Here is a 72,089-nt window from a genome sequence, read left to right as displayed (position 1 = left end):
CCAACCTTGAAGATGGAGAAGCAGAGAGGAGCAGTTAATACGCATCAGGGAAGACGAGGCATACTCTGTAGGAAAGTAATGGTGATGCAATTGTGTTGTTGGTAGTTGGGAAATGGGGAAATAACTCACGCTGAATTTACTACCATAGGTACACCAAACAATCATGTAGGGCCGACAACCATACCGTCTATCCCAGTCAGCTCAGCTTTTGATACAATAGAGAAAATACCACTGTCGCATCTATTGTTAACCCGTGGGTGCTAGAAGTTTCAACTACCAGTTTTCCTACCTTAGGAGGCATCGCTATCGGTCCAACCGGAGGTTGAAGTATACCACCATCGCTTTTGTCACTACGACAGTGAAAATAGCGACAGTGATATATCAATCTGTAGTAGTGTTAGTGCAGTTAAGATGCATGATCTAGGGAACACGCATCAGGGAAGACGAGGTATACTATGGTTCCTGGCATAATAAGTGGTGGGGACGGTGTTGGAAGTTGGGACATTCAACACTCACACATGCTTCCCTAAGTTTTGGGCTTCCTATGTATCTTTCCAAATTTCGGTGTGAACACATGCCCCTAATTTTGGAATAAAATATACTTTTGTTCAAAAATTCTCATTCCAAGCCATCTTTATTCCTATCCTTTCATGGTGCTCTCGGCCGGTTGGAAATTCCATATTGATTGCAATAATCTCGCTTGTAACTCGATGAACCCACTATAGAGGTCCCCTAGGGCTATAAATTTGGAGGCAAGGCAGAGTAGAAGGAATACTGCTTGTGTTCATTTGTTGTGTTGTGACAAATCTTTTCTTCTTCCTTTCCTCCTTCCAGTCTTCTCTTCTAAACAATGACTCATGGCAAGTGTCCAAGGGAGGAAACTCTAGAAGCCACAGATCCACCTCCGTGCCTTTGTGTCCCTCTTTGTTGCCAAGGGGTGAGTGGGAATGATGTTGCAAATCTCTATGGCTGCCTTGCATTAATCCTTTGAATATGCAGGGCTACCTCTCATGCTACGGTACATTGGCCAGCTCTGGTGGAGGTGGGAGAACCCTCGAATGTGCACGCTATTGAAGCACATCTTGCTGAGTCCATGGTATCTTCATCTTCATCCTCTGAGTCATATGATTGTCAGGATGTCCGAAATCTTATCCATGAAAGGAGGGAGGTTGGAAACCTGTATTCTGAAGCAATGTGTGAGGTAGGTCAACTCGAGCTATGTCTTGATGCCATTAAAATAGCCCTCTCCACATCTTGTCATACTCAATTTTTAAGACAAAACTAGATATAAAACCATGTGTGCCCAGGAATCAATTACACCATATAGAGATAAATTAAATGAGAATAGCAAGCACAATGCTTTATTACATCACGATTATTTAATCCGTTACATAAGTATCAAAGTCTTAGCAAGCAGAAATAAATAACTAGTAACTCCATGGTGCCTCCATAGCCACAGGGACGGTCGACTGGTAGATCGCAAGACTAGTAATCCTCAGGAAAATCCTCATAACCATTGCATTATTACCCATCTGTGATTTTTATCCAAGTAATGAAAAATAAACAAGCATAAGTACATCTCGTACTCAATAAGAATAACATGGGGTTCATGAGGCTCAAAAGGGAGACACTGGCTTAACTGCATTTAGCTTTTAATGAATCACAATTTTAAGCAATTGAGTAGCAACAAGTTTATCATAAACCCAAATATACACATGATCAGGTAAACATGAATAATGAATAGCATAAACATAATTATCATCAATGATCATCTATTCCATAAGGGTCCAAGGCCGCTCATTACCGTGAGCATGGCTGATATACCAATTTTATACTCTACAGAGGTTGTACACTTTCACCGTGAGTCATGATTCCCATTTGCCTAGGTCATGAATCCCATAATACTTCCAAGGTGAGCAGGAAAGGTACACTATGAAGTCTTTCAAAAGTTCATCTAACAAGTTAGGGCCAATAGGTTTTAGTGGCAGGCAGGTATATAGCCCCTGTTTAAAATGGCACACTCATGCAGAAGAACTCAAAACAACAGAGGTCGCACTATTCCCAACATGTCAGACCTCTAACAAGCTCTCACGATTGTACTGTCAGACCACTAACAAGCTAGAAAAGATCTTCATACTTAACTAAAGCCAGAGCCATGTAGCTCTCATGGTTGTACTGTAAGTCTCGGATGATCGCTTATAGATAAGTCCTTAAGGAGAGGAATCTAGAGCATCACAAAAATTATGCTTTAGCCCCTTTGTTCTTATTGCTAAAAAGCATCTTTTAGTGTTTATTGCATATACCATTAGTCAAGTTACAAGATCATGGTCATTGTTTGAGCACTAGCATCACACTACCCAATGCATAAACCCATAGGTGACAAGGAATCAAGATTTCAACTGCTAGGAAAATCCCTACGGTTATCAAGGTAGACTCATGCATATGATCAAAGTGATAAACAGTGAATACGACAATAAGGATGATCCCATGCTATACTTGCCTTGTTCAGCAAACTCCTGCTAGTCCCACTGGTCATCAAAATACTAGTCTTCATCACCGTCGAATTGCTCACCGTCTATACATGATCATCAATACAGCAACACACAAACATCCACACATTCATGCATGAAGCAAACAAGATCTATAATTAGAACAGTACACCAACAGTGGAAAAACAAATTGAAAAGCTTATAAAACTAATCTACGCATTACCATGATCACACAGACATGAAAGTCACCAAAATCAGATTTAAAACAGTGAAGATATGATGAAAATATGAGCTAGATGGCAGAACCGTAATTAATGTGAACTAATTACAAATTAAAATAAATCAAAATCTAGATTTAAATCTGCGCCAAGGATGGCACAATTTTGAGAAAATACGTGGTCTCTTTAACAAAATAGACGCCGAAGGGGTATCTTCTAATCTTAGTCGTTGATCTCGATCTGGATGGCTGTTGATGGTAGTTGACACTCATCATAAACCGTTAATATAACGTGTATAAATGCATGAAAATGATCGCCAACATATGATTTAGGATTTAAATTAATAAATTCCATAAGTTTTGGTGAATTTGTGTTTTTAGGAGGATTTATTCAGAAAAACGAGCAAGGTGGACCCAATCGTCAGAACAAATCACATTTATACATGACCAAACCAACTTAGGAAGACTCTGAAAGCATCTAGAAGACAACACACCATGACCCAACCCAAAAGGCTATAGGTGAGGCCAGTTGAGAAATGCCTCCGAGCGGAGAAAAGGTATGACGGATCAGCGAATTTGCTTTGCATTGCTGAACAGTCTTATTGTTGCTGATGATCATTATGCTTGTAGAGCAAGGCGCGGAGCTCAGCCAGTTGCGCCAAGTCATTGGTCAACTCTAGGAGGAGGAGAAGAAAGCGTCTGGGTGGGTAGAGAAGCTGGCCGAGGAGCTGAAAGGTGAGTACTTCATGGTCGGAGTTATTGCTGAAGTGACTTCTTCGTTTGATGCATCCTTTTGGTGCCTACAGAATACCGTCGAAAGACCAAAGCCTAGTTCAACATGCTAGAGCAAGAGGCATAGACCCAAAGGTGAAAGCTCGACACCGTGGTGGCCGAAGTTAGGCCAGTGCTTGACTGCATCGACATGGAGGTAGCTCCTTAGCCCAACGATAGGCCACCTCATCCGAACACCATCATCGATAGGTGCAAAGCGGCGTGGGAGAACTTCAAAAGCTTCAACCGCAACACCACTATCTCCACTGTGACCCATGCTCTAGTAGTAGTCTGGTCTCAGTACCCTACCATTGATCTATGGGCGATAGAGGCTGGATTTGCTAGAGGCACTGGTGCGACAAAGCAGCAGGAACTAGAAGGTGAGGTGGAGGACACGGCGGAGAGGCTGGCCGGAGACATCGACCTATTCAGCGAGGTGAACGGATAATCTATAACAGCTAGAGCAGATAGTTAAAACACATGAGGGCATAGATAAACATTTATGTATGTGTATAAATGTTGTAAAGTGGCATGTGCATGTTTATGCAGTTTGCCAGTATTTCAGTGAAAAATCATTGTAGTGTTAACCCTAATGTGATTATACGTAGTATAAGTAGCGTCCGAGCAGTTAGTTCATTACTAAGCTCCTGGCCTTGGCTAGCCCATATTCCATAATGTCAAGCACGGAGCCTGTGCACATGTAGGAGAAACAGACATGACCAAAGAACCACAACCGACCACCCATAATGCAGAGCACGGAGCCCGTAGCACGTGTAGGGAGAGATTAGAGACTGGGTCTTCTCCAAAGAACACAGAGCAAAACATGTGCTGCTTAGTGGTTGGTGGAATATCTTGGAGATATGGAGAAATATGGCGGAGCATTTATGGAGATCACGTATTGGAGTTTGTTAAGGAGTAGCTTAGAGTTGGCGACCACAAATGGAGATTAAACCGTAATAGAGATATAATGGAGACAAATTATGGCAACAAAACTTCATTCAATATGGAGTGGAGAGTATATATCTGGAGCATTTCAAGGATAGAAACGTATCAGGTGCTCGATGTGCCATGAATTGGGAATATCAATTCCATCCAAGTCACATAGCCGGTAAGGCCTTGGTCGGGTAACCTCTTTAACCACGTAAGGCCCTTCCTAGGGGGAGGAGAGCTTGTGTATCCCTTAAGTTTTCTATTTTCTATGGAGAACGAGGTTGCCAACAACAAATGAGCGACCTTTGATGTTGCCGTTGTAGTATCTCTACAAGCCTTCTAGGTATTTGGCTATGCTGATGCAAGTGATCATGCGGTCTTCTTTGGCCCTATCGACGTCCTCTGTCCGAATAGCTGTGGCTTGCTCTTCATCATAATGTTCCACCCTAGGTGCTTGGAAGGCAATGTCTGCTGGTAGTATGGCTTCTGAGCCATAGACCAAGAAATATAGAGACACATCAGTGCTGCGACTAGCTTGAGTGCATAGTCCCTAGACCACAGCTGATAGCTCTTTGAGCCATCTGCACGGATGCTTTCCTTTTTCTGATATAGCCTCTTTTTGAGGGCATCAAGGATCATGCCATTCGCCTATTTGACCTAGCCATTAGCTCTAGGATGGGCAACAGAGACGTATTTGACAGAGATGCATCAGTCTTCGTAGAAGTCCCAAAAGTGATGACCAGTAAATGTAATTCTAAGGTCGGTGATAATGTTGTTCGGGAGACCAAATCTATAGATGATATCTTCGAAGAGCTCGACTACCTTCTTTGTAGTAGCCAAAACAAGCGGTTTGTATTCAATCCACTTGGAGAACTTATCAATGGCGATGTACACATACCAAAAACCACCTGACGCTGGCTTAAAAGGCCTAATCATGTCTAGTCCCCAGCATGCGAAAGGCCAGGAGGCTAGGATGGTCTACAGTTCTTGTGCCAGCACGTGTATCTACTTGGCAAAAAACTAGGCATCCTTCACAACATTGAACGAGGTCTTCTGCGTCGATGATGGCCGTGGGCCAGTAAAAACCAGCTCGGAAGGCTTTGCCGACCAGGTTTCTTGATGCCGCGCGGTTGCCATAGGAACCAAAGTGGATTTTGAGAAGTAGTTTCACTCCCTCTTCTTGGGTGATGCATTTCTATAGTATCCCTTCCTTGACACTTTTCCTCATCAAGTTCCCATCTACCAGCACGTAATGCTTGCTTCGATGGATTATGCGTTTAGTTTCAGTTTTGTCAGCGGGTACATCGGCGCTGGTGAGGTACTTGATGAATTGCTCCCTCCAGTCGGTGGTCGACGATGGTACTATAAGTACCAATTGCTCGATGGGGGGAATTTCTTGAACTTCCTTCTATTCCTTAATAGACGACGTAAAGAGGTCTTGAACAAAGACCCCTGGTAGAATTGCAACGTGAGAAGGGCCTATCTTAGACAAGTGGTCGGTGAGCTAATTTTGATCTCGTACCATGTGGTGGTACTCGATACCATAGAATTTCCCTTTGAGTTTCCTGATTTCGGCGCAATATGCGTCCATCTTCTCACTAGAGCAAGACCAGTCATTGTTGAGTTGTTTGATGACCAGCGTGGAGTCTCCATATACCATGAGGTGTTTGACGCCGAGCTTGATGGCTATATGGAGTCTATGGAGACATGCTTCATATTCGGCGGCGTTGTTGGAGGCTAGAAAATGTATTCGGAGAACATATCGGAGCTTGTCTTTGGTCGGCGTAATGAATAAAATGCTAGCACCGGCACCATTGATGTTATGGGCACTGTCGAAGTACATCACCTAGTGCTCAGGGCAAGTAGCGGGGATGGGCTCTTAGATCTCGGTCCACTCAGTGATGAAGTCAGCGAGCGCCTATGACTTGATGGTAGGCCTGCTTCTAAATTCGATGGAGTAAGTGCTGAGCTCAATAGCCCACTTGATGATGTGGCCATTGGCCTCTTTGTTGCGGAGGAAGTTCTGCAGAGGGAACTCGGTGACCATGATGATCTTGTAACACTTGAAGTAATGGCAGAGCTTGCGTGACGTGATTAGAATAGTGTATAGCGGTTTTTGAACTTGAGGATAACGAGTTTTGGGCTCATTAAGGACCTCACTAATGAAGTAGACTAGATGTTGCACCTTATAGGTGTGCCCGACTTCCTCGCGTTCGACAACAATAGCTGTGCTAACTACGATAGCTATGCTAACGACGCGAGAAGTGGCGGTGATGTAGATTAGTAGGGTTTCATCTGGTCGAGGCACCACTATGATCGGAGGCTTTGTTAGAAACAACTTGAGCTACTCAAAAGCTATATCTGCCTCTTCCGACTAGGAGAAGCGCTCGGGGGCCTTGAGGAGTTTGAAGAATGGTAGTCCCTTTTCATCGAGGCGCGATATAAAGCGGTTGAGAGCAGCCATGTAGCCTGTTAGCTTCTGTATGTCTTTTATGCAGGTTGGCCGTTTCATGTTGGTGATGGCGGAGACCTTGTCGGGGTTGGGCTCGATGCCACAGGTGCTGATGATGTAGCCTAAGAGTGTGCCGGATGGAACTCCAAAGATGCACTTTGAAGGGTTCAACTTCCATCTATATCATTTTAGGTTGGCGAATGTTTCTTCGAGGTCGGCGATGAGATTATCGGTGGCCTTGGACTTGAGGACCACATCATCGATGTTGTGGCCTATCTGTTGATCGGGGCACATCTGAATGGCCCTTTCATAGGTTGCCTCGATGTTCTTAAGTCTGAAGGACATGGTGGTATCGCAATACGCACCAAAAGGCATGATGAACAACATTTTGATCTGGTTGTCCTCTTTCAAGGATATCTGGTGATAGCCAGAGTAATAGTCAAGGAAGGAGAGTAGTTCACAGTCGGCAGTGGAGTCTACAACCTTTAGCTATCCGAGGCTGACTAAAGGGGTCTTTAGGGTAGTGTTTGTTGAGATCAGTGCAATCAATGCACATTCTCCATTCTTTATTCTTTTTTGAATGAGAATAGGGTTTGCTAACCACTTAAGATGATACACTTCTTTAATAAATCTGGCAGCTAGGAGCCATTTTATTTCTACCCTAATAGCCTCTTTCTTGTCTGGTGCGAATCATTGGAGTTTCTGCTTGATCGGTTTGGCGGTCGGCAAGACATTCAAGGAGTGCTCGATCTTCTCCCATGGTACCCCTAGCATGTCTACAGGTTTCTAAGCAAACACATCGGCGTTGGCACATAGGAAGGAGACAAGCGCGCTTTCCTATTTGGGGTCGAGGTGAGCCCCAATCTTGATGGTCTTGGAGGGGTCATCGAGGCCAAGGCCAGCCTCCTTGGTTTCCTTGGACTTAGTGGAGGCACACGGAGGCTCCAGTGCTAGGATCTCGAGTTCATCAGCGGGCACCATCTTGGCGTTAGTGACCATGCTGGCCATCCGGATGGAGAAGTCGGTGGCTTCGGTGAGGGCGAGACTCTCTATCTCATAGGCGTAGGCGAGGGAGAGGTTGGCTCGTAGGGCTAGGACTCCTGTAGGCAAAGGCATCTTCAACACCAAAAAGGCATAGTGTGGTATGGCCATGAACTTGGCCAGAGCATGCCAATCAAGTATGGCATTGTAGGCGGTGTTGAAGTCAGCGATGTAGAAATTGATGTGCTCGACGCGGTAGTTGCTAGCCATGTCGAACTATACTGAGAGGGTGATCTCTCCAATTGGTTTGTATGCCCTGTCTGGTACCACACCCCAGAAGGAGGAGTCGGAGGGTGCGAGGTCTCCTATCCCAAGGCCTAGCTCCTTTAGGGCTTCAGCAAAGAGGAGGTTTAGGGCGCTTCTGTCGTCAACGAGTACTTTCCTAAAAAGCACTTTCCTAATGGTTGCATCAAGAACAAGGGAGAAATGCCCTATGTAAGGGATGTCCACCCATTGGTTGGCCCTGCTGAAGGTGATGGGGACCTCAGACTAGGGGCGATAGCTAGGGTTGGTGGCGACACCCGCATTAACGGTGAGCACCCGATGGGTAGTGAGCTTCTGATCTCTTATGCTCTTGGCGGTAGTGAGGCCCCCAAAGATGGTGGCGACCACTTTGTCATGATCTTGGAAGGCGGTTTGTTGCCCCTAGGTGGTCAATGGCCTCTGGCTCCATCATTGTTGTCGTCGTCTGGCTTTTTAGCCTAGAATTTCTTAGCCAAGCCGAGGCAGTCCTTCATCTTATGCTTGTTGTTTTTGTGGAGAGGGCACAAGCCTTCAAGGATCTTCTTGTACTGCTTGTCATAGTTGCGCTTGGCACAAGATTCGTCAATAGACCAGATTTGGACCCTTTTGGCTGATCATGGCTACTGTCCTGGTGGTGACTGCAGTCATCGTGATGGTGGTCACTGTGGCATCGGTCATCAGGTCGCTCATCGCTGCGGTGAGTTGGGTGATGAGTGCCCACATCCTCGTTGAAGCGAATTTTGGCCTCTTCGGTGTCGGCGTATTGATTGGCGGTCATAATCATCTCGCCAATCCTTTTAAGCGGCTTGTGATTGAACTTGGAATAGAGGTCACGATGATGGAGTCCTCGGACAAAGGTGGTGATGACCTCTTCTTTCGTGATGTTGGGAATATAATTCCTCATCTCAAAAAAGTGTCTGATGTAGCTACGGAGGAGCTCGGATGACTTCTGGTAGATACAGTTCAGATCATCCTTGGTGCCTGGCCGAGTACACATAGCCATGTAGTTGTCGGTGAAGACCTACTTTAGCTCTTCCCAGGATTCGATGGAGTCCAAGGCAAGGCTTGTGAACCAATTCATTGCAGTTGTCGTGAGCATGATAGGAAGATAGTTTGCCATGATACTGGTATCTCCCCCAGCGGCTTGCACAGTAGTGATTTTGAAACCACGGGGCCACTGGAGTGTCCGGAGTGCCCTCATGAATGCTTGGGGCCCTTCGGGATCATTGCCATCATGATCTGCAGCGTTATCAGCATTCAGTGGCTAGAGGACTGAGTTTGGATTACCAAACTCTTGCTCGTATTCTTGATGGCGGCATACTTCTTCTTCATGGCGAGAGAAATGACAGTCATCGATATGTCATCGTGTGTCTTAGAGATTATTGAGGTGCGCTCGGATGTCCTGGTCAACTTCCTGGTCGTGTTGGCGAGGGTGGTCGACGCAGTTGCCCCTAGCCCCCCTCTAGAGAGGTTGTTCATCGTCGTGATGCTGGTTGGCGAAACAACTTTAGCTAGGGCAGCGATTAAATCTTAGTGCTGCTGATCGGTGAATCGAGCTCATCGAGTAGGAAGGTCTCTAATCCTGGCGGACCTCGTTGACCTAGTAGTGCGCCGCTTTAAGCATGGCGGCAACCTTGGTGACCTCTGGTGTCTGCGGGAGCCAGGCGAGCTCATTGGTGGCCACAGCCAAGTTGGTGCTTGGGGCCTTGTAGATGTCGTGACCATCAACATGGACAAATTTGTCATTGAGGTTGCGTTGGAGTTGGCGTGGCCTTCCTTGAGAGTCGAGCTAATCGTTGCGAGCAGCCTCGGCTAGCACAAGGGCAGCTTTGTTTGCTCAGCGTTGTGCATGGTTGATGTTCCTATTGACGCGGGTGGTGCGGTCCTCCTCGGTTTCCCCTTCCCATGGGAGGCTGTCGATGCTGACGTTGAAAATTTTGCCTCCACGGAAGGGAGGGAAAGGAGGTTGTTCGGTGGTGGTTTTGGTGATAGTCTCTATAGAGCCTTGGGACTTGGAGTCTAGATTTTCCTCTAGGATTGTTTGAAGGGATGCTTCGGGGCGTCGGCCGACGTGTAGCATGTTGATGGCCGGTGAGAGCTGGTTAGTGATCTGGTCAGTGAGAGGATGGATATCTCCCACCTAGTTGGTGAATTTGCCCCTTAGGGCATCTTGATAGGCGGCAGTGGTGGTGGTGAGCCCAAAGGGTAGGGCTATAACCCCTGGAGTTTCCTGATCCACCTCCAATAGATTTGAATCAAAGGGTGGTCAGCGCTGGACTAGAGTGGTCAGAGCTAATTCTATGATGGAGAGGCAATCGATGAGCTTCTGGCCAACCTGATTGACGGATGTGATCAGATCATTATTGTTGATTTGCCTCCTTGGGTAGCGGGGGAGCGGGTGGCGAATTGTCGGCGAAGGCGGCCTCAAAGGTGGTTCTAAGATCAGATCTGTAGTCGTAGGTGTTGGGGTGATTGACACAGTATTGATCTGCATCGGCTCAATGAGCTCTCCGACTCCGTCAGCATTGATGATCCAGGAGATCGATCTGACTATGAAGATCTAGGCGGGCTGTGTGAGGGATGAAGAGCCTACAAAATGCACCATCTTGTTTGACATGGAAAAAACATGCACACCCCTACCTGGTGTGCCAACTGTCGACAGAATATTGTTGGTAGTCCTTCGAGGGGTATCCCATGAAGGTAGATTGATCGGCAGAGATGCGTGTAATCGAGAACGAGAAGGCAACAGAGACACAAGAGTTAGATAGGTTTGGGCTGTCGGCTTGACGTAATACCCTACTTCTATGGTCTGTTGGTATATATTGGCTATCGTATGATATTGCGTGTGTTTGGAGGGGGTTCCTGCCTGCCTTATATAGTCTGAGGGGTAGGGTTAAAAGTCAGTTAGATCTGGGAGATAATTGGAAAGTAATAACTGATTACAGGAATTATGGCATCATATGTATCCTAACAGATCTCGTAGTATCTTTAGGATATATTCTCGGTGTCTTGCAAGATGCGCCGAGCAGCGCCGTGCTCCATAAGGTTTCATCTCATGTTCTAGGCCACCCCTAGGGGCACAGCCCATGTGATCTATCATGGGTATCAGGGGTCTTACCCCCCACACCACCGCTGTTCAGCAGGTGGAGAGCTCCATGTCGTGACACTGGCTCGTGGCCTCTTGCCCAACCGGGGGACTAGGGCCGCACCACTTGAATCGCTCCTTCCACTCACCACAGCAGTTATCGGGCATGGAGCAGGAAGCCGTAGCTACACCATAGCCCAACCCAGCACCCGCTCCACACCGACCACCTATGTGCGAATGGCTTGGGTCGAACCATGATGCTCATAGTATCATCAACAATCGATGCCACACCTGGCATGATGACGATGCCCATCGAATGGCGGCGAGAGCAGGCGGCGTAGACCCTAAACTGACCATCAAGGAGTGTGAGGACACGCACCCCATACATGGCGACCGACCGAATGACTGGTGCCCTAGCCCAGATGGCCCGAGGCCATGGGCCTTTGGTCACCACATCCAGAAAGCATCATTCCCACAGCGCTTCCAATCGCCCACCAACATCGCCAAGTACACCGAGGAGACAAACCCTGGTATATGGCTCGAAGTCTTTCGGCTCACCTACCAAGATAGAGTGGATGATGACTACTTCATCATCCAGTACCTCCCCATCTGCGTGGGGGAGCATGTTCGAGCATGGCTCGAATTCCTTCTAGCCGATAGCATCCGCGACTAGGTGGATCTCAAGAGGATCTTTGTTGGAAATTTCTAGAGGACATATGTCCATGGTGGGAATTCTTGGGACCTCAAGAGCTGCCAGCAGGGGCCTAGTAAGTCCCTGTAGGATTACATCTATAGGTTCTCAAAGCAATGCAACTCCCTTTCTGATGTCATCGATGCGGACGTCATTAGCGTGTTTCTCTCTGGGACAACCTACAAGTCCCTAGTCCACAAGCTCGGCTGTGTGAAGCCCTGTACCACCTGTGACCTACTCAACATTGTCATGAACCATGCCTCTGGTGAGGAGGCAGTCTTCAGTGGCGGTTGGGACAGGGGCAAGGACCAAGGTGAGGTCCCCTCCACACAAAAGGGCAAGAAGAACAGGAAGGATCGGCGCCAACCGGCCAACCCAGCTTTGGTCACCTTAGCAGCCTTAGTAGTGCTAGCCAGACCACTTCGATAAGCTCATGGAGAGTCCATGCACCAACCATGCCTATCATATCAAACACCTCTACAAGGACTATGAGATCCTTAAGTGCTTCCTACGGCATGCCGCCAAGCCAAAGGAAGGGAAAAGCAAGGAGGAGGAGGCCAAGAAAGGAGGCACGATGGGTAAGGATGAAGATGGCTTCCCTAACCCTAAGGAATGCCTCATGATCTTTAGGGGATCCGACGCCATCCACTCCAAGCATGAGCACAAGGTACTCTATAGAGAGGCATGCGCCGTCGAGTCAGCCATCCCCTCTTTCCTTAGCTCATAGGACTCCCTAATCACTTTTGATCAGAGAGACCATCCTACCCATGTTGCCCGACCGGGTCGCTACCCGCTCATCATCGACCCCATCATCTGCAAAAAGTGTCTCACCAAGGTGGTGATGGACGGAGGCAGCGGCCTTAACATTCTCTACATCGACACCCTCGACGCCATGCGCATCCCCTGGTCGGAGCTCTGCCCAGTGAGCTCTCACTTCCATGGCATGATCCTAGGGACACAGGCATACCCACTTGGGTAGATTGACCTGCCCATCATGTTTGGTGACAACGCTAACTTATGCTCGGAGGTCCTAACCTTCAAGGTAGTGGACTTTCTGGGGTCCTACTATGCCATCTTAGGGCAGCCTTGCTACACCAAGTTCATGGCAATCCTCAACTACACCTACCTCAAGTTGAAGATGCCAGTGCCGAACAACGTCATCACCATAGGTAGCACCTTATCGCACGCCTACACATGTGACCGCGAGCATTACGAGTTTGCCACTGACATCATCAACTCTACTAAGCTCCCGGAGCTTGGGAATTCAGCAACTCTAGCACTCCCTGACCACAATGGGCAGACCTCCTCGAGCACCTACCATCCGACCAAGGAAACCAAGGCGGTGGAGATTGACCCGAGCAACCCAACCAAGATGGTGTGGATCGGGACCAAGCTCTCAGCCAAATAGGAAAGCAAGCTCACTGACTTCCTACATGCAAATCACGATGTCTTCACGTGGAAGCCTTTTGACATGCCGAGCATACCGAGGGAGGTCACCAAGCATGCACTACGCGTCATCCTAGACTCAAAGCCTGCCAAGCAACGCCAGCATCGCTTTGACAATAAGAGGCGTAGGGCCATATGCGAGGAGATCACCAAGCTTCTGTCATCTAGATTCATCAAAGAGGTATACCACTCTGACTAGCTAGCTAATCCTATTCTTGTGAAAAAGAAGAATGGGAAATAGAGAATGTGTGTAGATTATACTGGCCTCAACAAGGCATGTTCAAAGGACCATTTTCCTTTGCCATGCATAGACTAGATAGTTGACTCTACCTCAAGATGCGAACTCCTCTCCTTTCTAGATGCCTACTTAGGCTACCACTAAATCATGATGAAAGAGTTCGACCAGGTTGTGACTTCATTCATCACCTGTATGGCTCATACTGTTACGTAACCATGCCTTTTGGTCTAAAGAACGCTGGTGCCACCTATCAATGGTGCATGTAGCGATGCTTCACCGACCAAATCGACCTGCTCGACCAACCTAACTAAGTCAAGCGGCCAAAACCAACAATCGCCATCTATGTAGATAACATAGTGATGAAAATGGCTCAAGCTAGCGACCTAATCACAAACATGGCCACCACATTCACGAACCTCCGAAGGTTCAATATCAAATTGAATCCTGAAAAATGTGTTTTCGAGGTTCTGAAGGGGAAGCTGCTCGGTTACATTGTGTCTGAGCATGACATCGAAGCCAACCCCAAAAAAATCATGGCATCTCCAATATGGGCCCTATATGCAACATCAAGGGTGTACAAAGGCTTACTGGCTGTTTGGTCACCCTGAGCTGGTTCATCTCTCGACTAGGTGAACGGGGGATGCCTCTCTACAAACATCTCAAGAAGACAAATGCATTTGTTTTGACAAAGGAGGCACAACAGGCTTTGGAAAGCCTTAAAGCATCACTAACGTCGGCCCCAATCCTTGTCGCTCCCGAACAGGGAGAATCCCTCCTCTACATCGTGGCAAGCAACCACGTTGTGAGCACCACCCTCATCATCAAGAGGGAGGAGCCAAGACACCCCTTGAAGGTCCAACGACCGGTATACCTCATAAGTGAGGTACTCACTAACGCCAAGGTTCACTACCCCTAGGTCTAGAAGCTTCTATATGCCATTTTGATGGCGACCCAAAAGCTCTGGCACTACTTCACCTATCATGAGGTCATCATCATCACTTCATACCCACTGGGAGACATCGTCCATAACCACGATGCCGTAGGATGAATCTCCAAATAGGCACTCGAGCTCATGGGCCATGACATTAGGTATTTCCCCACACCACTATTAAATCTTAGGCTCTTGCAGACTTTGTCGTTGAATGGACGGAAGTGTAGCTCCTGACCCCAGACGTCACCCATGAGTACTAGACAATGTACTTTGATGGGTCGGTCATGGTGCCCTGCTCGGGGGCTGGAGTGGTTCTGATCTCCCTGGATGTGAGCAGGCTCCGCTACTCAATCTGTCTCCATTTTTTAGCCTCAAACAATGCCACGAAGTATGAGGCCCTCATCAATGGGCTGCGCATCACCATCGAGCTCAGCGCAACGTGGCTATATGTCCACGATGACTCGAAGCTGGTCATCGACTAGGTCATGAAGGAATCCTCCTGCAAAAGCCCTCTCATGGTGGCGTATTGCCAAGAGGTGTGCAAACTCGAGGGCAAGTTCTAAGGGATCGAGCTGCATCATGTCCTCCGAAAGGACAACGATACCACCGATTTCCTCATGAAATCGGCTGCCAGGCGGGTTCATCTCTAGATAGGGTCTTCATCAACAATCTCCATGAGCCGTCTGCCCACATTCTAGTGGATCCAACCTCATTGCAGCTCAACCCTGACCAAGCGCTTGGGGGCTCCGACGCTCCGATGCGATCCGACCCTGATTAGGCGCTCGGGGGCTTAGGCCCTGACATTCCTATCGCAACGTCGATAGGCCACACCACCATGATGACACTCGACCTGTTCGACTAGAGAGTGCTGCTACCTACCTACATCCTCAAAGAAGTCCTCCCACTAGAATAAACTAAAGCACGATGAGTCGCTCGACGCGCCAAGATGTTCATCGCCATCGGTGATGAAGTTTACAAATAGAGTCCGTTGGGAGTACTCATGAAGTGCATCCCGGCCAACTAGGGGAAACAGCTCCTCCTCAAGGCCCACGCTAGAATATGTGGACATCACGTGGCCCCGAGGTCACTAGTTGGAAAAGCCTTTCGCCAAGGTTTCTACTAGCCCACTACACTCCAAGATGTAGAGGAGGTTGTCCGTAGGTGTGAAGGGTGCCAGTTCTATGTTCGGCAAACTCACCTACCAATGGAGGAGCTTCAAACCATACCCATCACCTGGCCATTCATGGTCTAGGGCCTCGACATGGTCGGACCCCTCAAAAAGGCCCTGGGTGGCTTCACTCACCTATTTGTGATGGTGGACAAGTTCACCAAGTGGACAGAGGTGAAGCCCATCACTAATATCCGCTCAGAAGAGGCGATCAGGTTCTTCCTCGACATCATCTATTGGTTTGGTGTCCCTAACTGTATCATCATCGACCATGGAACAAACTTTACTAGGAAGAAGTTCCTAGACTTCTATGACGGATACGGCATCAGGATCGATTGGGCCTTGGTCGGACACCCATGTACTAACGGTCAGGTCGAGCGGGCCAATTGCATGGTCCTCCAAGGACTCAAGCCCCGCATCTTCGACCAACTCAAAAAGTATGCTAGGCGATGGGTTGCAGAGGTCCCAGCGATCCTCTAGAGCCTAAGAATGACCCCAAACCGGTCTATGGGGTTCACCCCTTTCTTCCTGGCATATGGAGCCAAAGCAGTGTTGCCATCTGACCTCGATCACGGTGCTCCAAGAGTAAAGGCCTTCGATCAAGACTGAGCCATAGAGGCTCAGTAGGACGCTGTTGACCTACTCAAGAAGGCTCGTGAGACAACCATCATCTGCTCCGCTCATTACTAGCAAACTCTCCGTAGGTACCATGAAAGAAAAATCAGGGGGAGGATCCTCGAGGTCGGTGATCTCGTACTCCAAAGGACCCAGTCAACCAAGGACAAACATAAGCTCTCTTTGCCATGGGAAGGACTATATGCGGTGGCCAAGGTGATCCGATTGGGCGGTACCAGCTGAAGGACGATAACGGCAATATTCTCACCAACACATGGAACATCGAACAGTTATGTCGTTTCTTTCCCTAAAGCTCGGTCTTACTATTTATTTCCATTCAAATGCTTGCTCCTACAATGCCCCAGCCTGAGCACTCTTAGCCTAGGTCGCTCGGGGGCTCCACGGGGTTGTGATACCACCCTTTTTTTACTATCATGTAGTAACACTTTATGCCCAAACAAAAGGGCGTCGCCCAAACGAAAGGCCATCATGTTCCTTTGATTACCCTACATAACTTAAGCTTTAGCCTCCCGACCGATCACACCCCGCCACGACCTACGGTTACGAGCAGCTAAGCCTCATGGGCCATGACTAGGTTCTTAAGGTTGCAGCCAATGGGTCAATGGGTAGGTGTAAAAAAGAAGGACAAAAAACAAAGCTACACAAGGATGAAAACAAGGACGAACGGGACAAGCTTCCCCTCATGAGAGATTTCATCACAAAACAAATTTAAAACATTCATGAATGTAAAACTATTCACACGAGGGCTCCCCCTTGAATTCATCTTTTACATAAACTGACTATTTCTACTCTAACTCTATAGTGGCTCCCCGACAGCTTCGGTTGATGGTGCGGTTGGTGATGACTAAGGAAACTCGGTTGTGGTTGGGATGACGGCGCTTGGCTCAGCTACGGTCAGGATGACGTCCAGCTTGGTTGGGGGTGGGACAATGCTCGCCTCTGACCCAGCCTCTGCGGCCTCTGTAGGCTAGATGACGTCTTCCCATCGCACATCTGCGGCCATGATCGAACGACGATCCTGCATCACCCACTACGTGGTTACCTGCTTAGCGACCACATGTGCGTGTGGCACCAAACTTTCTCCTAGCACATGGATCTTGTCTACGCTCCACCCATCGTCATATCCTCTGCAGATGGCCATGAAGTCTAGATCAGGGTAGTGGGTCACCACCGAGGTTAGCACCCCCGATGTCCGGTAGATCATGCCATCGGAGATGAGCGCCTGAACTTTATTCAGGACCTCCACCAGCTGGATGGTAGGCATACTAGTGCTCGGTCCTGACCCGAACACCTCTAAGACCACCACCTGCACAATGTTGTGAAGCTAGTCGAGCTCTCCCTTGAGAGCGCGTTGCTCCTCAAGGGACTGGGCTAGCGCCTCCACGCTCTGACCGACCGCCGCTTTGACCGTCTCTAGCTCTTGCCCTAGAGAGCCAATTTTTTCACCCAGTTCTAGAAATGGACGACAAATTTAGGAGCAAGGAAAAGAAAAATTCAAGGCATAAACCGAGGATAGAATAGGTATGTACCAAGGCGGGCACTTTTGAGAACGAAAAGTCCTTCCTCTAGCTAGGTCACCCTCTCGAGCAGCCAAGTGTTCGATTCCTCTGCCCCGAGCATCTACCCTCGGAGCACGACGACCTCCCACTCGGTGTTCGACTAGGCCTTTCACTCCACTTCTAGAGCCTCTAGGGACTTCCTGAGCGCCGCCTCAGTCTCTACCAAGTGGGCCTTCACCAAATCAAGTTTCTACTCAGCAATAGTCACCCACTCTACCGCACACAGCTCTGCCACCCGTGTCCTGTCGCCTTGGCCACCTAGTCTTGGGACTCACATCGGGTGGACTCCAGTTTGTGCCTAAGCTCATTGACCCACCACCATGCCACCACTTCTTGCTCCATCCGACCGTGCTCCTCCCAAAGAAACCAGGACTTGTAGATCGACATTATCTCCAGGTCCTACAAGACAAGAAGCAGGCATGCTGAGACAACCGGTTAAATCTCTAGGAATCAAAGACAACACTAGGAACATAGAAAACTTACCTTTGCAATGCATGGCAGGTCAATAGTCATGGCCTGATGGATGAGGTCAACCCTCTCGGAGGCCTCCTTGAGCTTCGCCTTGGTAAGGGTGAGATCAGACTCCATCGACAGTCCTCTCTCCCTCAGCAGGTGCCAAAGTTTCACCTCCTCCTCATCGCGAAGGATGAACCGAGCCATTCCCAACTCGTTGGGGCAAGACCACACCAGCTCATGGGTGGCCCCCGACCCACCGAAAGATACAGCCATGGTAGTATCAAGCGACAACCAGATCATCACCAACTCCCGGGATGATAGGATGGCTGGCGGCTTCACCCCGGTGTCTTCCTCACCGCTGAAGGGGATGTCCACCACTAGGACTCCATGGCTCACCGGTGGCTGCTCTACCTCTGGCCTAGACGTGGCTCCTCTAGCCCCCTCCAGCTCTAACTAGGTGGGTGAACCGTGCGCTCCTCCATCGGGCAAGATAGGTAGCCTAGCTTTCCTCCTCTCCTCCTCCGTGATCGGTGGGGGAGGGACCACAAGGGTCACCCCTGACCTAGCCTAACACCATAGGGATTGCTGCCATCACTGCTGCCGCCGTACTCACGACTGGTCGAGAAGGCATGACCCTCATTAAGGAAGGTCACGCCACTGCCAACCTACTTCCCCCACCGCTCGTCGTGACCCACTATAGGCTAGGCCTCCACTCTTCTCGCACAAGAGGTGGGGAGATCCCTAGTCCTGCTAGCTCCTGGCCATTGCCAAACAAGCGTAGGTTAGTCTCACTCAAAAACTCAACTATGAGAACAAAGGGAAGCATGAATACATACCCAGATAAAAGGGGTAGAACTTCGAAGCCTCGATCGGCTGATGATGAGCTGATCGGATGAGGATCGCTCGAGGGCCACGACTCGTGCCCCCTTGGATCAACCGAGGGTGGGGGTGACCCGGTCGATCCCTGTTCGGCCTACGAATGGCCATGGCCATCGGCTCATGGTGAAACCACTGGAGCGACTCGCGGGGCATCTCCCTATTGGGGGTCATGCACATGCATCAACCCTAAACACGCAAGGGAGCGATCGCGCTTCTCTAACCGACCGGCGTGCTTCGTCACACTTGGAGCAAGGGGCTGAGAGGCCATCGGCTCCTCCAAAGGGAGCAGTGACCATGCCCACTTTGCCTCTGATACGAGGGCGGCGTCTCCACTCATGGCGCCGCACGTCTTTGTACCATGCCCGCCATCGACGAGCGCAGCCATGGGCTCACGGCACTCTACCAAGGTCATGACAGCACCCCTGTCTCCCTCGTCCTCTAAGGAACTCGTGTCATCACCCATCTCCATGGGCTCTTCTGACTCGAGCTCTGCCTCCACATCGCTCTGGCTCTCGCCACCACGAACCCACTGGTTGATCTCCTTCTCCTTATCAAACCTCCTCTGGACCTTCACGATTTTTTTCTTCTTTTTGGCAAGCGCGGCCTCCCTCTGGGTGGCTTGACGAGCCATGCCTTTTGCCCCTCTTAGAAGATGCGGCCAGGATTTATACCCCATAAGCCCCTATGAAATAGGTGGCTTAAAATCAATCTAAAGATCAAAACAAAAAAGAAAAAATGTCACAGGAAAGGAGTATACCAGATCAGATAGCTTCACGGCATGGAGAGGCCCGAGCATCCCTTCAAGGGACTCATCATCCCCCAACTATAGCACCCGATCGAGATGACTCCAGACTTCATCCCTTGACAACTCCTCCTGCGACACACGGTCGAGATCCATTGGGGCCAAAGTATTCCCGCATCGGCCACGTTCTCTCCGCCAATGGGGTGACCCGATGGCGAAAGAAGGTATGGAAGACCCGCAACCCATGGAGGCCATGCCGCATGAGCCTCCAAAGCTCTGTCTCGATGATCTCTAGCTTGTTCTACCGATGGGTAGGACCTCACGACTAGCTTTCCCTCCTCTCCAGCCTTCTCCCCGGTGAACATCGGGAATGACACCTCCACCGGGTTCCTAATGTAGAACCACTCGCCATGCCATCCCCGGTTGGAGTCACTAGGGGAGTACGTCGGGTAGGGGACCGATGGCTTAGGCCGCTTCTGCAGGGCAAACCTACCGACCAGAGTGATTCTAGGTGGTTTCCCCTTGGATAGGGCTCACCCGCTGAAGATCCATCAAAAGAGGTCCACGTGTGGCTCCATCCTGAGGAAGGCCTCGCAGATGGTGATGAAGCTAATGATGTGCAGTACCCCAGTCGGGTTGAGGTGCTGCAACTCTAGGCCCCACTCGTTGAGGAGCCCATGCAGGAACCAGTGCGTGGGGTACCTGGGCTTGCGCTCGTGGAAGGCAAGGAAGCGGATGACCTCATTAGCCTAGGGTTGTGGAACCACCTTCCCTAGCACGGGAGCCCTCCAATATGCCACCTCCTTCAATAGGAGTAGCCCCTTCTCAGCAAAGGTGGCCAGCACCTCCTCATCCATGTTGGAAGGCCTCTAGTTTGACATCGCACCTCAGATTTATGAACGAATCTGTGAGTTTTTCCTCTCCCATGCTCTGCCCTCCTCTCTCCTAGAAACCACCATGGCACACGAATAGGCTTGGCAAATAGAAGGAACGAGAAATGGCAGCGGTAGAAGAAAGGCAAAAGAACTAGAGGAAAACCCTCTCCCTTCCCCCTATTTAATGCGGAAAGGCATGTGGCAGGACATGGCCCTAGCTGGTGAGACACAGCCTGCCCGACGGAACGTCGCCTGGCTAACAGGACATGGCCTAGGCAGGGCCCACCACTACCACAACACATGCATGAGAAACAAGGCATGACCACACGTAAACGACCCTTTGCCTTCCCAGGCAGGGTTTAGAGGGGCCCACCGATGGAATCTCCATTGAGGAGATGCCAGCGGGTCACCCGAGTCGATCAAACAGCTCGGGCAACTGCCGAGAGATAGGTAAGGAGTAGTGGGATGCCCCATGCGGGTTATGCTAACTCCATCATGAACGATGGACCCAGATTCCACTTAGACATATCTGATAGGAGCTCCCCAAACCCATCACTCGAGCCACTGAGGTAACTTTACCAACCCCCATTCTACTTTTCCAATGCATGAGCATTCATTCATCTATTCTCATGCATGCATTCATACATTCAGTCATATATTCATCCATATATTCATCCCATACATCCAAGCATTGCATATGCAATTGTTGCATCACAACGCTTCGTGTCGTGTCACGAAGCGGTAGTCGTCTCATTTGATATGAGTGGCGATCGACCGGGGTTCGAAGGCTAGCCCACAAAGATCTCGAGGCCGCCTCGTGTTAAACAGAGCTAGGGGAGAAAACGTAGATGAGCCCCAGTGGCCCTCGCTCGATTCTCTTAGAAGCGGACATTGTCATCTCGACTTTCTTGTTCAATCTTGACCTCGAGCCATGCCCACAGAGTCTCCATCGAGGGAAGGCCAGTGGGCCACCTGAGTCAATCTCTGGAATGGCTCGAGCATCTGCCGAGAGGTAGGTTAAGGAGCAGTGGAATGTCACATGAGGGCTATGCTGACCCTTTCACGAACGACGGACCCAGATTCCACTCAAACATGCCCGTTAGTGAGCTCACCGAGCGCATCACTCGAGCCATTGAGGAAAGTGATGTTAGCTCAACCCCTCTGGTTGCGGAAACCGTAGATGGGGTGATGCACAAAACTTGACAAACCACTACCGAGCCCAACGGGGCTCGGGCCACTTGACCCTGACTCGGGAATCCAACCGACCACATAGATTGCGGTAGGAACGGACACGGGCAAACACCCCAACCGGAAGAGACACAAGAGTCCACATCCCTAAAAAAGAGTACCAAGGTGCTCAGCCTCTGATCGACTCCCCAGTCAGTCGTAGGCTCGGGGGCTACACCCACCGAGTGCACTTGCGCGCACCTAGTGGAAAACAGATTACCAACGAGTCTCCTCCTCAGGGATTGGGTGCCTATGTTTGCACGGCGTGCCTCCGCGGCCTTCGCCAGCCCCCTCCTCAGGAGCTAGGTGCCAATATCCTTTCGGCGCACCTCTGTGGCCTTCGCTAGTCCTCCCCACGGAGGCTGGGCACCCGTATCCACTTTGCGTGCCTCCACAGCCTTTGCCAGTCCTCCACATGGAGGCTGGGCGCCTAAATTCTACTCGGTTACCCTACGCGGTACAACAAACCAAGGGGGAAACGCTGAAGCTCCAATAAATAGCTCGCCTCCACGGTGCAATGGGCACAGGAATTACAAAGCAAATACATGCTTTCATTAAGCTAAAGACACAAGTCTCAGGCTTTTACAATAACACGCAAAGCGTGTGTGGAACAGCCCTAGGACTGCTCCGAACCTTGGGGCATGAAGCGGAACAAGAGAGCCAAGATCCTTGTTCTCCCACTACAATGCTCTCCTCCCTCTCTCCGTCCTCTGATCCAGAATCCAAGATAGGGGCCAGTTTGAGACATACGATGCTCTCTCCTTATGAGAGATCTTCTAGCATCGTACTCCCGTGCACCCTCAAAAGTGGCAACTCAATAGCCCCTTTATGGCTTCACAGAAGCCCCAAAGGGGCTCGGGGGCTCCTGTCGGGTTCATAAACCCGGGGTCCCCAATGGACCCGCTTCCCTACAATACTTGGTCCAGCAAGCGGCACAGCGACATCGCACGTCTAGACCGGCCTAGATACATAATGACAGATTGAGACCACGATCTGGTCACCCGATCGGCACCTCTAGTCAGGAGACCTGGCCGAGGTAGGACCGCAGTCCAACTCCAACCTCGTTCCTCCGACCAAGGATGTGCTGGACCTTTGCTCGCCTCTCTTTCCCGACCAACACGGTCGGGGCCAACTGGGAATGACCAACCAGGACGCCTGCTCGGTGTGGGCCCAGAGAGCAGGCGGAGCAGATAAGGTAAGGTGCTCAGACGCTCAAGTCAACCGCAATACCAGGACCATACCCTGCCATGCCCTGCGCACCTTCGGGATAGTGCCATCAAGTCATGACAGACGGACACTATACAGCCTTCCAGATGCGTTAGAGTACAAACAGTATTGTGGGTGCCGTCGTTTGCCGTCCCTAGCAAACACTGTGCAGCCTGCTAGGTCATGGACAGTAAGGTGGGCGAACACTGTACAGCATGTCAGATACAACATGTAATGAACAGTAAGGTGGGCGATGACGTGCCGTGCCCGACGGTGTGTGTAACAAGACTAGGTAGCACACGTACACTCTCTCCCTTTCCGTCTTTGACTTGTAAGGACATCCCCTTCATCTAAAAAAGGGGATGCGCTCTCTCCTCGGACAAAAAAAGAAGAAAACGACTCGACGGCTAAACAGCTCTAGAGCTCGACAGCCATATAGTCTGCACGCTCTCAAACAGCTGATAAGCTCGGACACACAGAGGCTATGCTCTGAGACTTAGCGCACGTTTGAGCATCAGTCACTCTCTTTCATTTGGTTCAGAGTTCGACCGGGCCTCTAACACCTCCCTTCTCATTCCTTACTCGTTTGTAACCTCATAGCAAACTTCGAGCACCTGGGCTCAGAAATAAAGTCACCGACCGACCTCAACTGAACGTAGGGCCCGTTGCCTAAACCAGTATAAATTATGTGTCATCGAGTGCTAGGCCACATCCAATCACAACGCGCGTCAAAACTACAAATATTTACTTGTTGGCCACATTTCGCACCGACAAAGTGTTCAACCCGGTCTTCATAGTTTAGACAAAAAAAATGTGAATTAGATTAGATAATATTTGTAAATCAACATAGATCGTCCATCATGCCCATTCCATTTTTGTCCACTCGCCTCATGCAAATCTGTATGCACTCTGTTTTACCACCCCTTAAGGGCTTGTTCATTTGATCCCAAAACTAAGGGGTTGTAGGGGGGACTGAGAGAGACTCAATACCCTACAAGTCAAAATCTCCCTCGAGCCCCTTCAATCCTTATCATCTTAGAACAGTGCCTAAAAGTTGGCAAGACAAAATGCAGGGAATATGTTTATCTTGATAGTATGGTCCTAATCATTGGGTTGGTGGGGGTGGGGGTGGGGGTGGGGGTCAAGAATTTCAGCAGGGGACCAACAAGCAACAAACAAATGTTTTTGGTACTAAGATCTATCTTCTTGTCTTCTTACTTCAATCAAATCTTCAAAGAGGCAACTAATGGATTATGAGAGGCGCATTTAAATGCTGGTACCAGTTTCTTTAGGAGAGAAGTTTTGGATTATGTACCTGCACACTATGGAGTAGCCATCTTCCGTATCTATGAAATAAGTATTTATCTGCTTAGCCAAGAGAATATGAATATGATTCATGGGATCATCGATGTAAAATGCATTGATATTAGAGATGAAAGTGGGTTAGCCGACGAACCTACATATAGATTTAATTTTGTGGGTTCGGCAACCCACAAAATTAAGCATATAAACGGAGAACCCACAAAATTAAGTTTATATGTGGATTCACGGGTTGGCCCACTTATATCTCTAATGGATATTTTTTTCCTAACCAACGTCTGAATGCCAGATCACTACGAAGACAACGAAGACGATTAATTAAAGTAGGCAGGCTTAGCCTAAACTCTCAGCTTCCTAAAAGCACCTCCAGTGTGATGAAAAAAGTGAATCGTGGGGAGCACAAATCGAACCAAGAACACTGCAAGGCGCGAACCGTGCTTGTCAGATTCTAAATCGACGCCTGCAGACACATCGAAACCAAAATAATAGACAGCTGCTGCTTGTGTACAAGTACTGTCTAATGAAACACTGGTCATGTTCGGCTTACCTCATATTCGGTTTGTCCAGCTTCTTTTTTCAGCCGGAACAGTGTTTTTCTCTAACAACAATTCAGTCAGAACAGTGTTTTTCAGCCAGTTTCAGTCAAAATTCTGCCAGTCGAACAGGACTGATTTTCATTTGTTTATTCAGACATAAGGGCCCATTCATCGATTTAGCACTGAAGATTGAATCGAACTTTATCAGTGTTCAACCCAGTTTTCATAGATTAGACAAAATTTGTAAACCAACATAGATCATCCATCATGCCCATTCTATTTGTCCACTCGTCTCTTGTAAATCTATACAAATGCACTCTGTTTTACCACCCTTAAAAGTTGTCCAGACAAAATGTAGGGAACTTTTTTTTTGAAACAAAAAATGTAGGGAACTTGCTTACCTTGATAATATGGTCCTAATCATTGGGGGGGGGGGGGGGGGGGGGGTGTCAAGAGTTTCAGCTGCCTTCTAATTTCTGAATCTGGTGGATACAAATGGATGGCCTTGAAGTTTCGAATCAACATTTTCTTTCAATTGAACCAAAGTAGTCCATATCATAACAAAAGTTTCTATAACATATAACCCGGTCCTACTTAACAATATTAGTTGTATTTCAGTCTTTGTTCGATTTGTTCTTTTCAGAAATCTGGTTTTCTTCTCTGTCGTCAAGTCGTGAGACTGAAGTTTGGTTCTTTTCAGGCTCACTCTGGTTTGTTTATTAATCTTTTGTGTTACTGCTTACATCAGAGCTACAGTTCTATAACCGTTGTCTAACAGGTACAAGAAATGGTCCTTTTGCTGTCGTAGACAGAGGACTCATAAATAAATGAATTTTTATACTGTCATCAATCGTCTTGTCTACCTACATCAATCAAATCTTCAAATGGAACCAATTAACTGAAACAAAAAAGTATTGTCCATTATGAACTGTATTATGCTGATTTAAGTATCTTATAAATTATAAAGACACACATGACGCTTTGGCACTGTTTTTAAGAGGAAAAATCCATCATACAATTAGTGGCAAGCAATGTCATTGGACATGAAGTGTTTTCTAACGAAAATGTAATTAATTTGGATCATACGCACGTATTATCTATGAAGTGTTTGTTCGATGAACGATTTGATCCATGCTTATCTCATTTGTAACATTTTTATTCATGGCTGCCTCACTTCTTAACCTACAAATAGTTTTAGTATAAACATAAATGGTAGAGTCGCCCCCACTACATAGGATAAATTTATCCAAGACTATCCCATCTAGAACAGGTTCATCCATCGAACCAAACAGCCAATAGTGCCTACCTTTCAAATCCGAGAAAAGTATTTCATTTCTTAATGCACTGAATATGAATATATATGATTCGTGGCGTAATGTGTGTGGAAAAAAAGCATGGATATTGTTTCTGAGTGAAGGTTCGAATGCCAGCTCATTATGAAGACACCAAAGTTGATTGAAAAGAGTAGGTAGGGCCAGCAAGCTTTCGTGTGGTTCAACTGCGCCGTTTGAATAAATTATTATATTATCGTCATCTCCATGAGCCTGTTTTGGACGCCAGGGGCCAGAATTGATGCCTGGCAGGCATCTGCCTGATAGTCTGGTAGAGCACCAAGCCTGGTGTGCACAAATATGGATTACTGTTCCAGCAATATCTCCTAAAAATCTATCGTCTACTATACCAAACCTGAATAATATATACATTAATTTTTTTTATCGTTATTGCGACGTAAGATCTGTTGGTTGAGAGGTATGAGCGAGCCGGTGTGAAGATTTATCCTTGGCCTAAAATAAAATGAACAGATTTTTGCCGATCAAGGACAGTCTCCAGCCAACCAAAAGCAAATTACTACCAGAAGTCATATTGAACATTCGTCACATGTTAGAGCATCTCCTAGAGTTCCCAAGAATTTCTTCCCAAAACCATAAAATTTTCCAACTTGCCAAAAAGTACTACGAGGAATAAATAAGATCATCTCCAACAGTTTCCAGTAGTTCACTTCTAAAATATACTCCCTCCATCCCTAAATAACTGTCGTTGTTGGGGTGCGTGTCGTTAGTTTGACTTAATTTATAGAAAACGCGTGCAACATTTGTATCTCTAAATAAATTTATTAAAAAAACTAGATTCAAAGATCCTTCCAATGATACTAATTATGTACTATAAATATTAATATTTTTAATACATATTTAGTCAAAGTTGTTTCCCGGGAAGCGAAAACGACAGATATTTAGGGACAGAGAAAGCAGAAGACAATTTTACATCAGGATTCTTATACTATATCAAATTATCCTAACTACTTTTATATATTCTTTATCGCTTGTACATTTGCATCATGAACCCTTTTTCTACTCTGTATTCTTTCGCTGACCTTTCCACCTTTAGATTGGCCGAAGGATAAGGGCGTTTGGATTGCCACGGGAGAAGATACGCGCCACCTGGAGTCCGCGCATCTTTACGCGCAAAGATGTTTTTTCACCGAGTGCCAAAAGATTGGGAGGTGAATTTGGGAGCTGTTGGAGATGGATTTTTTCATTCTCCCCAGATTTTTTCATTCTCCCCAAAAATCATGGAATGAAAAGGATTACAGAAATCATCCAAGCAAATGGGCAGGGCACCGTCCACCAATCTCATTGCTCCGGGTAGTGAATTTTCCATCTCATGAACGTTCGCTAAGTAGTAAGAGATTATGCATTATATTAGTGGATTTTTTTTTCAAAATATAGTGCACATGTACTCTCTTTTATAAAGGTACGCACACGCGACTACTCCTATAAGTACCTCCAAAAGACTAGGTCGACAGTTGCCGAAATTAACATAGACAATGCAGGTATCTCGCTCCATTAAATCCTAGAATAAACTAGTCGAAGACTTCAGATGTCTGCTGAACTATGTTCAATTCACTATTGGTGCATATATCTTTGAGTTTGAAGTTAAATGTGAAAACATATGTGAAGATGGCTTTTAACATAAAATATGTCTCCTCTGATTGTGCTCAGCGTGGTGACTAAGGCAAAGTAGACAGGCAACATGTAGCGTGTCTGTGGGGACTGGGGACGCGGATACCAGAAGTGACCGGCGACAAGGTCTGATCGCGCAGCGTCATGCTGTGATGTCTAATTTTGTTTCAGATTTTGAGTTGTTTGAGCGGTCAGGCACTGGAAGGCCTTACTTTCCGGGAACGTCCGATTGTGGTGAAACGAAACCATCACAGCGTGAAAAACCTGCTGGATCAAATCGAAGGCTGTGGAGAGAGAGCTCCGTGCACCAGCAGCTCCGTACTTCAGCAGAGTACGAGCTGCTGCTCCACGAGTACGGGAGAGATGCCACGTGCCGATGCTTACGAGGCGTGACCTTGCCGTCCCGAGATCCTACCCGACACCAGCCTCCCTCACACTCCCACTGCCAAACATGCTAAAGGCAGCCATCATAACACAGCCTGAATTCTGATCTTCAATATATTTAGACTTGTAAACCATCAGAGACCATGATGCACATTCTGTTTCCTCCACTCACATCCTCCAAATCTGTACAGCTGCACTGTTTTACCCATGCAGAATTGGCAAGGCAAACATATGGGAAAACACGCCTAAATTGTGGAGGGTAAAATTTTGAGAGGCGCCCTAGCCTGTCCTGTTCTAGGCCCAAAAAGGTCAAGCCAAATTTTGGCCTCTTTGGTTGTAGGAAGACATTCTGGCCGGCCAAAATTTTTCTATAGCACAGTTGGACAAAACTCTGTTGGCCAAAACAGCTGTCCCCAATTTGGCTTTCCACAAGCCAAACAGGGGACAATTTTTTGGCTGGCAAAAGCGCGCCCAAATTTTGGTGTGCCCTCCTGGGGCGGGAACTGAACACCACCTAAATCTAGTGGATGCAAATGGATGGTGTTCGGCATCAGGTGAGACTGTTACTGGAGCTTCTGCAACTTCTGTATATCTGATTCTACATCCACCGGAATTTTGAGCAACTCCTGCAACTTGGAAGCTCCTGCATCAAGGTTATTGATTTCTAGGTATCTTTCACTCGGCGATGCAAACAGGACCTCATTTATGTCTTCTTCAAGTTGCAGCGAGTACAGGTGTTCAAAGACCTACAGAAGAAAGTTGCAGTTAATGGGAGTGAGTACAGTATGAGGTATGCAGTGAAAAACATAAGGCCATCACACATCTCACCGCTTTCAGTCTTGAAACAACCATTTCCCTCACTGAAGATGACCGCGAGACTAAATTGATGATAAAAAGGCCGCCCTCCGAAAGGAACTCCTTTGCTTTCATAAGGAAAGGATCTTCGACAAAGTTTTCTGGTGGGCAAGACAGCCCAGAGCTGTGGGAAGAACCATCAGCTTCATGTCAGAGTCTATTTAGAATAAATTGTTTGGTAAAAGAATGGCAATCCAAATAATAGAGGGAGATATGGAAAACAAATACCTTAGATCAGATGAATCAACATCGAGGATAAGTATTTTGATTGCATTTCTGGCACTGCCATTTACTGAATGATTTGCAGCAACACTGTCTTCAATGAACTTGACGCCATCCCCCAAATGCACCTAACATGGGAGAAATGGTAAAATGCAATGAAACTCCATGATAGAAATAAAAGCAAAACGAAAATAAAATAATTCATGTTACTAACACTGGACACATCAGAAGAAAATTGGGACATCTGAATTCTGAACTAGGTTAATCCTTTCTTATACTATGACATAAATGCAAGAAATCAGAACATCCGTCATGCTTTACTAATGAAGTTATCATTTACTTCCATGGTATTGCGGTCACTAGATGTTGCCAAGAAATTAACAAATTACATATTGAGATCACAGTAAGAAGTCCCTACAAAATGTCATTTTGGACATTGATATGGTCTACAAATTTAAGTTTGATTACTGTTACTTTCTAATGTATATGTAAAACATATGAAATTGTAATACTACGATACTACTTTTCATGACAAACCTGGCCATCACCTTCCAATGATAAGTTTTAATTGGCAGGTAACCTAAAATGCCACTTTTCTATGACCAGAGTAAAAATGTTATAATTTGCAACAGAACTTGGCATGTATATTATGTACAAGTACAACATTATGTACATAACATAAATTTTATCAACTTTAGATTCCAAAGTAAAAGGTAGGCAAATCCTCCAACAGTTTTCAATAATTGCTGCATCCATGATATAATCATTCTCTCACAGCTGAATGCTTGCCATTGCCTTTTGGCATCTTCCATAGTATTCAATAATTCAAATTTCTATTGCCTGCCATTAGAAGATCACTGTGCTCTTATGGTACTTTGATGGAACAGGGGCAAAGGCAAATAATTTTTCAATTGGCCAGTCAAAGTTTAAATTAAAAAGCGGTAAGAAATTTTTCAAAACATCAATGGAAATAGTTGAAGTCCAAGTTACTCAAAGGGGGCAGGCCTAGCCTAGGATGGCGACCGGTGATGGCATTACTGCATGCGAGCGAGAACTTCCTTCTCTCGGTGGCGATCGGCTCATCAAGGCACACCGATGAAAGATGCATCCCACACCGGCATGCGACATGAGTCGGCGCCACCTAGCTTGCTGATTTGCCTCTGTTGCGCACGCGCGCTTCGTCGTCGACGTCAAGTACACAGCGACAAAATCGTCAGAGTTTGCTTGTGCCCAGAGCCAAAAGAAACGAAGCAGCTAGCTAGTTTAATTCGGAGAAACAATCTTTGTTTCTAATTACTGGTAGTGCCAATGACAAGCACAGGGATCCTAACAGCAACAGTGTTTAACTTGGGCTCACATTGCTGGGTATCCATCATTTGTGTGTGGTCGGCAGAGACGCACAGGCAACCGCACACACAAATGATGGTGTTATGACCGGCGTCACATATACCAGGCGGAGGCCCATTAGTGGCTGAGCTTGTGCGCCGGCATTAGGGGGCTAACAGCCCATATTATCTATTATTTAGCCTATTTATTAGATATATCCCTTATTTGTGAGAGCTATATATATGGCTTGTAAGACATTTGGATAATTAAGCAGAAACAATCTATTGTTTCCGGCTTCCCCTGGGAGCCGGTAGTTCCTAACCCTAGCCGCCTCTACTGTTCACGCGCGAACAGCGCCGCCGTTACTGTACTGTACCTACGCGAGGGTTAGGGCTACAGCCGCAGCTGCCCATCCTCCACCACGGCGTCCAGCCGCCGGCAGCGAGGTTCCCAGCCTGCTCCACCTCCCTCTCACCCCTACAGACTCCGTGATCTACGCGGTAGGATCCATAATCCTATCAGCCTGGTATCAGACTGCTCAGGAACGATGTCGCAATCTCAGCTGACCTCCTCCTTCCCACCACCACCATCTACCTCCACCGCGCCGCTCCAATCTGCGGCCTCCGAGGTCTCGGAAGGCTCGTCGCTGTCTGCTGCGCCGCTCACGCTCGAGTCCTTGGCGTCTGCGATCATCGACATCAACCGCAACATCGCGTCCATGCAGGCGGCGTGGGCGGGACTCGTCCAGCAGCCCTCCCCACCGCCGTTCTCGACGCCGCCGCTGTCCACGGGGGTTACCGCTGTGACCTCCCAGACGCTGCTTCCGCCCTCGAGTTTCCCTTACGGGATGCCGGTCTCAGGCCCAGGGGTGCCGCTCAATCTTCTTCGCTGGCCGGCCTCGCCGTCCCCGATTCCATCATGGGCGATGGGCTCGGCCGCTCCTCCGGTCTTCGCCACTACCGTCACCCAAGCAGCCGTCGCGCCCGCGCCGTCATCAGCAGTGCCGCAGGTCCTCTCCGGGGGGGTCGACGCCTCCCTCCCCGGGGCACCCACAGCAGCGGATCAGTCCGCAATCTTCGGCGCCCAGGCTGCTCCCAAGTTCTACAAACTCGAGTTCCCCACGTATGACGGCTCCGTCGACCCGCTCAATTGGTTGAACCAATGTGAGCAATTCTTCCGAGGACAGCAGGCGATGGCTTCGCAGCGCACCTGGCTCGCGTCCTATCACATGAAGGGCGCTGCACAGACATGGTACTACGCCCTGGAACAAGACGAGGGCATGCCGCACTGGGAGCGCTTCCGGGAACTCTGCTCCCTCCGCTTTGGGCCGGCTGTACAGGGCACTCGCTTGGCCGAGTTGGCACGTCTGCCGTTCCTCTCCACCGTGCAAGACTACTCCGAGCGCTACAACGCCGTCCTGTGCCATGCCCGTGACCTCTCCCCTCGACAAAAGGCGGAGTTGTACGTGGGGGGGCTCCCGGACCAGATCAAAGTGCATGTGGAGATGCGCACGCCGCGGGACCTACAATCTGCCATGTACTTGGCTCGGGCGTTCGAGCGATGCGTGGCCGTTCCAGCGCCCCCTGCCCCTCAGCGGGGCAACCGCCCTCCTCAACGCCAGGGGCTACCGCCCCTCCCTCGCGCGCCGGGCGCGGCTCCAGTCCCGGGGGGCGCGCTGCCCCCTCCAGCAGTCGGCCCTGCCCCCTCCAGCAGTCGGCCCAGCAGCGGCCAACGCGCCTGCTGCGCGTCCGTTCCGCTGCCTCACCCCGGCGGAGATGGCTGAGCGCCGCCGACAAGGGCTCTGTTTTAATTGTGACGAGCCTTATGTTCGCGGCCACGTCTGCCAGCGCCTGTTCTACGTGGAGTGCGACGACTTCATCGACGACATCGCGGCTGATGACGCTGCTGCGGCTGCCGTCCACTTGGAGGAACCGGCGGCCCCGGAGCTCGCTGGGGCTAATGCTTTCGTCGTCTCTCTTCATGCTGTTGCAGGGATCAGGCCGACAAACTCCATGCTCGTGCAAGTCACCATCAAGGGAGAGCGCTTCCTCGCCCTCCTCGACACCGGGTCCACGCACAACTTCCTCCAGGGTGCTGCCATGCGCCGTCTGGGGCTCTCTCCATCCGGTGGCAAGGATCTTCACGTCACGGTCGCTAATGGTGACCGCCTAGCCTGCGAGGGGATCGCTCGCGCCGTCCCCATCCGCATCGCTGACGAGGACTTCATCATTACGTGCGTTGGTCTGGACCTCGGCGGGTTCGACTTCATCCTCGGTTTCGACTTCCTTCGGACGCTGGGACCCATCTTGTGGGACTGCACCGCCCTCACCATGGCGTTCTGGCGCTACGGTCGGCGAGTCACTTGGCAAGGCGTGGGTGGCTCGGCAACGCCTACCGACCAGCAGCGCTCGGCCACAGCCGCGGTCACCGCCGACCCGGCGCTGCCCCTGCTGGACAGCCTCCTTCAGCAGCACGGCGCCATCTTCGACAAGCCCCGCGGGCTCCCTCCGGCGCGCCCCTACGACCACCGCATTCACCTGCTGCCCGGTACCACGCCGGTGGCGGTGCGCCCTTACCGCTACCCCCAACTCCAGAAGGACGAGCTGGAACGTCAGTGTGCGGAGATGCTCGCACAAGGCATCATTCGACCGAGCACCTCGCCGTTCTCCGCGCCCGTTCTCTTGGTGCGGAAACAAGACAAGTCCTGGCGCTTCTGCATCGACTATCGTGCCCTCAACGCCAAGACCACCAAGGACAAGTTTCCGATTCCAGTGGTGGATGAGCTGCTTGATGAGCTCCATGGTGCGCGTTTCTTCACCAAGCTGGATTTGCGCTCTGGTTATCACCAGGTGCGCATGCACCCCGACGATGTCGCTAAAACGGCGTTCCGCACGCACCATGGCCACTACGAGTTCTTGGTGATGCCGTTCGGTCTCTCCAACGCTCCAGCTACCTTTCAGGCGTTGATGAACGATGTCCTCCGGCCGTATTTGCGCAGGTCTGTGCTGGTATTTTTTGATGACATCCTGATCTACAGTTCCTCCTGGGCCGAACACCTGCAACATGTCAACATCGTCCTCCACGCCCTGCGAGCGCACAACCTCCACCTCAAGCGCTCCAAGTGCTCCTTCGGCGCTGCGTCCGTGGCTTATTTAGGCCATGTTATCTCCAAGGACGGAGTGGCCATGAACGCGGACAAGGTCGCGGCGGTTCATGCGTGGCTGACCCCATGCTCCGCCCGCGGTCTCCGAGGCTTCCTAGGCCTCGCAGGCTACTACAGGAAGTTCATTAAGGATTTCGGCATCATCGCTGCCCCGCTGACACGTCTCTTGCGGCGAGACGCGTTTGCTTGGGACGACGACGCGACCACGGCGTTTGAGGCACTCAAGACCGCCCTCACTACGGGGCCAGTTCTGCAGATGCCTGACTTCGACAGGCTCTTCGTCGTGGATTGCGACGCGTCGGGTGCAGGGTTTGGTGCCGTCCTTCACCAGGGCGCTGGACCCCTCGCCTACTGCAGCCGGCCTTTCGCTGTCCGCCATCTCAAGCTTGCGGCTTATGAGCGCGAACTCATCGGGCTGGTGCAAGCCGTTCGTCATTGGCGACCGTATTTGAGGGGGCGTCACATTTTGGTCCGTACTGATCATTACAGTCTTAAATTTTTGCTTGACCAGCGCTTGTCCACAGTTCCCCAGCATCAGTGGCTCAGCAAGCTTTTCGGCTTCGACTTCGCGGTGGAATATCGCCCGGGCCGCCTCAACACCGTGGCCGACGCACTGTCCCGGCGTGACGCCGAGGCTGTGGACGCTGCAGCAGGCACGGGCGCGGCTAGGGCCATCTCTGGGCCGTCCTTCGCCTTCCTAGATGCGGTCCGCAGCGCTACAGCCAACGCCCCGGACGCGCAGCAGCTGCTGCATCGCCTGCACGCGGGCGACTTGGCGGCGCCATGGCGCGCGGACGCCGGGTTGCTGTTGCATGGCTGGCGTATCTTCGTACCCGACGTCGGTGACCTGCGCCACCAAGTCTTGCAGCTGGCCCATGCGGCTGGACATGAGGGTGTACAGAAGACTCTCCACCGCCTCCGCGCCGACTTCTACATCCCAGGGGATCGCTCCCTAGTCCAGGACTGGGTGCGCACTTGCGCGACGTGCCAGCGCAACAAGACGGAGGCATTCCAGCCGGCCGGGCTGCTCCAGCCGCTGGAGGTGCCTGACCAAGTCTGGGCCGACATCTCCATGGATTTCATCGAAGGGCTGCCCAAGGTTGGCGGGAAATCCGTCATCCTCACCGTCGTCGACCGCTTCTCCAAGTACGCGCATTTTATTGCGCTTGGGCACCCCTACACGGCTACCTCCGTCGCTCGCGCCTTCTTCGACAACGTCGTCCGGCTCCACGGATTCCCTTCGTCGATCGTCAGTGATCGGGACCCCGTGTTCACTGGCCATGTCTGGCGGGATCTCTTCCAGATGGCGGGCGTCAAGCTTCGCATGAGCACCGCCTTTCATCCTCAGACCGACGGCCAGTCGGAGGTGGTCAACAAGGTGATTGCCATGTATCTCCGTTGTGTTACAGGTGACCGGCCAAGGGCGTGGGTGGACTGGCTGTCGTGGGCGGAGTATTGCTACAATACCTCCTTCCACACGGCCCTTCGGATGACTCCCTTTGAGGTGGTCTACGGCCGCCCTCCTCCGCCTATTCTGCCATACAGGCAGGGGTCGGCGAGGACCGACGCCGTCGATAGCCTTCTCCGCGACCGTGATGAGCTGCTGGCAGAGGTGCGCCAACGACTCCTACAGGCGCAGCAGCTGTCCAAGAAGTACTACGACGCCGGCCACCGCGATGTGGAGTTCCAGGTGGGCCATTGGGTGTGGCTGCGCCTCCTCCACCACACCGCACAGTCCCTCGACCCGCGGGCTAAGCGCAAGTTGGGTCCTCGCTATGCTGGTCCGTTCTAGGTGCTGGAACGCATTGGCCGTGTCGCGTACCGCCTCCAGCTGCCTGAGAACGCCCGCATCCACGACGTCTTCCACGTTGGTCTCCTGAAGCCTCACCGCGGCGACCCTCCAGCGACCCCGACCAGTCTCCCTCCGGCCATGGATGGCCGGCTGCTTCCTGCTCCGGCGCGGGCTCTCCGTGCGCTTCAGCGCCGTGGTGTGTGGCAGGTGTTGATCCAGTGGCACGGCCTCCCTGAAGACGACGCTACGTGGGAAACCCTCGACGAGTTCCGCGACCACTTCCCCGACTTCCAGCTCGAGGACGAGCTGTTTGCGCAGGCGGGGAGAGATGTTATGACCGGCGTCACATATACCAGGCGGAGGCCCATTAGTGGCTGAGCTTGTGCGCCGGCATTAGGGGGCTAACAGCCCATATTATCTATTATTTAGCCTATTTATTAGATATATCCCTTATTTGTGAGAGCTATATATATGGCTTGTAAGACATTTGGATAATTAAGCAGAAACAATCGAGTTCCTAACCCTAGCCGCCTCTACTGTTCACGCACGAACAGTGCCGCCGTTACTGTAGCTACGCGAGGGTTAGGGCTACAGCTGCAGCCGCCCATCCTCCACCACGGCGTCCAGCCGCCGGCAGCGAGGTTCCCAGCCTGCTCCACCTCCCTCTCACCCCTACAGACTCCATGATCTACGCGGTAGGATCCGTAATCCTATCAGATGGATACCCAGCAATGTGAGCCCAAGTTAAACCATGTTGTTCAGGTCCCTGTTCTTGTCATTAGCACTACCAGTAATTAGAAACAAAGATCTTTTCTCTGAATTAAACTAGCTAGCTGCTTCATTCCTTTTGGCTCTTGGCACAAGCAAACTCGGACGATTTTGTCGCTGTGTACTTGACGTGCAACATCGACGCCAAAGCGCGTGTGCGCGACAGCGGCAACTCGGCAAGCTAGGTAGCGCCGACTCATGCCGCATGCCGGTGTGGGATGCATTGGCCATCGGTGCGCCTGGACGCAGCCATCGACATCGCCGCATCGCGATTCGCGAGCCGATCGCGGCCTAGGGAAAGGAAGTTCTCGCTCGCATGCAATAATGCCATGCGCCGGTCGCCATCCTAGACTAGGCCTGCCCCCCTGCCCAGTGCTTGCGTATAGGAAAGCTGCTACTCTAGTACTCTGCCTACCCTACAATGAGAAAATCACTTGCTTGGCCCTAAAAAAAGTCCGGCTTTCTTTCTTGGTCCTTTCTTTTTTAAACTTATCTATCTGGCCCGAAAACTATTTTCGGTTACTTATATGGTCCTTCCGTTAGTTTTGGAGACTTAACAATGTTATCTGAGGAAAAAAAGGATGATTTTACCCCTGGTGAAAAATAGATGAAGTGTAGAGTTCAGTTTGTCTGTTTAAAGTTATTGTTGATGCTTAATTAGGCCAACACACCGATAAGGAGCTAGGTCGCTCGATGTAGGGCCTAGCCGACTTTTAGGTCGGCCGGCGCCTTGTTAGCCAAGTAACACACAAGTAGTTGTTCTGCCAGAGGGCAGCTTGGCCTTAGCCGCTTATTCTCATTATATAGAGATAGCAGACTTGGTTTACAAGGAAGAGTTCAACTACTACAGCATATTCTACTGCATAAAGCCGATGCTAACTTAGATACCCAAGGCAACTAGCTGCAAACAGAATTACTGGAAACAGTAAATAGCTAAGATAGATAACTAGATACATAGAGCAGCACTTAGGCTTAACTCTCATTTCTCCCTCTAAGCCTTGTGCTCAGCTTTGGAGGTGATCTGCCTCAGCCCAATCCTCTACCTCATCTCTTGAAACTTGGCTTTTCCTAGTGACATGGTGAGGATGTTTGCCATCTGATCAGTAGTGGCAATGTGGTCTGCCTTGATGCTTCCATCTTCCAGACAGCTTCTGATGAAGTGATACTTGATGCGGATGTGTTTGCTCCTCTCATGGAAGACTGGATTCTTGGACAGAGCTAGAGCAGACTTGCTGTCCACTTTCAGCTCAACCACTTCGACATTTCTGCCGAGGAGCTCTCCCAATAGCCTTGACAGTCATAATGCTTGGGTAGTAGGAGTGGTGGTGGCGATGTACTCGGCTTCACAGCTTGACAGAGCCACCACCTGCTTGAGGGACTGCCAGCTGCCCAAGCAGTTGCCGAGGAAGAACATGGTTCCGCTCGTGCTCCTGCTTGTGTCAATGTCGCTAGCGAGATCGCTGTCGTAGTAGATGACGAAGCGCGCCATGCCGGGAGCCCTTGCGTAGTGCAGACCGTAGTCAAGGGTGCCCGCCACGTACCGAATTATGCGCTTGACTGCCTGCTGGTGCTCCACCGTGGGCCGCTCCATGAACCGGCTCACGTACAAGACGGCGAACGCAAGTCCGACCAGGTGTGCACCAGGTAGAGCAGGCTGCCGATGAGCCGCCGGTAGTGGTAGGATCGACTTCCTCCGCCGTGCTGTGCCGACTAGGCCTGAGTCGCTCCTCCATTGAGGTGTGAGCTGGGTTGCAGCCAACCATGCCGCCGAGCTCGAGGATGTGCTTGGCATAGTGAGTCTGACGGAGGGTGATGCCACTGGCATCTTGGCGCACCTCGACGCTGAGGTAGAAGCAAAGGAGGCCGAGGTCGCTCATGTCGAACGCCTTCTTCATCTGTGCCTTGAACGCCTCCACTTCACTTTCCTCCGCGCCGGTGATGATAAGATCGTCGACGTAGACGCCGACAAGCAGGACAGAGCACCCGCTACCCCGCCGGTACACCACCACCTCATGCGCGCTCTGCTGGAAGCCCATCTCCTTGAGTGTGGCATCCAGCTTCGCGTTCTAGGCGCGCCGCAGGCCGTAGAGCGCCTTGCGCAGGCGGTACACCTTGCCTTCCTGTCCAGCGACAGTGAAGCCTGGTGTTTGTCGCACGTACACCTCCTCCTTGAGGTCGCCGTTGAGGAAGGTGGACTTGACGTCCATGTGGTGGACAGGCCATCCTTCTTGAGCCGCCAGCGCGAGGACACAAACGGATTCCATGCGCCCCACTGGAGCGAACGCGTCGTCGAAGTCGATCCCCTCTTGCTGGACGAAGCCGCGTGCCACTAGTCGCGCCTTGTGCTTGATCACCGCGCCCGACTCGTCCTTCTTCAGCTTATACACCCATTTGAGGGTGATGGCCACCGGGCAGACCAACCAGCTCCCATGTGCGGTTCTGCTCGAGCCTGCCATGTCGGATCATCTTGAGCCTCAGCATAGTTAGCAAGTTCGCTGGCGTGCGTCAGGTGCAGCTGGCTGGCGTGCGTCAGGTGCAGCTGGGGGAAGAGATCGCGCGCCCCCAGGACTGGTGTAGAGTGATCGTCGATGATGTAGGTCATCGTGCAGTAACGGAGAGGCTCATCATTGTAGAAGGCATCTAGAAGATCCTCATCATCCTCCAATTGCGTGGCGAACTCGATCTAGGGCTGCCCGCCGTGGTGCTAGAGTGGCCGTTGCTGCCGATGAAGCTTCGAGCTCCGCCGGATTTGGTGACAGTGAGTGCGGCACAAGTGGTGGCATGGACGATGTCGGAGAAGATGGTCCTGACGCCGCCGGAGAGGCACTCTGTGCTCCCCCTACTTCTCCAGGCCACATGTACTCGATGACGATGCCGAGCCTCCAAGGTCCACCTTTGACCAATCCCAGCCACGGCCTTCATCGAAGACGACGTCGCGCGCCACCCGAACACGTTGGGACACGAGGTCGAGGATGCAGTACGCCTTCACTCCTTCTGCATACCCGATGAAGACGCCGGGCTTGCTACGATCGCCGAGCTTTCCCACCTGGTTTAGCTCCTTGACATAGGCGATGCAGCCGAAAGTGGGAAGATGCCCGACCGCCGGCGAGCACCCGTGCCATGACTCGTAAGGGGTCTTGCCTTGCAAGCTTTTGGTCGGCGAGCGATTGATCACGACCTCCACCCAATATTTGGCCGGCATCCCTCTCTGCTTTAGCAACGCCTGCGCCGTCACAACCACGGTCTGGTTCCGGTGCTCGACGACTCCATTCTGTTATGGCGAGTAGAGGGAGGAGAAGGGGCATTGGATACCCTCATTAGCGCAGTAGGCGGCGAACTCCACAGCGGTGAACTCCCCATCGTTGTCGGTGCGCAGCACCTAGAGCTTGTGGCTGCTTTCCTTCTCTGTAGCCGCCTGCACTTGCTTGATGGCGTCCGCAGCAGCTCCCTTGGTTAGCAGAAGGACCGCCCACATCAAGCGGGACGTGTCGTCCACCAGTAGTAGGAGTAGCGCCGCCCACCTGGAGTCGCCGGTGTCACAGGCCCACAGAGATCGCCATGGACGAGCTCGAGCTGCTCCTGCGCGCGGTACAGGGCCTAACTTGGGAAAACGCCTCCTCTGCTTCGTGGTGATGCAGGTGTCGTAGAGTTGCTCGACGTGGTCGATCACCGGCATCCCGCGCGCCATGGCCTCCTTGCCCAGCTTGTGCAACGCCTCGAATTGGAGATGGCCGAACCGCTCATGCCAGCGCCACACTTCATCATCTCTACGCGCGACGAGGCAGAGTGGCCAAGCCACCTTGAGTTGGAGGACGTAGAGTCGGTTCGGGCCACGACGGGATCTTAACAAGAAGCTGACCACGCCGATCCCAAATCCGGAGCGGGAGAACCCCCTTGTCGATCTCCACCTTCAACCCGCCCTCGTCCAACTGGCCGAGGCTCATGATGGAGTTGTGCAGCGCCGGAATGTAGTAGACTCCGTGCAACACGCGGTGCTCGCCGATCTTGCCCACGAACACAATCGAGCCAACACCCTAAGTCTCCACCCTTGAGGCATCGCCAAACTTGTCCAAGCCACGAACAATGCAGTTGAGGTGGGTAGCGCCGCTATCGAGGTACCAGCCATCTAGCTTGTCCTCGCTGGAGTTGGTGCCGAGGAAGGCGCCTGCTCGCGGCTCGTCGATGTGGAGTTTGGCGGCAGCGAGCTCGGTGCAGAAGTCGGAGGCTTGCACCTAGCCTCCGCTCCCCTCTGCTTCCAGCTCCAGGAAGGTGTGCGCCAGAAACAGAGCAGGTTCCTCGTCCTCCTCTGCTTCCGCCATGTGCACCGCACCACCATGATCGCGTCGAGGCTGGGGGCAGTCCTTGGCCCAGTGGCTAGGCTGGTGACAGTGGAGGCAGGTGTCATCATGGTTCGCCACCGGCGGCTCCTGCCTTGTCTGCCATCGCGCTCCCTTGGGCTTGCCCTTCTTGACGTCGCGCGGACGCCGACGTCGGTCCTTGTCCTTGGATGTGCCGGAGCCTTCCCCCCTCTTCTTCTCCTTCTGCCGAGCAAGCCACTGATCCTCGGTGTACAACAGCTTGTCGCCAATGGAGATCGGCTCGATGGGAGGCGCCTCCTCGCGGTTGTCCACCGCCTTTAGCCTCCCCGTCACCTCCTCGATGGTGAGATCCTCAAAGTCGAGGAGTGTCTCCATCGCGAGCGCGATCTAGGAGTACTTCGGTACAATGCGTAGAAGCTTCTCCACCGCGCGGGCCTCCGTGAGATCATCGTCACCATGGCGCGCCATCTGCTGCATCAGGGTGGAGGCGAAGGGCAAAATAGTCGACTTCCTCACCGGGGCGGAAGGCGAGGTGGTCCTAGTCCTGGTGGAGTCGCTGCAGCGTCGCATCTTGATGCAATCAATGCCGACGCGCGCCACACCTGCTTGGCAGACGCCTTGTCAGCGAGAGTCGCGCCCACCTCTAGAGGAATGTCGGCGAGGAGAGCCTCAACCACCCGCCGGTCGTTGTGGAAGTCGACGCCGTCCTCAACGGCATCCCAGAGTTGTCGGGCCTACATCTTGACCTTCATCAGCAGAAACCACTCGTGATAGTTCGTCTTGGTGAGCATCGGCCACGGCGTCCCCGCTCCGAAGTCCTTGTACACCGTCTGGACCACCGGTGACCCTCGACGGCCTCCGCATCCACGAAGGCGCTCCGGCGAAGGTGATGGAGCACGGCGCCTTGCAGGGCTCCGCGATCCTTGGGGCTGCCTCTCCATCTCCGCGCGCAGCGCAGCAACGGTAGCCACTGCGGCTTTGGCTGCGGCTGCTGCGCCTCGACTGCCTGCGCAGCCGCTGCCTCCGCGGCAGCAAGGCGCACAGCACGGTCGGCGTCCGGGTCCGGCACCGCGCCACAGGGGTTGATCACTGCGCCCACGACGGCGGCGCGGCGCGCTCACTAGAAGTGGACATGGCTGCTCTCCTCACAACACCTAGGTTCTAGATACCAATTGTTGGCCAGGTAACACACAAGTAGTTGTTCGGCCAAAGGGTACCTTGGCCTTAGCCGCTTATTCTCATTGATGGAACATCTATAAGTCTTGTGCTTATCTTAAGAGTAGTTGGTGCTTATGTCAGCATCTTATCATCTATCTTATCCTAATTAGCATCTACTTTAGTAGTTGGAATATGTTGTAGCTTTCTTAAGTTGCAATTTTTGCAATTTTTTCATCCTATATGTACTCAGAAAAATCTTGCCATGGTTTGTGGCTAAGCAATAGAGAAAATCTGCCCCAAACCTGTGCTTTGGTTCCAACAGGAGGGCTGGCGTGTGCACCACATGGACGTCAAGTCCGCCTTCCTCAACGGTGACCTATAGGAGGAGGTCTACGTCCACCAGCCGCCGAGATTCGTCATCCCCGGCAAGGAGAACAAGGTTCTCCGCCTGCGCAAGGCCCACTACCGCTTGCGGCAGGCGCCACGAGCTTGGAACGCCAAGCTGGACTCCACCCTCAAGCAAATGGTGTTCCAGCAGAGTCCTCATGAGGCTGCTGTCTACCGGCAAGGCAAGGGAGGCAATGCCCTATTGGTAGTCGTCTACGTCAATGACTTGGGGATCACCGGCAACAAGGAAGAAGAGGTGGAGGCGTTCAAGGCTCAGATGAAGGCCGCCTTTCAGATGAGTGATCTGGGGCTGCTCTCTTTCTACCTGGGGATCGAGGTCCACCAGGACAGCTCCGGCATCTCCCTCCGCCAGACAGCCTACGCCAAGCGCATCGTCGAGCTGGGCGGACTCACCAGCTGCAACCCAACCCACACTCCCATGGAGGAGAGGCTGAAGCTGAGCCGCGACAGCACGGCGAAGGAGGTTGACGCCACGCAATACCAGTGCATTGTGGGCAGCCTTCGCTACCTCGTCCGCACGTGGCAGGACCTGGCGTTCGCCGTTGGCTACATCAGTCGGTTCATGCAGCGACCGATGACGGAGCATCAGCAGGCCGTCAAGAGGATCCTCCGCTACGTCGAGGGCACCTCCGACTACAGCTTGCACTACCCGAGGTGCCTCGGCACGGAGCACTTCATCGGGTACAGCGACAACGACCTCGCCGACGACATCGACACAAGCAAGAGCACCAGCAGGACGCTGTTCTTCCTCGGCAAGTGTCTGATCAGCTGGCAGTCGGTCAAGCAGCAGGTGGTGGCTCTGTCCAGTTGCGAGGCGGAGTACATCGCTGCCACTACCGCTTCGACTTAGGCTCTCTGGTTGGCTCTCCTGGGCAGAGACGCAGAAGCAGTGGAGCTCAGGGTGGACAACAAGCCCGCCTTAGGCTTGGCGAAGAACCCCGTCTTCCATGAGTGCAGCAAGCATATCCGCATCAAGTACCACTTCATCAGAAGCTGCTTGGATCAGGGGAGCATCAAGGCCGGCTACATCAACACCCAGGACCAGCTCGCCGACTTCCTCACCAGGTCCCTTGGGCGGGTCAAGTTCCAGGAGCTTCGCGCCAGGATTGGGATGGCTCAAATTCCCCAAAAGGCGCCACACAAGACTTAGGGGGAGAATGATAGACATCTATAAGTCTTGTGCTTATCTTAGGAGTAGTTGGTGCTTATGTCAGCATCTTATCATCTATCTTATCCTAATTAGCATCTACTTTAGCATCTACTTTAGTAGTTGGAATATGCTGTAGCTTTCTTAAGTTGCAAGCTATCTATCCTATATGTACTCAGAAAAATCCTGCCATGGTTTGTGGCTAAGAAATAGAGAAAATCTGCCCCAAACCTATGCTTTGGTTCAACACTCTTTATATAGAGATAGCAAACTTGGTTTACAAGGAAGAGTTCAACTACTACAACATATTCTACTGCATAAAGCAGATGCTAACTTAGATGCCAAGGCAACTACAGTAAATAGCTAAGATAGATAACTAGATACATGGAGCAGCACTTAGGCTTAACTCTCATGCCTAGGGTTTGTTCGCACCCGAACCTTGTGCCTCCAGCGATGAACGCTATACGTAAGACACGTCGCTGGAAAAGCCTCCCCAAGAGCGTGATATGCAAGACATGCCAGCAAGGTCTCTCGAGATCCGAAACCCCACACGCCCGGGAGGGACCCCGTCGGGGCGTGCGGCAGCTATGGGCTGCCCTAGCCGGCCTAGCTGTTCTAGAGCTTCGCCGTCGTCGATCCACCGCCCATGCAATGTCGACGAAGAACGAGAAGTAGATGAGAGGTTGTAGATTGATTTTTGTGTCGATTGTGTGTTGGGCCCCTCAATCAGCCATGGCCCTTATATTTATAAGGAGGGGATGATGGGCTCTCGTATGGTAACCAACCTTCAATTGCTCATCCATTGAAAAGCCAAAATATTTCTTTGCTAGCTCAGCCACCAAGGGGTCCAACTCAACCACCTGCAAATTTTGAGAAGTGTGAGCACCTCATTCAATCAATAGTCGAAGATGAAAGCCTTTTCCCCCCTTATTTTCTGTTACCTCAATATCTACGAAAGGAAGACATCTACGGAGAAACATTGGGAAACAACCAGCACCAAGACCTATAACAGTGGTGCTGACCTACAAAATGCAAATTGAATTAACATACAGAATTGTTGTTGTTGCGCACACCATAATAACAAAAAATTACGAACCACTTGTACCACAACAAAGCGGGCATTCAACATTCATGGCATTCAACTACTTTAAGGGACCAACCCTAATAATCTGGGTTCATGGCTTCATGCTCTTAAAGGTTGAATGGTTCACATAGAATAATAGCACAGTACTTACCTTTTCTCCAGATGAAGCAGCACTCAGAGAAGATGCAACTAAAGAAAGCCCAGATATGATACTGCTGTGATATGAGCTACCAAGAAATCTATGGTCAATTCTCAGACTGTTCTTGGATCCTGCATATCAGTAACCAACAATTGGATTTTAAAACAATGAAAGAAAAACAAATGTAATTGTGTTCTTGAATAACTTATTGAATGGGTGAATATAAGTTATCAACAGCTGCTGAAACACTAAGAATCAGGTATCTGTAGTAGTTCTAACATTAAATAAAGAAGAGAACTAGGGGATTTATCATTCCAGATATTTATTATTATTCTTTCTATTATACAAGTAAATCAGACGGTCTTTACAATTCTGGTTAGAACACATATAGATTCTGCAGCAATTGTAGATTATGGGCAAGCATTACAATTACTTTGATAAAAATTTCTGAAGATCCTATGGAGCAATAGATTAAAGAAGACTAACATCACACGTATATCGCGCCGATGAATTGCATTCCAGACAACTATGGTTGCATGTAGCCCAGTGAGCAGTTAAACTGAACAAATATTCACAAAGTAACTACATAGACAGAAATTTAGCTACAGCCCATGGCAATGAATAAGAACTACAAGTGACACATCTGCCATATAGAAATATGTGATATACGGTGTGGTCTCTCCATAAAATCTAAGAAAATGAGCAACATTTGGAATGTAAGAACTACGTTATCAGCTAAACAGGAACACTTTAATTGTGAATCTATGATTTTTAAAGAGAACCAAACTCTGCAACACAAGTATTAGACTGTGCACACACATGACCTCAACAGAAGGTACTAAGAGCAAGGATATCAACTAGTGTCGATTAAACCAATGAGTATGGCAAGCAAGCACCGCAAAGCACCTTGCACATTAAAATTTACACAAAAAAAGAAACAGAGCAGACCCTTTTTCTGGTTCCTTCTTTTTTTAGATGTTGCAGATGCACTTTTGTTCTTTTTGTCTATTTCATCACTGGGAGGATCTCTGATTAGCAACGCTTCAGATTGCACTAAACCAGAACTTCTTCCAAAAATAAGGCGCCGGAACATTTTCTCAGACATGGAACCTTGGTCTCCATCAGCATTTTCATAGACAACATCTTCCACAACCATTGGACCAGTTATTTCTGAAGTTGCCTTCCAAATGCAACACAAAAGATCAGCTGAGAAGGTTATGCAGGTATGCGACTCAGCTATAATTAGACATTACAACTAAGAAGTTAACCGTGATGGTATGGCCTTGAGGCTGTGGGGATTAGTAATAAGAATGAGACGTGGCTGTTCAGGCCTCAGGGTTCTGGACCTCGCAAGCAGCCAGGAAAGAAGCACACAGGCCACAGGGAGAAAGAAGGAAAAAGGAAGGAGGGATGGGGGAGCAAGAGGTTCCACGTAATCCCTTAGTGGCCTTTACTCATTGACTCCTCTTTATATAAAGCATCCTAACAATAAGATCTAATAGATAGAGAGCGCTTTAAGGGGTTGTATGAGTCATCTAAACTCTTTTTTTCTTAATATAATGATATGCAGCTCTCCTGTGTGTCCGAAGAAAAAAGAATAGAGAGCAATCCAATCAATTAGCTTAACTTTAAAAACAAGGAATATCTTGATAAAAATAAGACCCCCCCCCCCCCCCCCCCCAAACTTAACGGCCAAAGAAACAGGAGCCATCCTACTTGAGGCCCACCATAACATGAACCATGCGGCTTTGAGAAATTTAAAGAAAATTCTAGAATGATACAAAGTATATCAATCGGTAAGGTGCACAGTCAGTTCAAACCCAAAGAGTATAAAGGACCATCTACTCCATATGGCCCATGAGGCTCTCTATATATATTAATCTCCATTACTGGAGTCATTATCTTCTCAAACCTTCAAGGTTAGTAACATCAAACATTAGCAAGTATGCTACTCACATAACATTGATTCTTTCTGGAGCCAGGTTACACAAGACAATGTAATGTAGTGGACTCAAACAAAAAAAAACAAATTGGGTCAAAGTCATCAATTACTGATGCCCAAACACGGAATATTCTGATTCATTCCATAACTAGCATGGAATGGAGATTCATGGTTTAGGGACTCAAGTTTTGGCAGTTTTTTTGGTGTATATACTACGTTTGAGTACGAAGGAAGGAGAGACGGACATTTATAGGATGGCTAGGGCTCGCGATAGGAAGACAAGGGACTTCAACCAAGTCAAGTGCATAAAGGATGAGAGGGAGCATCTCTTGGTGAAGGAGGATGAGATCAGACATTGATGGCAAGAGTATTTTGATAAATTGTTCAATGGTGAGAACAAGAACACCACCGTTCAGCTGGACGACTCGTTTGATGACACTAACAGGCGCTTTGTGCGGAGGATTCAAGAATCGGAGGTCAAAAAAGCCTTGAAAAGGATGAAAGGGGGCAAAGCGATGGGCCCTGATGGTATCCCAATCAAGGTGTGGAGATGTCTCGAGGATATAGCTATAGTATGGCTAACCAAGATGTTCAACAATATCTTTTGATCGAACAAGATGCCTGAGTGGAGAAGAAGCATATTGGTACCAATCTTCAAGAACAAGGGAGATATCCAAAGTTGTACTAATTATCGGGGAATTAAGTTGATGAGCCACTCTATGAAGTTATGGGAGAGAGTCATCGAGCAGCGCCTGCGAGGAACGACGCAGATATCAGCAAACCAATTTGGTTTCATGCCCGGAAGGTCAACCACAGAAGCAATCTTCTTAATAAGACAGGTTATGGAGCTGTTTAGAGAGCAGAAGAAGGACCTCCACTTGGTTTTCATTGACTTGGAGAAGGCTTATGACAAGATACCAAGAAATGTTATGTGGTGGTCTTTGGACAAACATAAAGTCCCATCAAAGTACGTGACCCTCATCAAGGACATGTACAACAATGTTGTGACTAGTGTTCGAACAAACGATGGTAACACAGATTACTTCCTGATTAAAATTGGACTTCAACAAGAGTTAGCCTTAAGCCCGTATCTCTTTGCCTTGGTAATGGATGAGGTTACCAGGAACATACAAGGGGATATCCCTTGGTGTATGTTGTTCGCTGATGATGTAGTGTTAGTGGACTAAAGCCAGACGGGAGTAAATAGGAAACTCGAGTTATGGCGGCAGACTCTTAGTTTAAAGGTTTTAGATTGAGCAGAACTAAAACCGAATACATGAGATGCGACTTTGGCAGAGCTGCACAGGAGGGAGATGTGAGTTTGGAAGGTCAAGTAGTGCCTAAGAATGATACCTTTTGCTATCTGGGATCGATGCTACAGAGGGATGGAAATATTGATGCAGACGTTAGCCATAGAATCAAAGCAGGGTGGATCAAGTGGCGACAAGCTTCTAGCATTCTCTATGACAAGAGAGTACCACAAAAGTTAAAAGGCAAGTTTTATAGAACGGTGATTAGACCGGCTATATTGTATGGAGCAAAATGTTGGCCTACAAAGATTCGACATGTTCAACAACTGAGTGTTGCAGAAATGCGTATATTGCGATGGATTTGTGGTCACACAGGAATGGACCGAGTTAGGAACGATGATATACGTGATCGCCTAGGGGTACCATCAATTGAAGAAAAGCTTGTCCAACATCGGTTGAGGTGGTTTGGCCATGTCCAAAGAAGACCTCCAGAGGCACCAGCGCATTGTGGAGTCCTAAGCCAAGATAATAATATGAGGAGAGATAGAGGAAGACCGAAATTGACATAGAGGGAGGCAATAAAAAGAGATTTGAAAGCTTAAGATATACCTAGAGATCTATGTTTGAATAGGAGGTCATGGAAAGCAGCTATTGAAGTGCCTGAACCGTGACTTAGGGCTCTTGGTGGGTTTCAACTCTAGCCTACCCCAACTTGCTTGGGACTAAAAGGTTATGTTGTTGTTGCTGCTGCTGCTGTTGTTGTTTGACTCAGTACAGTCTCCAAAACTAGACTGACTTTTAATTTCTATTATACTACAATGTCTGTCACAACAAATTCTAACCATAATACTTCCTAATGTGACCAAAGGGATGCTACTTTTTGAATAAATAAATTTACATCATGTGAGGCCATGGTTGAAGATTGCAAGGTCTGACTATTCAAATGTGTCAACGCCTTGTAGAATTAAATGAAGGAAATACAATAAGAAAATTCGATTAAATAGCCCTTCCTAATCAACTCCATAATTAGCTAAACTAAACAGTGGCTTTTAGAGAAAATTATACCTCTTGCAGAATATGTCTTTGTTTAACACCATCACCTGCCATCATGAACCTGCAGGATTGTTGGCATACCATAACCACAAGATCAAATATCTCAATTAAATTTTCAAAGAACAAAATCAATTAAAGAAAAAAAAAGTTCAACAGTGCTCATTGGGATTCAATTTGGTCATGCAAACAATTGTACACAAGCACTTAAGTGTCTGCTTTACTAATATCATCTGTAAAAGTGGCTGGCACTTCCACTGACTGAAGAAGACAAAATGACATGTCATTTTTTTTAGTAAAAATGCAACTGCATATTTGTTGCAGTCTGGAACAAATGATGAATCATGTATCTCCCTTAAGTATCAATAGTATGATATTCTGGCATATACTTCTTTTGAGGTATAATAGTCAGGGGTCTTTGGGTAATAATAGTCAGGGGTATTAGTATAATTTCCTAGTCTAGGATTTCCCTCTTGTGTCTCATGTACTCTATATATGGCTCCTATTGGGCCTCAATACAATCATCCAATTCAGATTCCATTATTCGTAACAGGAATCACCGTAATGATTGTGTTTTCAATGGGAACAACCCTAGTATCCAGCGTGTTGTTAAGCAAATCCTTGAAGAGACACGCCTATGGGAGTATGGGGCCTTGCAGGTGCTAGAGGTCTTGCCCGTCTAGAGGTTGCTAATAGATAATAAGATGTTGGTGTTTGTTGGGTCGGGTTGTCATGGTTTGGTGTAAAAGGCACGGTTGCTTCCAGTACGAGTTTGTAAGAGTGTATGTTTGTGTGAGTGTGGTGGGTGTGCTGTAATTTATTTATTTCTCCTTAATGCAATGATACGCAGCTCTCCTGCCTATTCTACAAAAAAAAAAAGCTCAACCAACCTACAAGGAACTAGGTGGTACTGCAAAAAAACAAAAAATTGAAAACCAAGTTCTTTGGAAAGGGTTCAGTTCCCACCAACTGAGCTAGTTCAGTTCCTATCTTTACAAAAAAAAAAGGATCACGAGAGAATATAAACAAATCAAACTGATTTAGTATCAACAGACCTCCATTCAAACCATGCAACTGTTATTCTAATAATCAAAGTTAAAACCTTATCATAGTCCTTGGATAGTACCCGTATTTGTTCAAACTACAAACTCTTAAGAGCGTGGTTTAATAATTTGTTGAATTTTCATTATGGTCTGAACATTGCAAATGCCAACATTTTAGTAAGAAATGGTGATGACTGTCCAGTTATAGAAAGCATTAAGACATACGGTATAGGGGCCTCCTCTTCAGGATTTCCAGGTTCTAAATCCTTAACAAGGGGAGATAAATCCTTCTGGAAATAGCAAAACAATAATATCAGGACAGGGATCATATTAAAATAGGAGCCTTTGGCAATCTCTCAAGTCTAAACAATGTGATAACAGAAACACCACCTTAATAATATCCATGTCGATATTTGCATGTCTGCTGTCCAAGAAAACCTAACATAAAGTTGAATAGAAATCCAGTCACATAAACCCAAAATAGCAATGTCATAATAACACTGCGTTTGCACTCGTAATAACTGTACCATAATTAGACGGGCAGCCTTTGCACTTTCAACAACATGCCACTGTCCTTCTTCTGAAGAAAATAGCCATTCCTGAGCCCGAGCCTGAAATCAATTGTGTTCCTTAGCGATTTTCGAGCCCAAGGAACTAGAGTTTTTTGTTACTTATAGCTAGCTATAGCCGCAGCGTTACTATAAATCCATTTGTAGAACAACAGTTCATTTGCATTAAATCAAGCATATTTGTGTCATTTTTTTTCTCAAACACGCAGGAGGGCTGCGCATCATTGTTCTAAGAATAAAAAAGTGGAAGAACCATATACACACTCCCTAGAAACCAAAAACCCTTGACCTATATTTATGACATTATTTCAATCGGCATAACACAGTTTTAATCTAATTTGGCATCTCGGACATGCCACATTGGTGCTGCTGCATTATCCCCAGGCTATAGAGAATAGGAAAACTAGGATATTAATTAAGGTCGCATTCCCACTTAAATTGGTGTAAGGAGCACAAGTTGAAGACTTCCATCAGAAAAGAAGTGGATTCAGAAAATGGAAATGAACCCACACCAACCCCAGAAGAACAAAGAATTCCAGCATAGTTTACAATACTTCCTCAGTGGTCTTTCGATCTTGTTTTATCAAGATAAAGCATCCACTTATTCGACTTAATTCTTTCAAGAAAGAAACGATAAAGGAGAAGATCAGCGGGAGATTCAGTTAACCAACTAATAGTAAATACTAAAAAACAACAATGCAAATTGACAACATATAACAGACCTTAGGCACAATAAAAACTCCACAGTGGTATACAAATGTTTCTGTTTGCTTCTTGGCATCCAATAAAATAGCCTTGTAGCAATATAGCGAAGTTTCCTGTTCACCAAGAATGAACTGCCTCCTTTGTCCTGGGACAATCACTTTCAGATCTCCTATAGCTCCTAGCTGAAGATCTCGCAATGAGAGCAGTACATCAACACCAGATGAGTATGACTCCCGGATGATGTTCTCGTTTCCAAGAGCACGAATCACAGCATTTGCCTGTAGCATCAAAGCACAGAAGATACAAGTGACTAGATGAACAAATATCCTGAGCAGAGTCAAATCATTCATATAGTTCACCAGAAGAATATAAAAGTACCTGTCTCATGTTACAGTATTCAGCAGATTGATCCAATGATGATTTTATTGTTTGAGCTACACCCATCTTCCCTTTTACCATGACCACCATGAATGTCTGGAAGGCAGATTTTTCAGAGGACTCACTAGCTATAGCTTGAACACTCATATCCCATCCAAATCTGAACTCAGACAAAAGAAGCGCTGCAAGAAGGGAAAAGGGAAAACATCGTAGGTAAAGTACCACTATTCAATTATCATTGTTGTTCAAGACTCCATATAAAATTTTAAAGTTTCTTGACCACTAGTATCGGAGAATCTTGATGGGCAGCATGAAAACACCAGAAACGTTGTTTAAAATGGTTCAATGGTCTTGTAACCTTTGAAATTATACTACTCCCTCTGTTTCTTTTTATAAGGCATAGTAAGAGTGAGAAAAGTCTTTAGAAGTATATACTTGGCATCAGTTACTCTTACAATATATCACCAATTGCTGGAAAATCAATTTGTATTAGAAGATATGTGAATCTACAGATATTGCTTTTATGTCCTAAGCATACATGTAATTTGAGTAATCATTGGTCAAAATTTACGAAGTTTGACTTTTCCAAATCCTAACGCACCCTACATTTTGAAACGGAGGTAGTTACATGTAATTATAGATGTTGATGCTCAGAGTTTCACTTGATAATTAAGGGGGGAAACTCAGTAAAAGCATTTACAGGAAAACAAAATGAAAGAAGCCTTGTTAAAAGCTTCAAAACAAAATTTAAACAAAAAAAAAGAATCAAACTTGAAATCAGGAAGATGTATAAGAGACCAATAAAAACTAATATGAAAAGGAAAATAAAAGGCGAGAATTGACAGAAAATAACCTAAAACATGGGATTCTGCAAGGGTAAGGCACACAAACTTCCCTCCTGGTTTCATAACTCTCTTGGCCTGCAAAAGATGCCTGCTCAGTCATACATATCACCAAGAAAATAGCATTTCCATTGGGATCAACAGATCTATCCATTACAACAACTAAAAAAGAGCATCCAAATTCAGCATAAATCCACCGATATACCTCATTTAGATATTTTATCCCCAGTTTTGTCCCAACCCCTGGCTCCATAAGAGCATCCAATCCTCCTTTATCAAGAATCACATCAAATGACCCATCTGCAAACTGGTAATTTCATATGTCAGATAGTTTTAATAGGAAATATGTATTAAGCATTGCTGGATTTATCATGAATCGTGAATGAAAAAAATCCAGGTATGAAGGTAAATGCCCCATGTGCAAAATGGCATTTAGATATGTCAAGTAACTGTGACAAGACGTGTGTATTAGAAATAGTGGACACATACAGCATAAAAACTGACCAGTAATCCAGTATGGCATCAATAAATTGCAAATTAGCAATTCAATGTCAGATATTTTTTATTGAAAATATATCAATTGAAAAATAAAGCACATCAAACTAAGTTTAGGAGCACCTAGCAATTATTAATGGAGAGGGTCAAAGACAAACTATAAAATAGGTAGGACATGAAAATTTAGAAAACAGTTTAGGCAACAGAGAAAGTTCACCATACATTGAACGAGGTATAACAAAATAAAGCCCAGCAGGTATAGTACAGGGTCATTCAGAATCTCAATCAAACAAAACAGTTTCCCTTGGTTTGGTTTCATCTACCATGCGGCAGAAGCTGAATCAACACTATAGTACAATGTTTTAAAGGCGGTAAGGCGAGGCGAGGCGAGCGACCCCCTTCCGGACGCCTAGGTGAATAAGGCAACCGCCTAGGCGACGCCATATAAACATATTAATATATAAGTTAACTAAAAATTCAGAAGCAAATCAGACATTAATATTGCCAATTCTTAGCATGTAATACAATAATAAGTGGTCCTACTAGACTACTAGTACACAACATCAAGTAGTAAGGTAGCAACTCTGAGATCTCTCATCTCTTAATGGCCATAAACTAGTCTCTAGTGACATAATATAACATAATTAATAGTGATGCACTGCTGCTAGGAACTGAAATCTCTAATCAATGTCATCTAGGGATGTTGTGACCTCCTTCTAGTTTCCAAGTCATCTCTCATCTCCTTTCTAATTGCAGTAGTAGTCATTGTGCATTTTTTTGTATCTCCAAAGCCACCAGCCAGATGTTGCTTCAACCTTTTTATCCCTCCATAAAATGAGTGACCACATAGGGTGCATGTCACCACATCTCTGTTACAAAGGTTTGGCTAGTAGGCATACTTCCACCCTGGATCTGAACTTGCCATTGTGCTATCAACTGTGAACACAAGAATTAAAGAACTAATAAAGAACAGCACGTGGAAAGGAATCAGCAGTCCACTCCACTCTGCATCTATGGACCAAAGGAGCAGGGGTAAAAACAGAGCAGCAGCGAGCAGGGTTGAAAACAGAGGAGCAGAGAACAAGGCAGGCAAGATTCGACCTTCAAGAGAGGAGAGAGGACAAGAAGAGGGAGAGAAGAGACATACAGGCAAGCAAAGCGCAAGCTGGACACCATGAAGAGCACAGGACCGACGAGTCCGTCCAATCCCCCCTTCCTGAGTGGAAATCGACGAGCCGCGCGCGGCGCATCGGTGGGATGCGTGAGCGCGCAGGGTAGCGGAACCTGGCAGGTGCGGTGGATTTCTTCTCTCGGTCTCTCCTCCCCTTCTTATCCCTTTTCTTTCCCAAAAATCCGCGCCCGATTTCCTTCAGATCCCAGCGCGCGAATCCTTCCCGCGCGGAAGCGGGATGTGCCAGGCGGGAGATACTTCTTTCCCGCGCTGGCTTCCCGCCACGCAAGGCGACCGCCGCAGCCTCCATGGCGACGCCCTGAACGCCTAACGCGAAAGGCGGACGCCTAGGACGGGAAGGTGGACGCCATACGACCACATAGTTAGGCGATCCCAACACCCAGAAACTTTCCTCACCTGGACGCCTAGGCGACGCCGGCGACGCCTTTAAAACATTGCTATAGTACCTTGTCAAAGCTACCTTAGGGTGACAACCTCGTACGGACGCACTGGAACTCATGCACTGAAAATCTGGTATCAACCAAATGTACCTCAACTGTGTGTGTTGCCTACTCAAATCGCCCAGAAACACTGAGCTCATGGATCAATTATTGACATGCTAGGTGATAGACAATAAACTCAGATAGACGCTACACTGACACTATACCCAGTAATCAATAGCATCTCCATAACACCATCATGTCTGATATTGGAGCATTGCAATTTGCAAAGCAGAAACTAATAATAGCTCCAACATTATCATTAAGCTCAAAGTTTACGATTCTAACTAACTAGTACTCCCTCAGTTCCAAATTATAAACCACTTTGGTTTTGTCCTAAGTCAAACTTCTCTAACTTTGGCCACGTTCATAGAAATATACATTGGCATCTATACTGTAATACCAAATAAGTTCACTCTCAACACATTGCATGGTGAATTGAATAAAACTAATTTGATGTTATAAATATTAGTATATTTTTTCTATGGACTATAGTCAAAATTAGAGGTTTAATTTTGGCTGCCACAGTGACTTATAATTTGGAACAGAGCATATACAAGAATTTCAAATTTTCAACTAAACTCCATCACTACAACTACCAAACTACCAATGTCCCAAATTAAAATTATTCCCGTGACAAACAACGGCATTGCCGGTAAACCCAAAATCCAAGCTCGACATAAACCAGCCCAGCCCATACACCGCAGTCTATGTAACACACGGATTGTACCTGCATGTCGGTCATGTCCATGACGCGCCAGCGCATCTCTGGCCGCGCGCGTGCGTGACGGCGGAGCATGTCGGCCACGACGACGCGGGAGAAATCGATGTTGGTGATGCGGCGGAACCCCGCGTCGTAGAGCCGCTCCGAGAGCGCCGAGCTCCCACACGCCGGCACCAGGATCTCCTGGGCCGACCCCGCCTCCGCCGTGGCGCCGCTGTCCCCGAGGAGGGCGAGGAGCGGGGCCCGGAAGTTAGGCCACTCCGCGTACCACTCAAAATTGTCCCCCGTGCCGCGGAGCGCGAAGAACTTGTCCCAGTTCTTCCGCGATGTGAAGTCGCCAAGCGTGCCTAGGATCGCCGGAGGCGGCGTCGTGGTCGCCATGCGTGGAAACCCTAGCTTAGGTAGGGGTTTAGGAATGCTCGGAGGTAAACTAGGATTGACCCATCAGTCACGAGAGGGTACAGAAGACAGGACAAGGGTCAGTGTGGAGCGAAAAGTGCCGTTACCTCCCCGAACCGTCCGATCTGGAATCAAGGCTCAACAATATTCACGGAGGACAAGGGCCAGTGTGGAGTAAAGATTGATGATGACATACTAAAACAACTCTAAATCTGTTTTTGGTGCAAACATAGAAATTGCCCCTTCAATGCAACAGTTTATAATCCGAGCTGGCGAGCTCCCAATCTTTACATGCTTGGTAATGGTTCCCTTCCCTGTTATAACGATCCTCCTATATATCCTTCCTGATCATGCCTTGGCCCTTAGCTCATAATGGCCATTTATCGGAGTAGCAAAGGTTTTGGAAAAAAGGAAAGAGCATGCGGCAGAACCATTCGAATTATATGGAAAAAGGAAATAAGCTATTCCTTTGTTCCCTTTCTGAGAGCAGCAACTATCTGACTCTGGATGGTGGATTCAACAATGATTTTGGCTAAGGTTCCTTTTGAAACCATCTCTAAATTCAGTTTCTCCATCTCCTGACATAAGGTACTATCCATCGGCTTGAATGCAAGACAATTACAATGAGTCTTCCAACTAAGAGCATCTGCAACTACATTTGCCTTGTCCGGATGATAGTGAACTTCTAAATCATAGTCTTTAATCAATTCTAACCATCTTCTCTGACGCATATTCAATTCAGACTGGGTGAAGATATACTTTAGACTCTTGTGATCAGTGTATATGTGACAAGTGTTACCCAGCATATAGTGACGCAACATCTTGAGTGTATGAACAACTGCAGCTAACTTCAAATCATGGGTAGGATAGTGCTCTTCATGACGCTTGAGTTGCCTAGAGGCATAAGCAATAACTCGACCTTCTTGCATCAGTACACACCCAATACCAATGTCAGATGCATCACAGTAGACATCAAACGGCTTCTCAATGTCTGGCTGGACTAGAACAGGAGCGGTGGTCAGAAGATTCTTCAAAGTTTCAAAAGCTTTACCACACTCAGGTGACCAGACAAACTTGACTTGATTCTTTAATAGCTCAGTGATAGGCTTGGATATCTTTGAAAAATCAGGGATGAAACGACGGTAATATCCCATCATTCCAAGGAAACTACGGACTTGATGAACAGTGGTTGGTGGTTTCCAATTAAGGATGTCTCTCACTTTGCCAGGGTCTACAACAACACCCTCGACAGATAGAATGTGCCCAAAGAACGGCACTTCGTCAAGCCAAAACTCACACTTACTAAATTTGGCATATAGTTGGTGTTCTCTTAGGCGGCTTAGATTGATGCGTAAATGTTCCACATGTTCCTCTTTGGTTTTGGAGTATATTATGATATCATCAATGAAAACAACAACGCACTTGTCAAGCTCCAGCATGAAAATGGAGTTCATTAGGTACATAAAGTGAACTGGAGCATTAGTTAGGCCAAAGGACATGACTAGATATTCCTAAATATCGTATCGAGTAGTGAAAAGCAGTCTTAGGAATATCTTTAGGATGAATCTTTATTTGGTGGTAGCCAGATCTGAGATCTATCTTAGAGAACACTTTAGCTCCCGCAAATTGATCAAAGAGTAGATCAATGCAAGGAAGGGGTACTTATTCTTGATAGTTACTTCATTTAGTGGACGGTAATCAACACATAACCTCAAGGTTTGGTCGTTCTTCACAAAGATTGTAAGACATCCCCATGGTGATGAACTGGGTCTGATATAACCTTTGTCAAGCAACTCTTGCAACTGAACCTTAAGTTCTGCTAATTCTTTAGGTGGCATCCGATAGGCCCTTCTGGACACTAGAGCAGTGTCGGGTTTCAACTCAATGACAAACTCTACATCTCTATCTAGAGGTAAACCAGGCAAATCATCTGGGAACACATCTGGAAACTCTCTTACTACAGGAATATTCTTCACATCCTTAACAGTGGCTCCAAAGCATCTCTCAACTGCCCTCTTAAGAGTAGGTAGACGGATAAGCAATTTAGAACTATTATCAGGAGAGTTCAACTAGACAGTTCTATTCAAAGCATCAATAACAGCTCCCCATTGGCACAACCAATTCATGCCAAGGATCACATCTATATCCTGACCCTTAAGAATGATCAGATCTATGGGAAAAGTATGCCCAACAAGATCTATAGCGACATGCTTTGCTACTTCTGTTGGGTTCATAAACCCGGGGTCCCTCATGGACTGGCTTCCCAGCAAAGGCTCACCCTAGCAGACGACATTGCGAACGACGCGCAACTCCTGGATCAGCCCAAATACCTAAACGATAGGCCAAAAGGGTGATCCAATCTCTGACTAGAAGGCCTGGCCAAGGAGGAACAATGCTTGCTTCCGACTTTAGCCCGCCTCTCCGACCGGAAGGCTTGGCCAAACACCGCCTCCAACTCTGACCCGTGTCTCCGACTGGTGATGCATCGAACCCCTGCTTATAGCTCTTCTTCGACTAGCGTAGTCAGAGTCGGCTGGAACCAACCGACCAGGGACGCCCGCTCGGTGAGGACCAGGAAATAGACAGAGAAAGGAAGGCAGGGCACTCAAGTTGACCGCGATACCGAGGACCGTACCCTACACACTTGCAGGATAGTAACTGACAGGACATGTCAGAAGGGTGCTCTGCAACCTTCTAGGCATGCCAGAACCCAATTAGTGTTGTGGGCGCCGATATTTGTCCTATAGTGTTGTGGGCGCCATCAACTCCCATACTAGACAAACACGATAAGACTCCCCCCACACACCTCTGGACATCAGCAGTGTTGTGGGCACTGTCATCTACCATACATGGTGAATACGGTAAAACCTCCCACATGCGTCTGACAACAACAGTGTTATGGGCGTCTACCATCATCTTATACCTGACAGCGTGGGCAACAAGACTTAGTAGCATGCATACTCTCTCTCTCGCTTGTAAGGCCATCTCCTTCATCTATAAAAGGGGATGCGCTCTCTCCCAACAAAGCGATCCATCAGTTCACTTATATTGATTCAACACACAACAACAGAACCACCAGGTTTAAACCTCAAGCACACGCTCGAACACTTAGCACATAGCGGAGCTCCCATCACTCTCGGCCCTTTAGACCAGAGTCCGACCAGACTTCTTACACCCCCATCTTTCTTCCTTCTGTTTGTAACCCCACAACAAACTTCGAGCACCTGGGCTCAGGAATAAAGTCACCGACCAACTCAAACTGGACATAGGGCACATTGCTTGAACTAGTATAAACCCTATGTCATTGAGTGCTAGGCCACATCCGATCACAATGTACGGCAAAACTATAAATATTTATGTGTTGGTCACTTTCTGCACCGACAGTTGGCGCCGTCCATGGGGAAGACGTTGTACGTTCATACTTTTGGTCATCGGATGGCCCACTTTTCCTCCACCTTCGCCATGAAGGGCTCAAGCGATATGACTCGCTTCGGCTCATTGGAGTTTCCCACACTCCCACCTGTTGGGACGTGGGTTCCACCCATCTTCGAGCCATCCCAGGCCTTCCTCTTCAGACGCCTGGAGTTCATCGCCAACTGGCTCGGCGCACTACACCTCTACGAGGAGGCACTTGTTCCGGTGCCCATCGGAGGGGCGCCCTCCATCAGCTCTGGGACACACAACGACTTCAATGACGAGGTGCCTATGCTTCATTCCGAGCAAACGCTCTGCTCAAACCCCGCTGTGAGTAAGGTACATGCTGTTATTTACTTGCTATTCACTATCTTCTGCCGATTATCTGGAGGGACTGCATTGTTCGCACCGCAACCACTATACGATTGGTTCCCCTATGACCTTGCGTCCCCCGCGGATGCGTACGCTTAGGGGCTCTAAAGGACGCTAGCGCCACCCCCTCTCACATCCAAATTCATGGGAATGGCGAGCTATGCTCCCACCACTTTCCACGAACTCCTGGATGACGAGGTTGAGAGCAACGACTCCAGCATCGGTGATGTGGCACCTAGTCACTGTCCGTCCAGGGAGTATGCTATGGCGGATGCTCCGGGACAGCCATCGGTGGTAGTGGAGTCCTTGTAGACTCACACCCCTCTAGACCCTCGTGCGGGGGCCTTCACGCTCGCGCAAGAGCATGCCAAGGAGCTACGACAATGGTGGTAGAACCAGCTGCCACCTACGCTGGTGTGCTCGGTGTAGCATGTTGGACCCCATGTGCGTAACCCAGCGAGCGGCGCCCGGGGTCATGCCTGCCAGGTCCAGCGCGACATCATGGACGAGGGGAACGACCCTCCCACAGTTCACTCGGGCTAGCCAGAACATCGCCGCTGCGGCAATGCTTCTGCGCGGCGTTCCCAAGCCCATCGACCCCTAGGAATGGGTAGTCCACCAAAACCTCCGGGTGCTGGTGGAAGCCGCCGCCGTTCAATAGGCGAAGAGCTCCGCATCGCAACTCTGACTCATGGCCTCTCTCCCTACCAGGGAGTGGGGACACACCAGATGGATCGCTCCATCCGCTCACCGCTACAGCCGCCAAGCATGGCACAAGAGGCCACAGCTGCGTCGCGGTCCGACCTGTCACCTGCTCCACACCGACCACCGGTACGTGAATGGCTCGGTCCGAACCAAGATGCTCACAGTGTCATCAGCAACTGGCATCAGGCCTAGCATGATGATGACGTCCATCGGGCAATGGTGAGGGCAGGCGACATGGGCCCTAGCTAGACCATCGAGGGGAGCGGTGAAACACGCCCTAGGCATGATCGCTGGCCAAACAACCGGAGTCCCAGCCCGAATGGCTCGAGACCATGGGCCTTTGGCTGACGCATCCAAAGAGCGCCATTCCCATAGTGCTTCCGACCGCCCACCAACATCGCCAAGTACACCGAAGAGACGAACCCCGATATATGGCTCGAAGATTTTTGGCTCGCCTACCGAGCCGAAGGGGTGGATGATGACCATTTCATCATTCAAAACCTCTGCATCTGCGTTGGGGAACATGTTCGGGCATGGCTTGAATTCCTCTCGCATGACAGCATCCATGATTGGGCGGACCTCAAGAGGGTCTTCGTCTAAAATTTCTAGAGGACGTATGTCCGCCCTAGTAACTCCTGGGACCTCAAGAGCTACCAGCAGGATCCCAGTGAGTCCCAGTGGGATTACATCCATAGGTTCTCCCAACAATGCAACTCCCGCCCTGATGTCGTCGATGTGGATGTCATCAACACATTCCTCTTTAGGACAACCTACGAGTCCCTGATCCATAAGCTTGGCTGCCTGAAGCCCCGTACCACCCGCAACCTGCTCGATGTCGCCATGAACCACGCCTCCAGTGAGGAGGCAGTCAGAGCGGTCTTCAACGGAGGCTAGGACAAAGGCAAGGCCAAGCACAAGGACCAAGACAAGGGCCCCTCCACACAAAGGGGCAAGAAGAACAAAAATGATCGATGCCGACCGACCAACACCACATTGTTTGCCATAGATAATCACGCGGGCAAGCAGCCCCAGCAGGTCTTGCCTGACCACTTCAACAAGCTCATGGATAACCCATGCACCAACCATGCCTACCCCATCAAACACCTCTACAAGGACTGTGAGCTCCTCAAAAGTTTCTTGCGATAGGCCGGTGGGCCGAAAGAAGGAGACGGCAAAGAGGTGGCAACCAAGAAAGGAGGCATGGCGAGCAAGGATGGGGACAACTTCCCTGACCCCGAGGAATGTATCATGATCTTGTGGGGATCCAACGCCATCTGCTCCAAGCGCCAGCACAAGGTACGCTATAGAGAGGCATGCATCGTCGAGACGGCCGTCCCCTCCTTCCTTAGCTGGTCGGAATCTCTAGTCACCTTTGATTAGAGGAACCATCCCTTCCACGTCGCTAGACCAGAATGCTACCCACTCGTCATCGACCCCATCATCTGCAAGAAGCGCCTCACCAAGGTGCTGATGGATGGAGGCAGCGGCCTTAACATCCTCTATGTCGACACCCTCGACACCATGCGCATCCCCTAGTTGAAACTCTGCCCAGCGGGCTCTCCCTTCCATAGCGTGATCTCTGGAGCGCAGGCATACCCGCTTGGGCAGATTGACCTGCCCGTCACATTTGGCAACCGAGCCAACTTCCGCTTGGAGGTCCTCAACTTCAAAGTGGTGGACTTCCTAGGGTCCTACCATGCCATCTTGGGGTGGCCATGCTATGCCAAATTCATGATGATCCCCAACTACACCTACCTCAAGCTGAAGATATCAGGATCGAATGGCGTCATCACTATGGGTCGCGCCTTCTCGCACGCTTTCACATGTGACCATGAGCATTTCGAGCTTGCCACCGCCATCATCAACTCGTCTGAGCTCCTGCTGCTCGGGGACTCATCGACCCCAGCAGTCCTGGACTACAACAAACCAACCTCCTCGATGGCCTTCCGCCCACTCGAGGAAACCAAGGCGGTGGGAATTGACCCCACTGACCCTATCAAGATGGTGCAGATCGGGACCCAGCTCCGAGCAAATAGGAATGTGAGCTCGTCAACTTCCCGCGCGCCAATCATGATGTCTTTGCATGGAAGCCTTCTGACATGCCGAGCATACCACAGGAGGTCATTGAGCACGCGCTGCCCCTCATCCTGGGCTTGAAGCCCGCCACGCAGCGCCTGCGTCGCTTCGATGATGAGAGGCGTAGTGCTATAGGCGAAGAGATCGCCAAACTCTTGGCAGCCGGATTCATCAGAGAGGTATTCCACTCCAACCAGCTTACCAATCCTGTTCTTGTTAGAAAGAAAACCAGGAAATGGAGAATATGCGTTGATTATACTGGCCTCAATAAAGCATGTCCAAAGGATCACTTTCCTTTGCCACGCATAGACCAGATAGTTGACTCCACCTCGGGATGTGAGATCCTCTCCTTTCTGGATGCCTACTCAGGCTATCACCAGATTGCGATGAAGGAGTCTGATCAACTCGCAACCTCGTTCATCACCCCATATGGTTCATACTATTACGTAACCATGCCTTTTGGTCTGAAGAACGCCAACGCCACCTACCAAAGGTGCATGCAGCAATGCTTCACCGACCAAATCGACCCGCTCGATCAGCCTGATCAAGCCGAGCGGCCAAAACCAACCATCGTCGTCTATGTTGATGACATAGTAGTCAAAACGGATCAAGCTTGTGACCTAATCGCAAACTTGACCGTGACATTTGTGAACCTCCAAAGATTCAACATCAAGCTAAATCCCAAAAAATGTGTTTTCGGGGTTCCAAAGGGGAAGCTGCTTGGATACATTGTGTCCGAGCGCAGCATCATGGCCAACCCCAAAAAAATCACATCCATCTCCAACATGGGCCCTATACGCAACGTTAAGGGTGTACAAAGGCTCACCGGCTATCTGGCTGCCCTGAGCTGATTCATCTCTTAGCTCGGTGAACGGGGGATGCCACTCTACAAGCTCCTCAAAAAGACGAACACCTTTGTATGGACTGAAGAAGCTCAGTAGGCTCTAGAGAGCCTCAAAGCATCACTGACGTTGGCCCCAATCCTTGTCGCTCCCGAATAGGGAGAACTCCTCCTCCTCTACATCGCAGCGAGCAACCATGTAGTGAGTGCCGCCCTAGTCGTTGAAAGGGAGGAGCCGAGACACCACCTTATGGTCTAGCGACCCATATACTTCGTCGGGGAGGTACTCACCGACCCCAAGGTCTAGTACCCCTAGGTGTAGAAACTCATATACGCCATGCTGATGGCGACCCGGAAGCTCCTGCACTACTTCACCGACCATGAAGTCGCGGTCGTCACTTCATACCCTCTTGGAGACATCGTTCGCAACCGCGATGCCACGAGATGGATCTCTAAGTGGGTGTCGACACAGAATTTCATCCCATGCCGAGGACACACGCAGCAAGCCAAAAGGGTCTGCTCGAGGGAGCAGATTCGCCTAGCTTCAGCGCAAGGGTGGTCGATCCTATGCAATCCTCCTGAGACGTGTCAGTCAATTTGACCCTGCAATTGATAAGGAGAGAAAGTTTATTAGTAATTAAGGGCGGAACATGCCAGTGTTGCCAGACAGTCCCGAATGTGCGGCTCTAAGAGCCGATATAAGAGGAGATCGACTAAATAGACGATTCCAGCATATTCGTAAGAATAAATCAGTTAAAGCTTATGGGGTTGTGTAAGAAGAATCGGTTATCATTCAGAATAAATATCATTTAAGCAAACATTAATCAATGGCAATAAGATATCGATGATGGTCGGTTTATAATGAGCCAATGATTACAAGTAACCGAACTCCTATTTATGTAAAGAAACAATTCAACACCACTCAACCATCTAATAAAGATAAATCTAATGAACATGTTAGATCTCATCTATCGCTATGATCAGTGGAGCATGAGGCAGAATCATGCAGGCCATAGAAACAACAATAGACTCGATGACCCTAACTCATTACTAATATCAGTGGGGCATGAGGCAGAATCATGTAGGCCATAATACAATAACAAGATCATGGGGCTAACATATCTTTTGACTTATCTCTACTTCAATGGTCTTGTAATGTGATCTGTTCGTGAGAGCACTCGATATCGGCTAAACAACCGATTCAGGCATAGCGCACAGTTAAGGTCATGCCTTCTCAGGAACGGATCTATCAACTAATGATCCCCACTCCACGGTGCTAACAGTGGGGTGAGAGGCAGAATCCCATAGGCCATTATAGCAGGCCATGGAACGGTTCTCGCTAACCAATATATCTACTCAAGATCAAACATGCCTTAACCGCATACTATGCACGATTAAAATTGATATAAAACAGCTAATAAAAATATAATTCATCATTTAAGATGTAGATTAGATCAGTTTTAGATTAGCAAACGATGGGTTAAATAAGATATAAGGCCGATCCAGATCAATCTCAATCGGGCAGAGTGATATTGCTGTAATTAAATAAACAATGAAAGCAATAAGCAATATCGGTAACTTAATGAATCTACCAAAGACTGCCATTCAAAGGTAGAGCCGATAACTTGACCTTGATCTAGTTCAAGCAGTGGGGTGTGAGGCAGAATCACACAGCCCATACTTGAACTAGGCAAGAGTCGATAACTAGCCTATACCAGAGTCACAGTAGGGGTCGACCCGATCGATGCAGCCATATGAACAGAGGTATAAACCATGACGGTACTTATAGACAATCAGTGAAGGTCGACCAGATCGATGCAGCCGTACTCGTTGAAGAACTCATCGAGATCTACTCTACTCCTACTCCTAAGGGGTGGCCAGAGCCAAAAAAGTAAATTGACTTGTATTTGATTGATTGATTGATGTCTCTTATAATAGCGGAGGTTTGGTATTTATACCCGAAGCCTAAACATGAATCCTACTCGAGCACGATTTGTTACATACTTTGGCATAAAAATGAAAACATTCCTAATTTAAGATAACTTGGACTCTAATCTTTTCCCTTTTTGTAGAGTCCAACACATTTTCGTCCTAGCATCAAGCGTAGCCTCTGTCGTTATCTATTGGCGCTGTCCGAAGAAAGCTGATTCCTAGATTTTGCATCTGAATCATCCATTTCTGATCCGCCCACAATTGATCCCTTGTTGATAGGATCCTATAAGCTTCTAGGTCCCTGTGATTTTCCAAATTTTGGTGTAAACACATGCCCCCCAATTTTGGGATAAAAGTAAATTTATTTCAAAATTATCCTGTCTGCATCCCTGATTGATCCACAGTCATGGGTAGAGAACCTTGATCTAGGGTCCACTGTTTATCACTGTTCATATCAACTCATGAGCCCATGCTTCAAAACTTTTTCAGAGCATTATTGCTTCACGGGCGTTTTGGATTTATCCTTCCAAGCCGGCTATAAAAATGGCTATCCGACCTTGGTGAGAGCAAACTCAATGATTCAGCCATGTTCCACTTCTATCTGCCTCCTCGAGTGTTTTGATCCCACTGGATCCTTCGTGGTTTATCCTTTTGCTATGTAGATCTTGAGTGGTTAGGAGAATTCTTATGCATAGGGTGATTGTGTCGCTCATTCTAGCGTCCTGTTGAGCAAGGGGATCAACTATTATAGTTAGGAGAATTCATGTGATATCACGTGAGTCTTCTCTCCATGCTCACAAAGCTGTCCTAGTGTTTGCAAGGGCTAAAATGTGTGGACACCTTCCCCTTGTTTATTCCACTGAATGCCCACTAGAAAAGCCATAGGCTTCTTCCCCATAGTTTTTCGATTTATTGAGAAATCAGTTGAATTTATGTTTAGGCGGGCGATTTCCTCTCTCCTTGGGCATAATGTTAGCAATGGGCCAACGTCAACTTGCCTTGTGACGGACTTTGGCCTTGTTGGGGCTCGGACTCCCTTTAATCCAAAATAAACTAGATAGGCTGATCTCTGGTAAAATCTTCAAATCTTTTTAGATCTTTTGTAATTTGAGGAAGCAATCAGTTTGAATCTATTATTTCTTCGTTATCTGTCTCCTGAACTTCCGGAGTGCTATTCTACTTCCGTTTCTGATTCCAAACTCACACCCCTAGCGAAATCTATCTTCTTGCCTTCCTGGGCTATATAAACGGGCCTCGGCAGTTGATCTAAGGATAACTCACTTTGCCTCAAACCTTCTGCACCCTTAGCATAGTTCCTGCTTTTTCGTAGGTCAGAGATCATGGAGAACAACAAGAGGTTTCCTAAGAAGGTCTTCATCGGATCTGCATGATCATGTCAGTGCCTTCGTCTTCAGGAGGGTATATCCTATGATGCCTCTGCTGCCTCGGGGAACAGGGCCGACTCCGTTTGGCCTTCAAGGCCTTCCTCGTCGACGATTTGCCGCTAGCCCCCTTGCCATCAGATGAGGTGGATTGATAATGATGATCTGCTTGCCTCCATTGATCAACATGGCCTGAGTCTCGCTGAGTGTCTATCCCTTGCAAAATCGGCCCTAGCCATGGTTTGATGCCAATCACCTCCTGTGGTCGATTTAGTGGAGGATAGGTTGGCCAAGGTCGAGGCCAGAATTGTGGGTGAGATACCTGTCGTAACCTCTGCTTCTTTTCAATTTTGTCTCCGAGACTCTGATCACCTCCCCTTTGAATCTTTTGTGGCAGAACCTCATAAGAAATCAGGCCCACGTGCACCTATCATTGTCTTAACAGACCTCAGATAGCGTTCACGAGTTCCCAACAACTCAACAGGTCTATCGGGTGTCCTCGGGAAACCCTAATTATCCACGATTCTCTTTTCAAATAGGATCCCAATCACAGACATTGCAGATTACAATAATTTATTCAAATATATACATCAGAGTAAAAGATAGCAGAAGTCTTAAGATAACATAGTTTACAAACCAGTTGTTTTCAAACTTACAATACCATAAGTGTCATACAACCATAGTAGCGGGATAATATTACATTAACTTTATTTATCATACAAACTAGTGCCTTGTCCAAAGGCCATTCATCATTCCTCATCGTCATTGACTTCAAACACAGACATGCAGCAGGGACCAAAACAAGCCTGTGCATGTGACTCACCTGCAATAAGGGTTAATAAACCCTGAGTACAAAAGTACTCAACAAGACTAACCCGACGTAACAAGGGTAAAAGACTTTAAAGATGCAGGTGTTGGGACAAGGTAAGGATGTAGCAAGATTCAAAAGTTCTTTGCCAAAAGCTTACTATTCTTCATCCTATTTTCAAGTTTTACCCCTAAGTCCTTTTAGTTCATTATCTCACTAAATGTATATTTCCCATATTCCATTCCTTCTCATTCCATTCTTTTCTCATATTTTAGTAATTCAGCAGTCCTGCATTGCTTCTGTAATGAATCGAGTCTCCATATCCATGGAGCACTGGCAATTTGAATTGATTCAAGTCCCAGCTGGGGATTCCTTATCACACGACATATGTAGAACTTAATCTTGCATATATCAACCTCGCTATCGGATCCTCCTATACTAAGCCATCTCCACGCCACCCGAGAGCACAGCACACCTCAAATCCGACCACATTCCAGCCATGAGGGTACATGCTACTCCTGCCATCTCTCCACTCCCAGTGCGTGGGCATTCGTCTTAGCATCAGATTAGTCGAAGTAGGCTTACTGGAGTATGTGACCAGTACTACAAAGTGTTTCGTTCAGAAGATCCACAATGAGTGGCCTTTAAGCGACATAGTCGGCAACATTACCCAACATTCAAGATAAGTCACCCAACTAGTCTCTAGTTCATTCTATCTTCTTTCTTTCTTTGGCCAGAATGCCATCTTTGATTGTATCAAAACTTTTACTTTGAAAGCCTACCATAAAGCATACTAAGCATTCTATGCCTTTGTAAATGAAAACATCTTCAAGGATGGTAAACAATTAACAAGGTAGGCAATGCATCAAGTAGGTAACATTTGAATTAATCAACTTAATGCAATAGGTAACATAGGTGATAAACTTTTCAAAGTAAACAAGGTAATGGTTTAATGCATAAACTGGGGCTTGCCTTCGTTGATGATCTCAGGTTCTGGATCAGTACCACAATTATTGAATCCCGTGACAACCGAGGATTCTTCCAGAACTCGCTCAACTAGAATTGTTTCACTCTCGGGTTCTACACGAAATGATAACATATGCTTTAACATGATGATAATGTAAACATGATGCTTTCACGGTACATGAAATGTAAAAACACCCCGAATATGATTTTCCTTCATGGTACAGTTGCAAGCCAACAAAACCAACTTACAATCCTATCGTCAAGAACCACACATGTGACTTGACCAAACTAATCTTGAAACTCTACTAGTCACAAAACATGACCAACACAAGATTCAACACTAATCAAACACTTAGGGTTTGCTTTTATTTATTTTTGAATTAATTTGGAAATAAGCCCAAAAATGAACTTGTTCCAAATGACCTCAAAATTTTATGTAAGCTTTCTTATGTCAAATTAGTGTACCAAAACAAATTTCATAATTTTTGGAATTATACAGTGGCCTACAAAAATCATTGAAATTGCATTTATTAATTAATGGACTGAATATTTGAACATTAAAAATTTATTCAAATTTAAAGTTTCAAATTTTTAAAGCATACTAGAGCATGTACAGAGGCTACACACAAAATTTTAGAATTTTTGGAGCTATGATTATTTTCCTACAAATTTCCAAAGATTCAGCACTATTTAAAATCAGAAAATAACAAAATGCACTATTCTCTCTCTCTCTCACTGACAGTCGGCCCCCACCTGTCATCCCCAACCTCGGGCATTGACCGTGGCTTCAACAGCGCTGATCGGCGCTAACTCACCGACGGTGAGCCCAACAGCGACGGCCAAGGTACTAACATGTTCACAAGAGCTAGGCGCATTGATTAGTGGTACTTAGGAGGTTGATTACGACATGGAACAAGGCTGACACCGGCCATGGCAGACGCAGTGGCATGGCAGTGTTACACCAATGAAACAAGGCCGGTAACGGTGAAACTGAGAGTTCAAGAAGAATCAGTGGGTCACCCCGATCATGTTGAAGCAACAAGCGAGACCGGAGAAGCTATGGTGACGCATTTCGACGGTGATCGGGATCATGGCGGAGTGGACCTCATCGACGACAGCGTTCTGGCAACTGCAGTGGGCAAAATGAGCAGGCAAGAGTGGAATAAGCACTACAGCATCGAGACGAAGCCATAGAGTCAACAAGCAAGGGCAACGGCTCACCGGATGATGCTGGCCACGGTGAATCGGAGTTTTCGTTGAGGTCGCCGGCCACGAGGAAGATGAACGTGGACAGCGAGCTCTCGGTGAAATCAGGCGGTAGCAACAGCTCGGTCGGATGCATGAGGAGTAGGTGGAACTAGAACATGGCTTTTCTAGGGCTAACTTGCGCTGAGGAGACAAGAGAAGCTCGCCGGAGTTGAGACGGTGGCGTCGGGAAAATAGAGGGAAGGAAAGAAAATCCAACGACGTCGTCTGGGTCTTATAGCTCGGCCAGGAGCACGCGGACTCGACACGCAGCGTGCTCCCCATGCTAGTGCGAAGCCAAGGGCGGTCATAGGCGCACCTGGAAGGCCGAAGAAAGGACACCGGCGGTGAGGCGGTGGCGTCCTGTGGTTATCTTGATGTTTGAAGTATTTACAGATTTGCCATTGTGTTTATTTTACAAATTACTCACAAATTTTCTAAAGAAGTTGAAAATCTCCAAAAATGAAAGTTGGTCAAATTTTCAAACTCTACAACTTTGCTTCGAGGAACATTTTCAAATTCTGCCTCCATTTTGAAATTTGAATTTGGGGTGCATTTGAGCATTTGAACCATTTCAAAATTACTCCAAATTTTATATGTAAACTTGAAAAACTTTGAATACCAAAGTTGATCCTTATAAAATATGCTTCAACTTTGCTTTTTGTCACAACCCCAAATTCCAAATGGATTTTGAATTAGGCAAAGGGGCAAAAAGGACTTTTATGATTTGAATTTGAATTCAAATTTGATTTGTTTTCCTTTTACTTTAACTTTGATTTTTGACTAGTAACATGGCCCATTAGGGTTATTTGAGTCAAATGACACATGGCCTCACATGATCACATGAAATTTGACCCTTGTGGTCATGATCTTTATTTAGGGTTTTGAATCACATCACATAAAATAACAACATTATGAAATAAAGCTTATTTAGTGAATGCATTCAAAATTTTCTACTTTATGAATGCTTTGCAATGCATATGATGACATATCAAGTTTTAGTGCTAGGTCAAAACACCAGAGGTGTTACATCTTTTAGATCTATCTGCTCAACTAGAGAGCCTTCGATCAGCTACGGATCATGTGACGGGATTTGTCAATGCTAGGGGCACCGTTCCGGTGGTTCGTTTGCATGACATCCCGAATCATGTCAGGGAGGTTGCTCTCCGTGGCATTCATCATGGTGCTACCATGGTGTTGGCTGCTGCCTAAGCCCGTTCAGGCCAAAATCTTCAGCTTCTTCCCCATGGTTTTCTAGACGCAGCATACCCTAGGGAGCAGGAGCGCTTGGTCGAGGATTTCATGAGTGCCGCCAATTATGTAGCTTTTAATACCTTGGCCGATGACATAGTAGGCAAGGTTTTCCTTGGCCCATAGTTTGTAATAGGTGATATTTAGCAGATAATTTTCTTGTCTTGGCACTATGCGCATTACTTTTGTTTATGCTTGCTTTTTTGGCTAAAGAGCCAATTTGATATAGCTGATCCAGGCCCTTGGTTTAACCAAGTCTGAAAACATGACTTTTATTAAGAGAACCCTTCAATTTCCTGCCTTTCAGTTGCTCAGTGCTGTATTTCCATCAGCATTAGTGAAGTGGTGCTTCGCCTTCCATTAATTGCTGTTGCCTTTTACACGTCCCGAGGCACCCGTCCCTTCGCTTCAGGTCTTCAAATACCGGTTGGTGGTTTCGGCCTCGAATATATCCTTATTCGCAACTGTTTCTCCACTCTTCTTCACCTGTTGAAACCCTATAGCGGTTCTCTTTCTCCCTTTCGTAGATCCAACCGTTCTTCCATGGCTGGCGAAGATAACCGAGGCAAGCGCACGACGAAGAAAATTCCGGAGGAGAGTATGCCAATAAACCAGCGTCTCCGATGCATGAGGTGAGATCAACATTTCTTGTTCATGATGATGAATAGTTCTGACTCGCCTACAGGTTTGTTGTGAATGATAGCCTTCGTCCTCTCTCAAGGGCCGGCGGGCCTTCTAATGCCGTATCTTCCGTCCCAGCTTCATCGTCGGATTCCTCCGACTCCTATAATGGAGACGATGCTCCGCGCTACCTTCATGAGTGGAGGATGGCCTAGAATCGTTATTCTGAGGCGATTTGGGAGAACGACCAATTGGAGATTCGCCTCGAGGTTTCTTAGGCCACCCTTCATGCAGCTGAGGAGGAGGCCAGCATCGTCCAAGCACGACTAGCCGAATTAGATGCCATGGTGGCAGGTAAGATGAATTCCATGAAGGCCTCTTACTCTGATTTTTATTACTCTTATTTTGATATTTTCCTTGTTTCATGATTGTCAGCCCTAACAGCATAGTTGGAATCTCTCCAACTAGCGGCGAACGCAGCCATGGACGCCGTCAATGCCCGGGGTTCCTCCACCGACATTCGTCTCCAAGATATCCCGGCCCAT

General features: G+C 48.3%; 1 protein-coding gene across 1 annotated transcript; it reads right to left on the bottom strand.

Annotated features, from left to right (window-relative positions):
- Positions 1-28,172: 28,172 nt before the first annotated feature.
- On the bottom strand, positions 28,173-55,955 carry LOC136492976 (uncharacterized). Its single transcript, XM_066488997.1, has 16 exons — positions 55,539-55,955; positions 52,848-52,949; positions 52,654-52,720; positions 51,801-51,982; positions 51,440-51,700; positions 50,676-50,759; positions 50,539-50,586; positions 50,374-50,438; positions 49,121-49,169; positions 45,812-46,043; positions 44,876-44,994; positions 44,582-44,662; positions 44,426-44,500; positions 29,566-29,687; positions 29,311-29,461; positions 28,173-29,228 (listed from the first exon to the last, which is right to left on the bottom strand). Exons 1-16 carry the CDS (start codon positions 55,911-55,913, stop codon positions 29,046-29,048), a joined length of 2,196 nt encoding a protein of 731 aa, XP_066345094.1. The 5' UTR covers positions 55,914-55,955; the 3' UTR covers positions 28,173-29,045.
- Between the last annotated feature and the right edge of the window lie 16,134 nt (positions 55,956-72,089).

Source organism: Miscanthus floridulus, chromosome 11, assembly GCF_019320115.1.
Source record: "Miscanthus floridulus cultivar M001 chromosome 11, ASM1932011v1, whole genome shotgun sequence".
Taxonomy (NCBI): domain Eukaryota; kingdom Viridiplantae; phylum Streptophyta; class Magnoliopsida; order Poales; family Poaceae; genus Miscanthus; species Miscanthus floridulus.
This window is presented reverse-complemented; position numbering and strand designations above follow the sequence as displayed.

What these genes read in the sequence shown, in the direction of transcription:
- LOC136492976 (XM_066488997.1), bottom strand. Translation starts at nt 55,913, where the DNA reads ATGGCGACCACGACGCCGCCTCCGGCGATCCTAGGCACGCTTGGCGAC. An exon ending in GAAGAGGAGGCCCCTATACC is followed by an intron (nt 49,170 to 50,373) that starts GTATGTCTTAAT and finishes ACAATCCTGCAG; the next exon opens with GTTCATGATGGCAGGTGATG. An exon ending in GTTGATTCATCTGATCTAAG is followed by an intron (nt 29,462 to 29,565) that starts GTATTTGTTTTC and finishes TTCTTCCCACAG; the next exon opens with CTCTGGGCTGTCTTGCCCAC.